This window comes from Gouania willdenowi, unplaced genomic scaffold (genome assembly GCF_900634775.1).
Source record: "Gouania willdenowi unplaced genomic scaffold, fGouWil2.1 scaffold_346_arrow_ctg1, whole genome shotgun sequence".
NCBI classification, from domain to species: Eukaryota; Metazoa; Chordata; class Actinopteri; order Blenniiformes; family Gobiesocidae; genus Gouania; species Gouania willdenowi.
In genome coordinates this window covers 217,967-290,055 of record NW_021145109.1, presented here as the reverse complement: position 1 = coordinate 290,055, position 72,089 = coordinate 217,967, and the positions used below count along the sequence as shown (strand labels likewise).

The 72,089-nt window shown below is 39.5% G+C and overlaps 2 protein-coding genes across 2 annotated transcripts in view; one reads left to right on the top strand and one right to left on the bottom strand.

Annotated features, from left to right (window-relative positions):
* The first annotated feature begins 30,052 nt into the window (after positions 1 to 30,052).
* On the top strand, positions 30,053 to 48,947 carry LOC114459797 (gastrula zinc finger protein XlCGF57.1-like). Its single transcript, XM_028441947.1, has 4 exons — positions 30,053 to 30,102; positions 34,679 to 34,744; positions 34,855 to 34,912; positions 46,810 to 48,947. Exons 2-4 carry the CDS (start codon positions 34,694 to 34,696, stop codon positions 48,336 to 48,338), a joined length of 1,638 nt encoding a protein of 545 aa, XP_028297748.1. The 5' UTR covers positions 30,053 to 30,102; positions 34,679 to 34,693; the 3' UTR covers positions 48,339 to 48,947.
* An 18,937-nt stretch (positions 48,948 to 67,884) lies between these two features.
* LOC114459799 (zinc finger protein 492-like) overlaps positions 67,885 to 72,089 on the bottom strand; it is a gene marked incomplete at its 3' end in the record, with an annotated part of 11,490 nt that continues 7,285 nt past the window's right edge. Inside the window, exon 3 of the mRNA XM_028441949.1 lies at positions 67,885 to 68,712. Coding sequence (XP_028297750.1) covers positions 67,885 to 68,712 — 828 coding nt within the window. The remainder of the gene's footprint in view (positions 68,713 to 72,089) is intronic.

Here is a 72,089-nt window from a genome sequence, read left to right as displayed (position 1 = left end):
GAAGCTCTTTTTGGCCATACTAAAAAATTTAGTTGTTCTCTTAAAGTTTCAAGTTGCAATGTTAAAAATCACTTCAGAGGGCCCAAACTGACGTTTTCTCAGCGTGTTGAAGCTGTTTTAGGCCATACAATAAAATTTAGTTGTTCTCTTAAAGTTTCAAGTTGCAATGTTAAAAATCACTTCAGAGGGCCCAAACTGACGTTTTCTCAGCGTGTTGAAGCTGTTTTTGGCCATACTATAAAATTTAGTTGTTTTCTTAAAGTTTCAAGTTGCAATGTTAAAAATCACTTCAGAGTGCCCAAACTGACGTTTTCTCAGCGTGTTGAAGCTGTTTTAGGCCATACTATAAAATTTAGTTGTTGTCTTAAAGTTTCAAGTTGCAATGTTAAAATCACTTCAGAGGGCCCAAACTGACGTTTTCTCAGCGTGTTGAAGCATTTTTTGGCCATACTATAAAATTTAGTTGTTCTCTTAAAGTTTCAAGTTGCAATGTTAAAAATCACTTCAGAGGGCCCAAACTGACCTTTTCTCAGCGTGTTGAAGCTGTTTTTGGCCATACTAAAAAATGTAGATGTTCTCTTAAAAGTTTCAAGTTGCAATGTTAAAAATCACTTCAGAGGGCCCAAACTGACGTTTTCTCAGCGTGTTGAAGCTCTTTTTGGCCATACTAAAAAATTTAGTTGTTGTCTTAAAGTTTCAAGTTGCAATGTTAAAAATCACTTCAGAGGGCCCAAACTGACGTTTTCTCAGCGAGTTGAAGCTGTTTTAGGCCATACTATAAAATTTAGTTGTTGTCTTAAAGTTTCAAGTTGCAATGTTAAAAATCACTTCAGAGGGCCCAAACTGACGTTTTCTCAGCGTGTTGAAGCTCTTTTTGGCCATACTAAAAAATTTAGTTGTTCTCTTAAAGTTTCAAGTTGCAATGTTAAAAATCACTTCAGAGGGCCCAAACTGACGTTTTCTCAGCGAGTTGAAGCTGTTTTAGGCCATACATAAAATTTAGTTGTTGTCTTAAAGTTTCAAGTAGCAAAGTTAAAAATCACTTCAGAGGGCCCAAACTGATGTTTTCTCAGCGTGTTGAAGCCTTTTTTGGCCATACTTAAAAATGTAGTTGTTGTCTTAAAGTTTCAAGTTGCAATGTAAAAATCACTTCAGAGGGCCCAAACTGACGTTTTCTCAGCGAGTTGAAGCTGTTTTAGGCCATACTATAAAATTTAGTTGTTGTCTTAAAGTTTCAAGTTGCAAAGTTAAAAATCACTTCAGAGGGCCCAAACTGACGTTTTCTCAGCGTATTGAAGCTGTTTTTGGCCATACTTAAAAATGTAGTTGTTTTCTTAAAGTTTCAAGTTGCAATGTTAAAAATAACTTCAGAGTGCCCAAACAGACGTTTTCTCAGCGTGTTGAAGCTGTTTTAGGCCATACTATAAAATTTAGTTGTTCTCTTAAAGTTTCAAGTTGCAATGTTAAAAATCACTTCAGAGGGCCCAAACTGATGTTTTCTCAGCGAGTTGAAGCTGTTTTAGGCCATACTATAAAATTTAGTTGTTGTCTTAAAGTTTCAAGTTGCAATGTTAAAAATCACTTCAGAGGGCCCAAACTGACGTTTTCTCAGCGTGTTGAAGCTGTTTTTGGCCATACTATAAAATTTATTTGTTCTCTTAAAGCTTCAAGTTGCAATGTTAAAAATCACTTCAGAGGGCCCAAACTGACGTTTTCTCAGCGTGTTGAAGCTCTTTTTGGCCATACTATAAAATTTAGTTGTTGTCTTAAAGTTTCAAGTTGCAATGTTAAAAATCACTTCAGAGGGCCCAAACTGACGTTTTCTCAGCGTGTTGAAGCTGTTTTTGGCCATACTATAAAATTTTGTTGTTCTCTTAAAGTTTCAAGTTGCAATGTTAAAAATCACATCAGAGGGCCCAAACTGACGTTTTCTCAGCGTGTTGAAGCTCTTTTTGGCCATACTATAAAATTTAGTTGTTCTCTTAAAGTTTCAAGTTACAATGTTAAAAATCACTTCAGAGGGCCCAAACTGACGTTTTCTCAGCGAGTTGAAGCTGTTTTAGGCCATACTATAAAATTTAGTTGTTGTCTTAAAGTTTCAAGTTGCAATGTTAAAAATCACTTCAGAGGGCCCAAACTGACGTTTTCTCAGCGAGTTGAAGCTGTTTTAGGCCATACTATAAAATTTAGTTGTTGTCTTAAAGTTCAAGTTGCAATGTTAAAAATCACTTCAGAGGGCCCAAACTGACGTTTTCTCAGCGAGTTGAAGCTGTTTTAGGCCATACTATAAAATTTAGTTGTTGTCTTAAAGTTTCAAGCTGCAATGTTAAAAATCACTTCAGAGGGCCCAAACTGACGTTTTCTCAGCGAGTTGAAGCTGTTTTAGGCCATACTATAAAATTTAGTTGTTGTCTTAAAGTTTCAAGTTGCAATGTTAAAAATCACTTCAGAGGGCCCAAACTGACGTTTTCTCAGCGAGTTGAAGCTGTTTTAGGCCATACTATAAAATTTAGTTGTTGTCTTAAAGTTTCAAGTTGCAATGTTAAAAATCACTTCAGGGGGCCCAAACTGACGTTTTCTCAGCGAGTTGAAGCTGTTTTAGGCCATACTATAAAATTTAGTTGTTGTCTTAAAGTTTCAAGTTGCAATGTTAAAAATCACTTCAGAGGGCCCAAACTGACGTTTTCTCAGCGAGTTGAAGCTGTTTTAGGCCATACTATAAAATTTAGTTGTTCTCTTAAAGTTTCAAGTTGCAATGTTAAAAATCACTTCAGAGGGCCCAAACTGACGTTTTCTCAGCGAGTTGAAGCTGTTTTAGGCCATACTATAAAATTTAGTTGTTGTCTTAAAGTTTCAAGTTGCAAAGTTAAAAATCACTTCAGAGGGCCCAAACTGACGTTTTCTCAGCGTGTTGAAGCTGTTTTTGGCCAAACTATAAAATTTAGTTGTTCTCTTAAAGTTTCAAGTTGCAATGTTAAAAATCACTTCAGAGGGCCCAAACTGACGTTTTCTCAGCGTGTTGAAGCTCTTTTTGGCCATACTAAAAAATTTAGTTGTTGTCTTAAAGTTTCAAGTTGCAATGTTAAAAATCACTTCAGAGGGCCCAAACTGACGTTTTCTCAGCGAGTTGAAGCTGTTTTAGGCCATACTAAAAAATGTAGTTGTTCTCTTAAAGTTTCAAGTTGCAATGTTAAAAATCACTTCAGAGGGCCCAAACTGACGTTTTCTCAGCGAGTTGAAGCTGTTTTAGGCCATACTATAAAATTTAGTTGTTGTCTTAAAGTTTCAAGTAGCAAAGTTAAAAATCACTTCAGAGGGCCCAAACTGATGTTTTCTCAGCGTGTTGAAGCCTTTTTTGGCCATACTTAAAAATGTAGTTGTTGTCTTAAAGTTTCAAGTTGCAATGTTAAAAATCACTTCAGAGGGCCCAAACTGACGTTTTCTCAGCGAGTTGAAGCTGTTTTAGGCCATACTATAAAATTTAGTTGTTGTCTTAAAGTTTCAAGTTGCAATGTTAAAAATCACTTCAGAGGGCCCAAACTGACGTTTTCTAAGCGTGTTGAAGCTGTTTTTGGCCATACTATAAAATTTAGTTGTTCTCTTAAAGTTTCAAGTTGCAAAGTTAAAAATCACTTAAGAGGGCCCAAACTGATGTTTTCTCAGCGTGTTGAAGCTGTTTTTGGCCATACTATAAAATTTAGTTGTTCTCTTAAAGTTTCAAGTTGCAATGTTAAAAATCACTTCAGAGGGCCCAAAGTGACGTTTTCTCAGCGTGTTGAAGCTGTTTTATGCCATACTATAAAATTTAGATGTTCTCTTAAAGTTTCAAGTTGCAATGTTAAAAATCACTTCAGAGGGCCCAAACTGACGTTTTTTCAGCGTGTTGAAGCTCTTTTTGGCCATACTATAAAATTTAGTTGTTGTCTTAAAGTTTCAAGTTGCAAAGTTAAAAATCACTTCAGAGGGCCCAAACTGACGTTTTCTCAGCGTGTTGAAGCTGTTTTTGGCCATACTATAAAATTTAGTTGTTCTCTTAAAGTTTCAAGTTGCAATGTTAAAAATCACTTCAGAGGGCCCAAACTGACGTTTTCTCAGCGTGTTGAAGCTCTTTTTGGCCATACTAAAAAATTTAGTTTTTCTCTTAAAGTTTCAAGTTGCAATGTTAAAAATCACTTCAGAGGGCCCAAACTGACGTTTTCTCAGCGTGTTGAAGCTGTTTTAGGCCATACAATAAATTTAGTTGTTCTCTTAAAGTTTCAAGTTGCAATGTTAAAAATCACTTCAGAGGGCCCAAACTGACGTTTTCTCAGCGTGTTGAAGCTGTTTTTGGCAATATATAAAATTTAGTTGTTTCTTAAAGTTTCAAGTTGCAATGTTAAAAATCACTTCAGAGTGCCCAAACTGACGTTTTCTCAGCGTGTTGAAGCTGTTTTAGGCCATACTATAAAATTTAGTTGTTGTCTTAAAGTTTCAAGTTGCAATGTTAAAAATCACTTCAGAGGGCCCAAACTGACGTTTTCTCAGCGTGTTGAAGCATTTTTTGGCCATACTATAAAATTTAGTTGTTCTCTTAAAGTTTCAAGTTGCAATGTTAAAAATCACTTCAGAGGGCCCAAACTGACCTTTTCTCAGCGTGTTGAAGCTGTTTTTGGCCATACAAAAAATGTAGATGTTCTCTTAAAGTTTCAAGTTGCAATGTTAAAAATCACTTCAGAGGGCCCAAACTGACGTTTTCTCAGCGAGTTGAAGCTGTTTTAGGCCATACTGTTAGAGAGGTTCGGGGCCTCTACAGGGTGCGCGGAATAGAGCCGGCGACACTATGGAAGTGTGACTCCAGTTAGAGAGTCACGGAGGCAGTTCTGGATTTATAAAGGCTTTAATTGGAAGAACGTGGTTCTGTAAACACAATGCAGCAGTATAAAGCATATCAGTAATTTAACACATGTATGAATAAAGCTGCATAAGTATTCACACACACAAAGCATCATAAAAGCACTTAACTTACAAGCAAACACTCATATAATGCAAATATAATGACCATGGGTGGCAATAATCAACATAAGCAATTAGCAAGAGAAATAATATAAATCAGAAAATAACCCTCTTCAATGCAAGCTAACAGCAATGTAAGTAAGGAAAGTATAGCTAACATAACCAGGATGCATGAGTTAGCAACTATCACAAAGCAGCAAACATGTAAACACAAATATCCTCCAAGATGCATTGTCATGAGTTATAACATGAATCAGCCACTACTTACATTTCTCATGTACACACATCTTCCATGGAACAGGAGAGAAACACACACATGCAGCTCTGCAGCTGGTCAACATGCAACACACTGTGCTCATGCATGCAGAGGGAAGAACTCTGCTAAAATAAGTTCCTCTTAAAGGGCAAGTAACAACATAACTGAAAGTGAAACTAAACACTTATATTACAGGGCTTTCCTAGACATATTAAAAAATTAAATTGTTCTCTCAAACTTTCAAATTGCAATGTTAAAAATCACTTCAGAGGGCCCAAACTGGTGTTTTCTCAGTGTATTGAAGCTGTTTCAGGCCATAATAAAAATTAAGTTGTTCTCTTAAAGTTTCAAGTTGCAATGTTAAAAACCACTTCAGAGGGCCCAAACTGATGTTTTCTCAGTGTGTTGAAGCTGTTTTAAGCCATACTAAAAATTTCTGTTGTTCTCCTAAAGTTTGAAGTTGCAATGTTAAAAATCACTTCAGAGGGCCCAAACTGATGTTTTCTCAGCCTGTTGAAGCTGTTTTAGGCCATACTGTTAGAGAGGTTCGGGGCCTCTACAGGGTGCGCGGAATAGAGCCGGCGACACTATGGAAGTGTGACTGCAGTTAGAGAGTCACGGAGGCAGTTCTGGATTTATAAAGGCTTTATAAGCAATTAGCAAGAGAAATAATATGAATCAGAAATTAACCCTCTTCAATGCAAGCTAACAGCAATGTAAGTAAGGAAAGTATAGCAAACAAAACCAGGATGCATGAGTTAGCAACTATCACAAAGCAGCAAACATGTAAACACAATTATCCTCCAAGATGCATTGTCATGAGTTTTAACATGAATCAGCCACTACTTACATTTCTCATGTACACACATCTTCCTTGGAACAGGAGAGAACCACACACATGCAGCTCTGCAGCTGGTCAATATGCAACACACTGTGCTCATGCATGCAGAGGGAAGAATTCTGCTAAAATACGTTCCTCTTAAAGGGCAAGTAACAACATAACTGAATGTAAAACTAAGACATACTAAAAAACTAAATTGTTCTCTTAAAGTTTCAAGTTGCAATATTAAAAATCACTTCAGAGGGCCCAAACTGACGTTTTCTCAGCGTGTTGAAGCTGTTTTATGGCCATATTAAAAAATTAAGTTGTTCTCATAAAGTTTCAAGTTGCAATGGTAAAAATCATTTCAGAGGGCCCAAACTGATGTTTTCTCAGCCTGTTGAAGCTGTTTTAGGCCATACTGTTAAGGAGGTTCGGGGCCTCTACAGGGTGCGCGGAATAGAGCCGGCGACACTATGGAAGTGTGACTCCAGTTAGAGAGTCACGGAGGCAGTTCTGGATTTATAAAGGCTTTAATTGGAAGAACGTGGTTCTGTAAACACAATGCAGCAGTATAAAGCATATCAGTAATTTAACACATGTATGAATAAAGCTGCATAAGTATTCACACACACAAAGCATCATAAAAGCACTTAACTCACAAGCAAACACTCATATAATGCAAATATAATGACCATGGGTGGCAATAATCAACATAAGCAATTAGCAAGAGAAATAATATAAATCAGAAATTAACCCTCTTCAATGCAAGCTAACAGCAATGTAAGTAAGGAAAGTATAGCTAACATAACCAGGATGCATGAGTTAGCAACTATCACAAAGCAGCAAACATGTAAACACAAATATCCTCCAAGATGCATTGTCATGAGTTATAACATGAATCAGCCACTACTTACATTTCTCATGTACACACATCTTCCATGGAACAGGAGAGAAACACACACATGCAGCTCTGCAGCTGGTCAACATGCAACACACTGTGCTCATACATGCAGAGGGAAGAACTCTGCTAAAATAAGTTCCTCTTAAAGGGCAAGTAACAACATAACTGAAAGTGAAACTAAACACTTATATTACAGGGCTTTCCTAGACATATTAAAAAATTAAATTGTTCTCTCAAACTTTCAAATTGCAATGTTAAAAATCACTTCAGAGGGCCCAAACTGGTGTTTTCTCAGTGTATTGAAGCTGTTTCAGGCCATAATAAAAAATTAAGTTGTTCTCTTAAAGTTTCAAGTTGCAATGTTAAAAACCACTTCAGAGGGCCCAAACTGATGTTTTCTCAGCCTGTTGAAGCTGTTTTAGGCCATACTGTTAGAGAGGTTCGGGGCCTCTACAGGGTGCGCGGAATAGAGCCGGCGACACTATGGAAGTGTGACTCCAGTTAGAGAGTCACGGAGGCAGTTCTGGATTTATAAAGGCTTTATAAGCAATTAGCAAGAGAAATAATATGAATCAGAAATTAACCCTCTTCAATGCAAGCTAACAGCAATGTAAGTAAGGAAAGTATAGCAAACAAAACCAGGATGCATGAGTTAGCAACTATCACAAAGCAGCAAACATGTAAACACAATTATCCTCCAAGATGCATTGTCATGAGTTATAACATGAATCAGCCACTACTTACATTTCTCATGTACACACATCTTCCTTGGAACAGGAGAGAAACACACACATGCAGCTCTGCAGCTGGTCAACATGCAACACACTGCGCTCATGCATGCAGAGGGAAGAATTCTGCTAAAATAAGTTCCTCTTAAAGGGCAAGTAACAACATAACTGAAAGTGAAACTAAACACTTATATTACAGGGCTTTCCTAGACATATTCATTGTGTTGAAGCTGTTTAAGGCCAACCTAAAAAGTTGTTCTCTTAAAGTTTCAAGTTGCAATGTGAAAAATCACTTCAGAGGGCACAAACTGATGCTTTCTCAGCGTGTTGAAGCTGTTTTAGCCCATACTAAAAAATGTAATTGTTCTCTTAAAGTTTCAAGTTGCAATTTTAAAAATCACTTCAGAGGGCCCAAACTGACGTTTTCTTAGCGTGTTGAAGCTGTTTTAGGCCATACTATAAAATTTAGTTGTTCTCTTAAAGTTTCAAGTTGCAATGTTAAAAATCACTTCAGAGGGCCCAAACTCACGTTTTCTCAGCGTGTTGAAGCTGTTTTAGGCCATACTATAAAATTTAGATGTTCTCCTTAAGTTTCAAGTTGCAATGTTAAAAATCACTTCAGAGGGCCCAAACTGACGTTTTCTCTGCGTGTTGAAACTGTTTTTGGCCATACTAAAAAATTTAGATGTTCTCTTAAAGTTTCAAGTTGCAATGTTAAAAATCACTTCAGAGGGCCCAAACTGACGTTTTCTCAGCGTGTTAAAGCTGTTTTAGGCCATACTATAAAATTTAGTTGTTCTCTTAAAGTTTCAAGTTGCAATGTTAAACATAACTTCAGAGGGCCCAAACTGACGTTTTCTCAACGTGTTGAAACTGTTTTTGACCATACTAAAAAATTTAGATGTTCTCTTAAAGTTTCAAGTTGCAATGTTAAAAATCACTTTAGAGGGCCCAAACTGATGTTTTCTCAGCGTATTGAAGCTGTTTTAGACCATACTATAAAATTTAGATGTTCTCTTAAAGTTTCAAGTTGCAATGTTAAAAATCACTTCAGAGGGCCCAAACTGACGTTTTCTCAGCGTGTTGAAGCTGTTTTAGACCATACTATAAAATGTAGTTGTTGTCTTAAAGTTTCAAGTTGCAAAGTTAAAAATCACTTCAGAGGGCCCAAACTGACGTTTTCTCAGTGTGTTGAAGCTGTTTTAGGCCATACAATAAAATTTAGATGTTCTCTTAAAGTTTCAAGTTGCAATGTTAAAAATCACATCAGAGGGGCCTAAACTGACGTTTTCTCAGCGTGTTGAAGATGTTTTAGCCCATACTATAAAATTTAGATGTTCTCTTAAAGTTTGAAGTTGCAATGTTAAAAATCACTTCAGAGGGCCCAAACTGACGTTTTCTTAGCGTGTTGAAGCTGTTTTAGGCCATACTATAAAATTTAGATGTTCTCTTAAAGTTTGAAGTTGCAATGTTAAAAATCACTTCAGAGGGCCCAAAGTGACGTTTTCTCAGCGTGTTGAAGCTGTTTTAGCCCATACTATAAAATTTAGATGTTCTCTTAAAGTTTCAAGTTGCAATGTTAAAAATCATTTCAGAGGGCCCAAACTGACGTTTTCTCAGCGTGTTGAAGATGTTTTAGCCCATACTATAAAATTTAGATGTTCTCTTAAAGTTTGAAGTTGCAATGTTAAAAATCACTTCAGAGGGCCCAAACTGACGTTTTCTTAGCGTGTTGAAGCTGTTTTAGGCCATACTATAAAATTTAGATGTTCTCTTAAAGTTTGAAGTTGCAATGTTAAAAATCACTTCAGAGGGCCCAAAGTGACGTTTTCTCAGCGTGTTGAAGCTGTTTTAGGCCATTCCTCTTAAATTTAGTTGTTGTCTTAAAGTTTCAAGTTGCAATGTTAAAAATCACTTCAGAGGGCCCAAACTGACGTTTTCTCAGCGTGTTGAAGCTGTTTTAGGCCATACTATAAAATTTAGTTGTTCTCTTAAAGTTTCAAGTTACAATGTTAAAAATCACTTAAAAGGGCCCAAACTGACGTTTTCTCAGGGTGTTGAAGCTGTTTTAGGCCATACTATAAAATTTAGATGTTCTCTTAAAGTTTCAAGTTGCAATGTTAAAAATCACTTCAGAGGGCCCAAACTGACGTTTTCTCAGCGTGTTGAAGCTCTTTTTGGCCATACTAAAAAATGTAGTTGTTCTTTTAAAGTTTCAAGTTGAAATGTTAAAAATCACTTCAGAGGGCCCAAACTGACGTTTTCTCAGCGTGTTGAAGCTGTTTTAGGCCATACTATAAAATTTAGTTGTTGTCTTAAAGTTTCAAGTTGCAATGTTAAAAATCACTTCAGAGGGCCCAAACTGACGTTTTCTCAGCGTGTTGAAGCTGTTTTAGACCATACTATAAAATTTAGATGTTCTCTTAAAGTTTCAAGTTGCAATGTTAAAAATCACTTCAGAGGGCCCAAACTGACGTTTTCTCAGCGTGTTGAAGCTGTTTTAGACCATACTATAAAATGTAGTTGTTGTCTTAAAGTTTCAAGTTGCAAAGTTAAAAATCACTTCAGAGGGCCCAAACTGACGTTTTCTCAGTGTGTTGAAGCTGTTTTAGGCCATACAATAAAATTTAGATGTTCTCTTAAAGTTTCAAGTTGCAATGTTAAAAATCACATCAGAGGGGCCTAAACTGACGTTTTCTCAGCGTGTTGAAGCTGTTTTTGGCCATAGTAAAAAATTTAGATGTTCTATTAAAGTTTCAAGTGGCAATGTTAAAAATCACTTCAGAGGGCCCAAACTGACGTTTTCTCAGCGTGTTGAAGCTGTTTTAGCCCATACTATAAAATTTAGATGTTCTCTTAAAGTTTCAAGTTGCAATGTTAAAAATCATTTCAGAGGGCCCAAACTGACGTTTTCTCAGCGTGTTGAAGATGTTTTAGCCCATACTATAAAATTTAGATGTTCTCTTAAAGTTTGAAGTTGCAATGTTAAAAATCACTTCAGAGGGCCCAAACTGACGTTTTCTCAGTGTGTTGAAGCTGTTTTAGGCCATACAATAAAATTTAGATGTTCTCTTAAAGTTTCAAGTTGCAATGTTAAAAATCACATCAGAGGGGCCTAAACTGACGTTTTCTCAGCGTGTTGAAGCTGTTTTTGGCCATAGTAAAAAATTTAGATGTTCTCTTAAAGTTTCAAGTTGCAATGTTAAAAATCACTTCAGAGGGCCCAAACTGACGTTTTCTCAGCGTGTTGAAGCTGTTTTTGGCCATACTATAAAATTTAGTTGTTGTCTTAAAGTTTCAAGTTGCAATGTTAAAAATCAATTCAGAGGGCCCAAACTGACGTTTTCTCAGCGAGTTGAAGCTGTTTTAGCCCATACTATAAAATTTAGATGTTCTCTTAAAGTTTCAATTTGCAATGTTAAAAATCATTTCAGAGGGCCCAAACTGACGTTTTCTCAGCGTGTTGAAGCTGTTTTAGCCCATACTATAAAATTTAGATGTTCTCTTAAAGTTTGAAGTTGCAATGTTAAAAATCACTTCAGAGGGCCCAAACTGACGTTTTCTTAGCGTGTTGAAGCTGTTTTAGGCCATACTATAAAATTTAGATGTTCTCTTAAAGTTTGAAGTTGCAATGTTAAAAATCACTTCAGAGGGCCCAAAGTGACGTTTTCTCATCGTGTTGAAGCTGTTTTAGGCCATTCCTCTTAAATTTAGTAGTTCTCTTAAAGTTTCAAGTTGCAATGTTAAAAATCACTTCAGAGGGCCCAAACTGACGTTTTCTCAGCGTGTTGAAGCTGTTTTTGGCCATACTATAAAATTTAGATGTTCTCTTAAAGTTTCAAGTTGCAATGTTAAAAATCACTTCAGAGGGCCCAAACTGACGTTTTCTCAGCGTGTTGAAGCTGTTTTAGACCATACTATAAAATGTAGTTGTTGTCTTAAAGTTTCAAGTTGCAAAGTTAAAAATCACTTCAGAGGGCCCAAACTGACGTTTTCTCAGTGTGTTGAAGCTGTTTTAGGCCATACAATAAAATTTAGATGTTCTCTTAAAGTTTCAAGTTGCAATGTTAAAAATCACATCAGAGGGGCCTAAACTGACGTTTTCTCAGCGTGTTGAAGCTGTTTTTGGCCATAGTAAAAAATTTAGATGTTCTCTTAAAGTTTCAAGTTGCAATGTTAAAAATCACTTCAGAGGGCCCAAACTGACGTTTTCTCAGCGTGTTGAAGCTGTTTTTGGCCATACTATAAAATTTAGTTGTTGTCTTAAAGTTTCAAGTTGCAATGTTAAAAATCAATTCAGAGGGCCCAAACTGACGTTTTCTCAGCGAGTTGAAGCTGTTTTAGCCCATACTATAAAATTTAGATGTTCTCTTAAAGTTTCAATTTGCAATGTTAAAAATCATTTCAGAGGGCCCAAACTGACGTTTTCTCAGCGTGTTGAAGCTGTTTTAGCCCATACTATAAAATTTAGATGTTCTCTTAAAGTTTGAAGTTGCAATGTTAAAAATCACTTCAGAGGGCCCAAACTGACGTTTTCTTAGCGTGTTGAAGCTGTTTTAGGCCATACTATAAAATTTAGATGTTCTCTTAAAGTTTGAAGTTGCAATGTTAAAATCACTTCAGAGGGCCCAAAGTGACGTTTTCTCATCGTGTTGAAGCTGTTTTAGGCCATTCCTCTTAAATTTAGTTGTTCTCTTAAAGTTTCAAGTTGCAATGTTAAAAATCACTTCAGAGGGCCCAAACTGACGTTTCCTCAGCGTGTTGAAGCTGTTTTAGGCCATACTAAAAAATTTAGATGTTCTCTTAAAGTTTCAAGTTGCAATGTTAAAAATCACATCAGAGGGGCCTAAACTGACGTTTTCTCAGCGTGTTGAAGCTGTTTTAGACCATACTATAAAATGTAGTTGTTGTCTTAAAGTTTCAAGTTGCAAAGTTAAAAATAACTTCAGAGGGCCCAAACTGACGCTTTCTCAGCGTGTTGAAGCTGTTTTAGGCCATACAATAAAATTTAGATGTTCTCTTAAAGTTTCAAGTTGCAATGTTAAAAATCACATCAGAGGGGCCTAAACTGACGTTTTCTCAGCGTGTTGAAGCTGTTTTTGGCCATAGTAAAAAATTTAGATGTTCTCTTAAAGTTTCAAGTTGCAATGTTAAAAATCACTTCAGAGGGCCCAAACTGACGTTTTCTCAGCATGTTGAAGCTGTTTTAGCCCATACTATAAAATTTAGATGTTCTCTTAAAGTTTCAAGTTGCAATGTTAAAAATCATTTCAGAGGGCCCAAACTGACGTTTTCTCAGCGTGTTGAAGCTGTTTTAGCCCATACTATAAAATTTAGATGTTCTCTTAAAGTTTGAAGTTGCAATGTTAAAAATCACTTCAGAGGGCCCAAACTGACGTTTTCTTAGCGTGTTGAAGCTGTTTTAGGCCATACTATAAAATTTAGATGTTCTCTTAAAGTTTGAAGTTGCAATGTTAAAAATCACTTCAGAGGGCCCAAACTGACGTTTTCTCAGTGTGTTGAAGCTGTTTTAGGCCATACAATAAAATTTAGATGTTCTCTTAAAGTTTCAAGTTGCAATGTTAAAAATCACATCAGAGGGGCCTAAACTGACGTTTTCTCAGTGTGTTGAAGCTGTTTTAGGCCATACAATAAAATTTAGATGTTCTCTTAAAGTTTCAAGTTGCAATGTTAAAAATCACATCAGAGGGGCCTAAACTGACGTTTTCTCAGCGTGTTGAAGCTGTTTTTGGCCATAGTAAAAAATTTAGATGTTCTCTTAAAGTTTCAAGTTGCAATGTTAAAAATCACTTCAGAGGGCCCAAACTGACGTTTTCTCAGCGTGTTGAAGCTGTTTTTGGCCATACTATAAAATTTAGTTGTTGTCTTAAAGTTTCAAGTTGCAATGTTAAAAATCAATTCAGAGGGCCCAAACTGACGTTTTCTCAGCATGTTGAAGCTGTTTTAGCCCATACTATAACATTTAGATGTTCTCTTAAAGTTTCAAGTTGCAATGTTAAAAATCATTTCAGAGGGCCCAAACTGACGTTTTCTCAGCGTGTTGAAGCTGTTTTAGCCCATACTATAAAATTTAGATGTTCTCTTAAAGTTTGAAGTTGCAATGTTAAAAATCACTTCAGAGGGCCCAAACTGACGTTTTCTTAGCGTGTTGAAGCTGTTTTAGGCCATACTATAAAATTTAGATGTTCTCTTAAAGTTTGAAGTTGCAATGTTAAAAATCACTTCAGAGGGCCCAAAGTGACGTTTTCTCAGCGTGTTGAAGCTGTTTTAGGCCATTCCTCTTAAATTTAGTTGTTCTCTTAAAGTTTCAAGTTGCAATGTTAAAAATCACTTCAGAGGGCCCAAACTGACGTTTCCTCAGCGTGTTGAAGCTGTTTTAGGCCATACTAAAAAATTTAGATGTTCTCTTAAAGTTTCAAGTTGCAATGTTAAAAATCACTTCAGAGGGCCCAAACTGACGTTTTCTCAGCGTGTTGAAGCTGTTTTAGCCCATACTATAAAATTTAGATGTTCTCTTAAAGTTTCAAGTTGCAATGTTAAAAATCATTTCAGAGGGCCCAAACTGACGTTTTCTCAGCGTGTTGAAGCTGTTTTAGCCCATACTATAAAATTTAGATGTTCTCTTAAAGTTTGAAGTTGCAATGTTAAAAATCACTTCAGAGGGCCCAAACTGACGTTTTCTCAGCGTGTTGAAGCTGTTTTAGACCATACTATAAAATGTAGTTGTTGTCTTAAAGTTTCAAGTTGCAAAGTTAAAAATCACTTCAGAGGGCCCAAACTGACGCTTTCTCAGCGTGTTGAAGCTGTTTTAGGCCATACAATAAAATTTAGATGTTCTCTTATAGTTTCAAGTTGCAATGTTAAAAATCACATCAGAGGGGCCTAAACTGACGTTTTCTCAGCGTGTTGAAGCTGTTTTTGGCCATAGTAAAAAATTTAGATGTTCTCTTAAAGTTTCAAGTTGCAATGTTAAAAATCACTTCAGAGGGCCCAAACTGACGTTTTCTCAGCATGTTGAAGCTGTTTTAGCCCATACTATAAAATTTAGATGTTCTCTTAAAGTTTCAAGTTGCAATGTTAAAAATCATTTCAGAGGGCCCAAACTGACGTTCTCTCAGCGTGTTGAAGCTGTTTTAGCCCATACTATAAAATTTAGATGTTCTCTTAAAGTTTGAAGTTGCAATGTTAAAAATCACTTCAGAGGGCCCAAACTGACGTTTTCTTAGCGTGTTGAAGCTGTTTTAGGCCATACTATAAAATTTAGATGTTCTCTTAAAGTTTGAAGTTGCAATGTTAAAAATCACTTCAGAGGGCCCAAAGTGACGTTTTCTCAGCGTGTTGAAGCTGTTTTAGGCCATTCCTCTTAAATTTAGTTGTTCTCTTAAAGTTTCAAGTTGCAATGTTAAAAATCACTTCAGAGGGCCCAAACTGACGTTTCCTCAGCGTGTTGAAGCTGTTTTAGGCCATACTAAAAAATTTAGATGTTCTCTTAAAGTTTCAAGTTGCAATGTTAAAAATCACATCAGAGGGGCCTAAACTGACGTTTTCTCAGCGTGTTGAAGCTGTTTTTGGCCATAGTAAAAAATTTAGATGTTCTCTTAAAGTTTCAAGTTGCAATGTTAAAAATCACTTCAGAGGGCCCAAACTGACGTTTTCTCAGCGTGTTGAAGCTGTTTTAGCCCATACTATAAAATTTAGATGTTCTCTTAAAGTTTCAAGTTGCAATGTTAAAAATCATTTCAGAGGGCCCAAACTGACGTTTTCTCAGCGTGTTGAAGCTGTTTTAGGCCATACTATAAAATTTAGATGTTCTCTTAAAGTTTGAAGTTGCAATGTTAAAAATCACTTCAGAGGGCCCAAACTGACGTTTTCTCAGCGTGTTGAAGCTGTTTTAGACCATACTATAAAATGTAGTTGTTGTCTTAAAGTTTCAAGTTGCAAAGTTAAAAATCACTTCAGAGGGCCCAAACTGACGCTTTCTCAGCGTGTTGAAGCTGTTTTAGGCCATACAATAAAATTTAGATGTTCTCTTAAAGTTTCAAGTTGCAATGTTAAAAATCACATCAGAGGGCCCAAAGTGATGTTTTCTCAGCGTGTTGAAGCTGTTTTTGGCCATATTAAAAAATTTAGATGTTCTCTTAAAGTTTCAAGTTGCAATGTTAAAAATCACTTCAGAGGGCCCAAACTGACGTTTTCTCAGCATGTTGAAGCTGTTTTAGGCCATACTATAAAATTTAGATGTTCTCTTAAAGTTTCAAGTTGCAATGTTAAAAATCATTTCAGAGGGCCCAAACTGACGTTTTCTCAGCGTGTTGAAGCTGTTTTAGCCCATACTATAAAATTTAGATGTTCTCTTAAAGTTTGAAGTTGCAATGTTAAAAATCACTTCAGAGGGCCCAAACTGACGTTTTCTTAGCGTGTTGAAGCTGTTTTAGGCCATACTATAAAATTTAGATGTTCTCTTAAAGTTTGAAGTTGCAATGTTAAAAATCACTTCAGAGGGCCCAAAGTGACGTTTTCTCAGCGTGTTGAAGCTGTTTTAGGCCATTCCTCTTAAATTTAGTTGTTCTCTTAAAGTTTCAAGTTGCAATGTTAAAAATCACTTCAGAGGGCCCAAAGTGACGTTTTCTCAGCGTGTTGAAGCTGTTTTAGGCCATTCCTCTTAAATTTAGTTGTTCTCTTAAAGTTTCAAGTTGCAATGTTAAAAATCACTTCAGAGGGCCCAAACTGACGTTTCCTCAGCGTGTTGAAGCTGTTTTAGGCCATACTAAAAAATTTAGATGTTCTCTTAAAGTTTCAAGTTGCAATGTTAAAAATCACATCAGAGGGGCCTAAACTGACGTTTTCTCAGCGTGTTGAAGCTTTTTTAGGCCATACTATAAAATTTAGATGTTCTCTTAAAGTTTCAAGTTGCAATGTTAAAAATCACTTCAGAGGGCCCAAACTGACGTTTTCTCAGCGAGTTGAAGCTGTTTTAGGCCATACAATAAAATTTAGTTGTTGTCTTAAAGTTTCAAGTTGCAATGTTAAAAATCACTTCAGAGGGCCCAAACTGACGTTTTCTCAGCGTGTTGAAGCTGTTTTAGGCCATACTATAAAATTTAGTTGTTCTCTTAAAGTTTCAAGTTACAATGTTAAAAATCACTTAAAAGGGCCCAAACTGACGTTTTCTCAGCGTGTTGAAGCTGTTTTAGGCCATACTATAAAATTTAGATGTTCTCTTAAAGTTTCAAGTTGCAATGTTAAAAATCACTTCAGAGGGCCCAAACTGACGTTTTCTCAGCGTATTGAAGCTGTTTCAGGCCATACTTAAAAAATAATTTGTTCTTTTGAAGTTTCCAGCTGCAATGTTCAAAATCACTTCAGAGGGCCCAAACTGATGTTTTCGTCTAAAAGACATCTTCTCCATAGATCCAGAAGACGTCCTTAGAGCAGCCAGAACTAATGTCTTTTCTAGACGTTGTATGGATGTTCTATTTTGGATGTTATATAGACGTCATTGAAACACGTCAAAAAGACATAGTTAAGATGTCAATGAAGAAGAATTAACATTATTTTTGTTTGTATGTTCTTGAGTCATTAAAATACATTTGAGACAATTACTGGAAATCCAGAAGATGTCCTGGATAAGCTCAACATAGCATATCTTTTTTGGATCTTAAATTTTAAAAATCTAAACTGGGTTTACTAGTGAGAACAGCTTATACAAGCAAAAACATATTGGATTTCCTGACAGATGTGATTTTTAGACACAAGCAGCGCAATTTTTATTTTTAATGAAAAATGAAAAAGACAACAGAACTGTACTGGTGCACTATAAAATGCTATAAAACTCAAAAAATAAGTGCAAATTTTAACCACATACACCACTATACAAGTCTAAAATTTGAACTTTTAACATACCACACACAAAACTATAAAAAAGCTCACATTTTATACATCACACACAAATTAATAAACTATAAAATTAAAAAAACACCCTCAAATTTTAAATACCACAAGCAACATTATAAAACTCAAAAAAGGTTCAAATTTTACAAACACCACACACTAAAACACTATAAAACTCTAAAATTTGAACTTTAAAAAAAAAAAAAACACCGCGCACACACACACACACACACACACACACATACTAATACACTATAAAACTCTACCATTTTAACTTTTTTTCAACACACCATACACAATAAAACTTGAAAAATTTGAACTTCTTAACACACACACTACTTATACCCGCCCCCTCCCACTCTTCCTGGTGCGTGTTTTAAGTGATCAGCAGCAGGCACTCTGACAACCACTTCAGTTCCTGTGGGGTCCCACTGCATTACAGCAGCTAAAAAAAAAAATCCAAATGAGTATTTACATTCAAATTTACACAGATTCAAGCAATATTTTCCCAGTGGCATTTCTCTCTCCTTTGCTACAGCAACCAGTGATACCTGCAGACCTCAGCGCTCTCTGTCCTGACACATCACTGTGGTGCTTAAATTACTTTGATAGCACACCCACTTGTCTAATATTGGTTAAATAACAGACTGCAGAATGCAGTGAATGACTAATCAGAATGAATTAATCTAAAAAAAAAAATCAAATTATTTAATGCTAGCTATTTAAATCATAATATTATTTGGTTTCTCCAGTCTATGACAGTAAAATAAATATCTAATTGGGTTGTGGACTGTTGGTTTGTACAAAACAAGACATTTGAGGATGTCTTCTTATAGGCTTTGGGGAACAGTGATCAACAATTTTTACCATGTCGCGGTTTTGTTTTTGTTTTATTATTTTATTTTGTATGTGTTGGTGCATCAGTTAACTTAATATAGTGCATTAAAAATGTGATTTTTAAAAAGGAGTTCAAAAGTTTTAGGGTTTTATTTTGATGGTCTAAAATCAAAGGCGCAATTTGTCATTACACCGGCGCAGTTCGCCATCAAACTAAAAAATTAACTTGTTCCTCTGAGTGCAGCGGGGCGTGTTGGTCTAAGAGTGAGGAGTGGTCAGGCACATTTTTGGCGCATTGCTAGTTTGAGGGCACAGAAAGCAACCACGCCACTGACAAAAAAAAAACCTGGTCTCCAATCATCAACAATCACTACTGATTGTTATTTACACTGCACATTATTTCACTGTTATTTTAAGGCGTATTACCAAAATAGTAATATATTTAGAGAGGTGATCATTCACTGACAAAACACAGCAAAGTATTTTCCCAGCTCTGATTATTTTTTACGTTGGAAACCAGCCATTTTCAGTTATTTTTTTCAAAAAACCAGCACATGAAAGTGTATGCCTTTTTTGCTCACAGTGTATTATAGATCTTAGAAAAATATCAAAACCACATTTTGAAATGTTAACTAAAATTAAAAACTGTGTCATTTGAGGTCACACAATGAACATTATGGCCAAAAATGCCCCTAAACTGAGAAGTGTTTTAAAAATGTCTATAGGCTTATCCTTAATGACAGAAAACACCCTCATGTATCCTGTTCCATTTTTGTCTTTTTTCCCCTTCCCTTTCAAGCTTAATTTTGTCATTGTCATCAGTTGGTTGCTGAAAAGCCTAATCCAAGAGAAACACAAGTTAGTCAACATGCTTATGTTGCTGATGATCGAAGCAAGGACCATCTAACAAGCAAATGCATCAAGAAATACCTGTCCATCACTTTGTGGGTGCAGTCCTTCCACCAACTCTTGCCAGTTGCTGAACCTAAATATATATATATATATATATATATATATATATATAAATTACTGACTGCAACCATGGCTTCAATTTTGTTATTATTTTCTGATTAAGCTATGCCCTGTTTGCTTTGAACAATTACATGCAATTGCACCTGTTTAAAGGGTTACCATTCTTAAGTTGTCGTTGACAGGGTTTTGAAACCTGAAATTATAAATAGATTTTTAACCTTAATCTGATTAAAGAGATAATCAATATATATGATATAATGAATATGTGTATTGATTCATTATAATAAATCAGTCCTGCCTGTGTATTTGTGTTGACAGTTGACTTGTATGACTGAGCATCTTACCAAATTACGGAAGAAATCTGGTTCAGACATGGAGGCTTCATTGTCTTGAAACTCCTCCAGCCTCTTCATTTTCTTCAGACCTGCTCCTGGCTCAGCTGTTTGTCTTTGCAGCTTCCGTACTTCCTGTTGCAGTGTTACCAGTTTGGTAATGACAATTTTCTGGAACTCTTACAATGCAGAAAAAAGAAGAGTGGATAACTTAGTGTAATGTACTCAAAACTCTGTAGCTCCTAAATTCCAAGAGGAATTTTATATTTGAGTAACAGCTATTACTGTCTGTGCTAATATCCATGTTATTACTATTCATGCTATGCTGATGTTATTACATCCAAATATTAAAGCTATGGTCTTCAATTGAGAGATTTGAAAAAAAGTATGACCCCGCAGATGCTAACTTGCTTCCGAGACAAGGAATCTGCATTTGGTAAATAGCAAATGGACTTGATTTATATAGTGCTTTATCCCCACACTGAAGCAGTCCCAAAGCGCTTTACATATCAGCTCATTCACCCAATCACTCTCACATTCACACACCAATGGGACAGGACTGCCATGCAAGATGCTAGTCGACCACTGGGTTCAGTGTCTTGCCCAAGGAAACTTTGACAAATAGTCAGGTACTGGGATCGAACCCCCAACCACTCGATCAGAAAACGACCCTCTACCACCTGAGCCATGGTCGCCTGTGGTCTTCGCAGGGGACATAGAAGGGGACCTTGCATCGAAAAAGGAAAAAAAAAGAATAGCAATCAGAAGATTATGTCTGTGCATTGTGCTCTGCTAAAGAGACAAACAAATGGTATTCCTCAACAATTGGACTTACTTAAACAGGCTTCTGTGAACTAGGGGGACCTGTGCAACCCAACAGAAAAAAAAAAAACACTACTGTTGCTTTCCACTATACCTACTCGGCTCGACTCTACTCAGTTTAAGGTTTTCAAGGAGGTAGTCCCTGGTATCACGTACTATTCCGGAACCTAATTAAATTGTATCCACTAAGTGAATGAATAAAAATGGCCGGTATAAAGGCTTTTTCAAATGAAAAAAATTATCCTGTGAAATCGGTGACATGTACAACTCGAATCGGAAATCATTTAGAACATGAATCAAAATTGAGTATCGAAATCATTAAAATCCAGACAATACCCAACCATAATGATGAATAACTATTAGGCATGTAACGATTCACTCAACTCCCAATACGATTCGATTCACGATACTGGGTTCACGATACAATTCTCTCACGATTTATTTTACAAAATGGGACCGTAGACAAATGATGACTGAAAAATATTCCTTTATTTTTTTTGGAAAAAACTAGAAAATACTGTATTATTTTCCTTTTATTTTACATTGTCAAAAGAATCTCTTGATAAACTATTCAAAACAATGCAATTTAACTAAAAATAAATCTTGAATGAAATGAATAAAGGAATAATACAAAGAAGCCTATTAATTTAAATTCTGGTCAAAACTGCATAGTAGTTCTTTTTCTTTTTAAAATTGCAACTGAAATTGTATTTAGTGCCTTTACAATTGGACTTTAAAAATAAAACCAATCATTGCATTGTAATTACGTCAGATATTCGTTTGGACCAGCAGAGGGCGCTGGTAAACCAGTGGTCGGTTAGCGTGCAGAAATTCTAGCAGTGAAGAAGAGATAATACGCGCTAGCAGACAGAGCTAATAGAAAAACGTGACTTTTACAGATATTCACGTAATATTACAGATATTCTTTCGGTGCTAAAGGGGTAAGGAATAATTTATGAACATGTTTAAGAGTAGAAGGTGGCCAGAAAAAAAGCAGATTCCGCCCGCTGCCTACAAGCCGGGGAATTTGGACAAGGGAAGTACATATATATATATATATATATATATATATATATATATATATATATATATATATATATATATATATAGCGCCCTCTGCTGTTTAAAAAAGTACTGCGATTCAATTTTCACAGTATCGATGTGAACCGTGATACCTATGAATCAATTATTAACATATATACATGTACAGCTCCCTGGAGAACTTACTGCCGTTATTCTTTTTAGAGTTTTGTGTCATGTACAAAGATTAACCCTCCCCAGCTACAAAGGATGACCTTTGACAAAGAGAGGAGAAGGTAAAAGAGACAACAAATAACTTGCCATTCTTTGCTCTTTTTATCTTCTTCGGTGGGACAGGAAATGGAGGTGAATCAGGAATTTCTAAAAACTCTGAAAACAGGGAGACAAAAAGGACTTAATTGGACCAGGCTTAAGCAGTGAAAAGATATATATCACCCAATTTAAAAATTCACTATGTTGATAGACTTTCCATCATATCAGTTGTTTAAACAAAACACTTAAAACCTTTCTGTACCTGCAGGTGTCTCTGTGGTCTCCTCCTCAAACAAATGTATTTATGTCAGTATTGTTCAACAAACTGTAAGTGTAGAAGCACAATGGTCTTTCTGCTTAATAATTATAACTGTTCACACCTGGGCTCATAGTGCCCCTCACAAGAACCTGAGTAGAGGAATGCTGGTTCAAAAAAGAAATGAGAGAAATGAGAGAAGAGACAATGCATATATTCTGCTTTAAGATAACTAACCTCATTTTTTTTTTTTAATAACAAAACAGCAATGCATGTTTTGTTATTGCAATAAAATAAATTGATTTATTTTATTGCTTAATTGTGACCATCACCAGCCCCCCCTAAGGAAGGGTAAGAAATATTTTATTATAGGGAGGATATAAAAAGGGAGAGCGGTGTTTCACCTAAGTGGAGAGGGAGGGGGAGGGTGAGGGGAAAGGGAGCAGGGAGGAGAGACTCAAGGTAGGAAATAGAAAGGGTGGGGAAGAATAGATTGTTTTACATCACTGTAAAACAATGATGTGAAGTTGTAGAATATATTGTGCTTATTATGTTGTGTAATCGAACCAGTATAGTGACAAGTGTGAAGCTTAGTTATAATGGTGGTGGCTGTGGACAGGGGGAATGAGTGAGTGGTAGTACTTAAAGCAGGTATTTGGGATTAACATGTCTAAAGTTTAGCCCAGTATGAGTTTTATCCCACATCCCAAGGCGTGCCAGTGCATCGTATACCAGTATATGTGCAAAAAAACGCTACCGCAAACCCAGGAGCTGCCCCGGGCCCGCAGATGCAGCCAGGCCAGCAGAAAGAGTGGGGGCCAGGGAGCCCCAGGCCACCCCCCACGGCCGAGCAACCCCCCAGATGCCCCCAAGATCCCAGGCTGAGAGGCAGCCACCGCCCCCCACACACACCTCTGAGGAAGGCCCAAGCAGCCGAGCACCCAGCGCATCCCGCCACCGACCCCAACCGCAGGACAGGGAACCCCCAAGGGTGAGCCCCCGGGCCAAACCCCCGTGGGGGCCACCCCAACGGCACACAACTGATGCGGAGCAGCAGCCCTCCCGCCAAAGGTGCAGAACCCACCCACCTGCCAGCCCGCAGATAGCAGGACAGACCGATACTGACCTCAACCACCGGAACAGCTAGAGCCGCCCCCCAGCAAAGAGCACCATCCCGTAGTGCCAAGCAACCCCGCGCCAACCCCAGCGCAGAGGCCAGCATGCCCCAGCACGTCCACCCCCCACACCAGACCCGCACGCTGCGAGGCGTGCCCCCAAGGCAACCAGGAAACGAGACAAGCACCGAGCCCCACCCGTAGGGAAGGGGCACCCCCACGCCCCACCAGGCCGGCACCTCCCGGAGAGACCCCGCAAAGAGAGCCCCCAGCAACACCCCCCATGCCCCCCAGAGACCCACCACCCCGCCCGACCGCACCCTCCCGATCCCCACACGGCGGCCCAGCCATCAACAGAGGGGCCCGGCCCCCACCCGAAGGCCCAAATGTGTGAAGTTACCCACCACCCTGTTATGGTGCCACTCCATTCCCCAATGGAGAGGAACTTCCCTATCCCCTGAGTGAAGTGCTATTAAAAAAGGTGGATGGAGGGGAGCGGGCACGCGGCCCCCAAAAAAAAAAAAAAAAAAAGAAAAAAGATAATTAACCTCATTTGGACGGAGGAGAAGCAGTATATTCTCTCTTCTACATTCAACACCTTCCCTCCTCCTCCTCATGCAGGGGTAGTTTGTTCTTATGTACTCCTTAATACATATATACTGTATCTAAGAATAAACTGATGATACATGTAACCTTCTTATGGAGACTAAAGAGTATATTTTTCAGCTTTCTTGTGCGGAATGCATCTACTTTGAAACTCATTAGATGTTTCCTGCCACATCTGAGCTGACACTGCTGTGGAAAAGGCCCCTACCTTAAGTGTGCAGACTTATAAGAATGCTTAATTAACAGCAACATGAATGAGATTATGAAATTATTCCACCGATGAAAAGAATTTACCTGTAATAAAATTGAAAACATTTTTTTTTTTGGCCTCTTATTTAGAAGGACCTCCTCCTCACCTTCATATTCCTCGGCCTGGCTCATTTGGTCATACTTGTCACGAGCACTCTCTGCAAAGAAATTTACATTTAATGGACTTCAAGAGAGATTGCATTAAAAATAAGCATAATTCACATATGAGAAAATTGAACACATCTCCATGAACAGTTTCGTTTTATCAAAGTATAAGAGGTTACCTGAAACAAATTTTCCTTTCACTAATGTGAATGTTTCCCAGTCATCTTCTGGGACCACATGATTTTGAAAGCAGTATTTTACTTTCTTTTTTGGCCACCTCACAATTTTTTGTGTCATGCTTATCCATACGTCTGGTATGGTTCCCTCCATTTCATCAACATTCTCCAACCAAACTGCCCTAGTGTACGGCATCCGCTGCAATTAAAAAGGATAAAAAGAGAAATTATAGTTTATGTCTGGAGCAATTAAGTTTATGTGGTATCATATTCATTTTCAAGCTCTTTTGGAACAATTAACAATTGATTGACATGAAACTTAAGAGATTAGAGCAAAGACAGATTGAATGCCAACCTTTAGGGTAACTGTTCAATGCCATGCCGGAGAGGAATCAGGACAGATCCTTTGGAGAAACGTAGGCAGACCACCTTGCGAATGAGGTCTTTTTCATTGACTGCTATTCTTTTCAATGTTTAATAGCTTTGACTCACATGGCATGTCAAAAAAAAGTTAGCAGTTTGCCTCTGTTTTAACACACTGTAAACAGTAGTGCCATCTACTCTCCTCTCTTGAACAAAAGCAAACCTATCATCTTCCATCAGGAAGCAGCTGTCCCTCATTTTTGTGGAAATGTACATTTTGGGCTTCTCCTTAGGTTGTGCACGGGCAGTCCTCTGGCAATGTTCAATTTCAATTATGCGTTTGGACACCGGTGCTAATGGGTTTTGGCCTGATTTCACAAGTTTTTTAATCTGTTGCAAGTGGTTCTCAAATAGAAAGTAACAAATGTCATTCAGAGATCACCTGAAATGAGCAACATCTTCATGGATGTGTAACAGAGCGTGCACATTGTACACATTCAATGTTTTGCCATAAAGTAACTGGCCTCAAAATGCCTAACCAGTTCAGCAGAATAATCCAGATAGATAGCTCTTTGTTCGTCATCAGAGTCCAACATGACTGATATTGCAACACTCAATGTTGTGAGGACACAGTATTTTTCAGTACAATAGGTCCTGTATAGAGCAGAAACTGACTAAACTCTGTGGTCTTCCCCTGTCTAACTCATCAAGTCCACGGGGTTGCCACACAAACTCTCTGGGCATCTGGTGTTTCAACATTTTAAGTTTGTCTGAGATGTCAGATTTCTGTCTCACAGACAATCGACAAATTTTGGGGCCTCTGGTTAGATATACCAACATGCGCCTCACAGCTCCCAAGCAAACTGCATGCATGTAATCTAAAACAAAGACACTTACGCAGGGAACGCCAGCAGCAATTAAAGGGCTAGCCCTTGTTTGATGGGAGGAGTGTTCTTTACTACTAAATGCTACATCTCTGCGCAAAGTAGAACTAAGTTGAATGACCACATCTCTTCTTTCAACATGGCACATCTCACAACTGTCATAAGCTGTATGACCTTTAATGCATTTTAGATATGCTCTGGCAGGAGCATCACAAACAAAGGTATGGAGATTTACCCCAAACTTTTTGCCGTTACACATCAAGCCCTTAAGGTCTTTTAACTCCTCTAAAAAGTCTCTGAGGTAATCTTTGAGGGGCTCTGGTTTACTGTTCCCACAATACAGTGCCACAATGAAGGGAATGCAATTGCTGTATTTAACCATTATTGGACAGAACTGGTGCTTACTACTTTTAAAAATAGGTCCTGAGTGTCAACAGTTTGTGGAGTGCCTTGTAATGTCCGTTTATCCTTGGGGAGCACATGTCCATGTTGTCTAAGAATATGCAGAAACTCATTTAGGGACCTATGTGTGATGTGGTGTCTGCTACTCCACTCTCTCAAGTCATCTGTTGTGTTTGTGTCTTCAAGATGTGGTTCAGGATTTAAAATTTCAACTTCTAAATCTGAGTTGGACATTTCAATGTCCGTGTTTCAATGATCTCAGCTTTCCTCTTTCTCCACATTCGTAGGCATGCCATCTGTAACCCACAACAAAGTTTAGTTGGAAAAATACACAATATCAGGGGCGGATCTAGAAAAAAATCAGTGGGGTGGCAAGAGGGGGGCAGAAATTTTTTAGAGGTGGCATCATATAGCAGACGTACTGTAAATAAAGTATACTGAATTATAGGGCCGAGTATCGTCAGGTACCTCGCGATGCGATATATAACAATATTTTTTGCCCGCGATAACGATATAATCGCGATAATCAATATATTGCAGGAAAATATATCCACGATAACTGTCACTGAAGAAATCAGAATTTATCTACTGCACTGAATCCATTTCACAGGAATTACAAAACATTGTCAATCAATTTCACTTGAATGACAGCCAAGTGAATACAGCACAGTATAAGAAGTCTGAATGCAGTTTTATGGCATGGTTAAAATGAGCCTGTGCAATATTTGCAGTTAAGAGCCAGTGCAACAGTTTTTAACCTTATGCTCCATGAAGGTGTCTCTTCTGCTCTGACTGCAGTGTGACCAAAACAGTGTCTGTAACTGCGCCCCTCCTCCCTTTGCTCAGCGCAGAGAGAGAAAACACACACACATATTGAGGAGCCGGCTCTCAGAGTAGTATCTCTGCGTGAGCTATACATGGTGCACAACATAAAATAAAATGCAAAAATGAAAAAAATCTGCAACAGTTTTCTCTTTCAGTGAAGATTTTTCTATTGAGAAAAACCAAGTGTCTCAGCTTTTGGTTGATCCTGGGGGATAAACAAATTTCGCTCCGCACGAGAGCCACTGAATTCACGTTTGAGCAAGCAGGAAGGAATGACTGATGACGCACGCATACACACCTCTACAACCCGCATTGCTCTGCGGGTTGTAGTAGCTCCAACTCTGCTCCATATACAAGCTCTGTCCAGCTGCGCTCAGGCAGCGTCCTCACCAATGGAACAACTTTGGTGACGGTTATCTGGATTGGCTGCCAGCAGGAGGAGTGGTGGGCAGCCCGGATTGGCTGAGGAGGACGTCGCTACATTCAAAAAGCCAGCGCTGCTGTCAGCCCAGTGTTCACCAACCTTGGCAGCAGCAGCATTGACTTTGTCCAAATATGAAGTAGTGATAATTATTTTGGTCAAGCTTGTCACCTGTATATATAGTGCACTTTATTATTATACATAGTCTGATTTCCTGCATTTTGAGCAGTTTTCTGTTTCTTAGTATATCTTTGTTTATTGTGATTTTGTACCTTCTGGGCAGGCCTTTTTTTAAAAAAAATACATTTGTGTTATGTATTGCAACTTGATGTCGGTGGTTTTTGGAGACCGAGTTTTATTTATATTAGTTTTTATGTTGCGTCTTGGAGCTCCTAGACTGGGGCGTAACACCCCCGGGACCCCATTTTTCAAATGACTTCTCCTCCTTTAGTCCTTTTTAGATCGGAATGCAGTTTGGTATGAATACTCTATGAATAAACATGATGAGAACCTTGTAGCCCTTTTTTTTTGAAGAGGGGCCGACTACTTATTTCCTGTATTTTCCAAATTTTTGGGAACATAGTCGTGTGATATATCATTTCAAAGGTAAAAATATATGGGCCAGTGATGGAGATACATGAGAATATATTAAAACCAACTGTCCACAAGTCTCATCCTTTGAGGCTGCTGACATTAAAGAAATAAGTGATATAAATGTTTAATTAACTGATTTTCCTAATAATAACTCATCTATAACGTCAGCAAAAAAAATATGTAAAACAAAGATAATGGTCAAATCTTGATATCAGTAACATTGTGCAAGTTCATAATGTTATTTATCTGATTGTCATTTTTTTTAAACTTTTTTATTATTATTAGGTGGAGGCTTTAAAATAATTCACTGTGGAATTTCTGCCTCTTCCTGCAAATAATAAATGTATTCTATTTTTGTTGTTGTTGTTCTTCCTTGGTTTTTTTTAAAAAAATTTTTTTTATTGTTATTGTTTGTGTTCTTTGAACGATTTGATAAATAAATAAATAAAAAGTGCAATAAACAGGATGACATGTTGGGGGACAGACTGGCTATGGTGGGACTGGGAATGATAAGCTTACTGATCCAGAGAATAAAGGACCTGCATAATGTAGGAGGTAAACAGATCCAGAAGAGGGCGGTAGAGCAACAATAAGCATGTAAGCAGCAGATAAACACCAAAAAAGAAGAAAAAGGAAGTAGGGGGGAATCCGTAGAAGAAGAAGGAGAATGAGAAGGAGGAGGAGAACGAGGAGAAGGTGAGAAGCTGCTCTCTGTCTTTAAAGCTGATTATTGTCGGTCAAACCTCCTTTAGGAGAACATCTGCACCGTTTTTATCTTCCTAGCACTGACCGTTCCACTCAGCCCAGCCTCAGGGTAACACTGTCACCAGTTGAACCGTAACATCAGCTCAGTACTGCAGATGCCTCGTTAATGTGTAGCAGCTATAGATCTATACTAGATGTGTGCTACTGTTCATATATACTGTATCTATACTAGATATATGCTACTGTTCATATAGATTTATACTAGATACTGTATGTGCTTAACAGTTCATATAGATCTATACTAGATATATGCTACTGTTCATACAGATCTATATTAGGTATTAAGGCTGGGCGATATATCGAGTTTTTAATCAATATCGATATATTTATAAAACAGGACTCAAAACAACTCGTTACCGTCACACCGCACGTTTATTGTATGCAGGGTAAGCTCAAACACTGCTTATATGTCGTTTCAGACAGAAAAGTAACATAAAGCTCCGTCCATGCTCAGTACAACCCAGGAAGAAGGCAGGTCTGACTGAACTCTGACCTCATGTTACCATGGCTCCCTAAAGGGACAGTCCTCAGAAGGCCATCATTAAAGCGCGCGTGCTAGTTGTGGCAACGGTTTATTTATTATGTATATGATAAATTCACAATTGTCAGTACTAATAAATACATAATTGATAGTTAATTGTAATAATAATTAAAGCCGCGAGCGGCGTCATAGGTTCCGATGAAGCGGCCGGGGGCGGTAACCCACGGTCACGTATACCACTGTTTTGGGAATTGGCCTGAGCAAATTTGGTGTAAATTGGTGTAAAAACAACTGAGATATTGCATTTACCAAGAAATGGCGAAAGATTTTCCTTTCATGATAGGCCCCTCCCACTTTTCACAGCCTGCTCTATTTGCCATAGCAATGTGCTTCCATCTAATAAGATTCATCCTACAGTGTTTTGAAGTCAACACGACATATCGTCTGTCCGCTACAGCTGCTCGTGTAGGACGACCACAGAAGCGGCGCCCTCTGAGAACGCAAGGCATTATGGGTAAATTGGTTATGGAGTTTTGTTTATGGCTGGACAGTCTTCGTGTGTATCAAATATGAAGCAGTTTGAATTTAGCATTCTAGAGTTATAAACGTTTTTGTATAACGGCGTAGTTATGGCGAGGGATTTTTGTGTCATTATAGGCCCCTCCCACTGGCCATGATGGGTAATTTGGTCATCGAGCGTTGTTTATGGATGGACAATCATCGTGTGTATCAAATATGAAGCAGTTTGAACTTTGCATTGAAGTGTTATAAGCATTTTCCTATTATAGCGTGCTGATGGCGAAGGATTCTCCTGTGTCATGATAGGCCCCTCCCACTTTTCACAGCCTGGTATATTTTCCATCGCAATGTGCTTCCATCTAATAAGATTCATCCTACAGTGTTTTCAAGTCAACACGACATATCGTCTGTCCGCTACAGCTGCTCGTGTAGGACGACCACAGAAGCGGCGCCCTCTGAGAACGCAAGGCATTGTGGGTAAATTGGTCATCGTGTGTTGTTTAGCTCTGGACAGTGATCGTGTGTATCAAATATGAAGCAGTTTGAACTTTGCACTCTAGAGTTATAAACGTTTTCGTATAACGGCGTAGTTATGGCGAGGGATTTTTGTGTCATTATAGGCCCCTCCCACTGGCCATGATGGGTAATTTGGTCATCGAGCGTTGTTTATGGATGGACAATCATCATGTGTATCAAATATGAAGCAGTTTGAACTTTGCATTGAAGCGTTATAAGCATTTTCCTATTATAACGTGCTGATGGCGAAGGATTCTCCCGTGTCATTATAGGCCCCTCCCACTTATCACAGCCTGTTTTTTCTTCCATAGCAATTTGCTACCCTCTGTGTAGTTTCATCCTACAGTGTTTTGAAGTCAACACGACATATCGTCTGTCCGCTACAGCTGCTCGTGTTGGACGACCACAGAAGCGGCGCCCTCTGAGAGCGCAAGGCATTATGGGTAAATTGGTTCTCGAGTTTTGTTTATGGCTGTACGGTCATCATGTGTATCAAATATAAAGCAGTTTGAACTTTGCATTCTAGAGTTATAAGCTTTTTCCTAGAACGGCGTCCTGTAAATGCTAACCGTGTACATGACCTTAAATGACACCGGTCGAAAACACAAGGCATGATGGGAAATGTTTCAAAGCAGTCATGACCAAGCTTGGGCACATGTCCTTTGTGTGAAATTTGAAGCTGATCGAAGTTTGTGTGTCAGAGTTATGGAGATTTGGAATTTTTTGCGTGCTAACGAAAATTAGCATTGCATTTTTGTGGCGGCGCCACGACCAAACCGTGACAGATACGAAAATTCTTTCGATAACTTTTCATCTTCAATGGGTCCTATGTGGTGTTGCCAAGTTTTAGGCGAATCGGATGAATCCCCTCAGACTAGATAGCGCAGATGCGTTTCGAGGGCGAAACGCCATTTTTGACCTTTGACCCAAGATGGCTGACTTCCTGTTTGGTTTTGGGCGGGGTCACAATGTAACTTTTTGCTCATTCTGGGGCGAAGACTACATGTGGTGATTTTCGTGCAAATCGGTCAGACCTGGCGGTCGTGTGGTTCCATCGTTTGTTTTGGCGGCGAAAACGCACGCTATGCGTGCGTTTCCTGTCCGTTTTTTTTCACGCCACCAAATTATCAAATTTTTCGCCAGGCCTGAGGTGCGTGCAAATTTCGGTGAGTTTTCGGGCATTTTTAGGGGGTCGAATTAGCGATCAAAGGCGGGCGGGGTATAATAATAATAGGAAATAAAAGCGAAAACAATAGGTTCCTCTGTCCCATTCTGGGACATCGGAACCTAATAATAATAAAAAAAACTGTACAGCACTTTGGTCAGTTGAGGTTGTTTTTAAAATGTGCAAAAACACTCATTTGTCCTCTGAATGATCAATATCTTCTGATGAACATATACAGCAACTTGATTTTTCATCTCTACGTTTAATTCGATGTTAACTGGGTAGAATATCGCAATATACCGTGATATTGTAACATCCTTGCCAAAACTCAGACCTAATGTTCCTATAGATCTATACTAGATATGTGCTGCTGTTCATATATATCTATACGAGATATGTGCGCTACTGTTCATATAGATCTATACTAGATATTTGCTGCTGTTCATATAATTCTATACTAGATGTGGACCACTGTTCATATAGATCTATACAAGATATGTGCGCTACTGTTCATATAGATCTATATGTGCTACCGTTTATATAGATCTGTACTAGATATGTGCTACCGTTCATATAGATCTATACTAGATATGTGCTACCATTCATATAGATCTGTACTAGATATGTCTCACCATTCACATAGATCTATACTAGATATGTGCTACCATTCACATAGATCTATACTAGATATGTGCTACTGTTCATATACAGTAGATCTATATGTTACTGTTCACATAGATCTATACTAGATGTGTACTACTGTTCATATAGATATATACTAGATATATGTGCTACTGTTCATATAGATCCATACTAGATATGTGCATTACTGTTCATATCCATCTATGCTAGATATGTGCTACTGTTCATATAGATCTATACTAGATATGTGAACAACTGTTCATATAGATCAATACTAGATATGTGTTACTTTTCACGTAGATTTATACTATATATGTGCTTAACTGTTCATTTAGATCTATACTAGATATGTGCTACTCTTCACATAGATTTATACTATATGTACTACTGTTTACATAGATCTACACTAGATATGTACTACTGTTCATATTCATCTTTGCTACATACGTTCCTGGTGCTACAATTTCCATGAAATTAGCTTTTTATTTGCACCACGATTGTGTGTTTCGCCTCTCGCGGCCGCAGTTCCGACTTTACCCGGGAGAGATGCACATGTTCGGACTCGGGCGGAGCAGATCTTTCTTCAAAGCCATAACACACATTTATTTCTGCATTTATTTGCACAGATTTTAAACATCCATGATCAACTTTTCTGTTTGTTAGATATATTAATATGAATGTTAATGTGCTTGTGTTAGATATATTAATATGAATGTTAATTTGCTTGTGTTAGATATATTATGAATATTAATATGCATTGATACAGCTAAAAAAATGATGTTAATCATGCAGATATGTTACAGTGCCAGACAGCATTCTATAGAGGACTATTAAGCACTTGTACTATAAGTTGGTACATTTTCAAAAAGAAAGAGGTAAACTGATAATGATGCTCAATTCTTTGTCATCATTATCATTTATATCAGATTTCAACTTATAAATCATCATCATGCAAACAAAAACTAGGTGAGAAAATACATCATTCTAAGAAAAGTGCAACAAAATAGACAGAAGAAAAGCCACAATTACACTAATATAATGCACCAAAAGCCACCATATAGCATCATTTTAGTTTTAGCCTTTTACTTTTTTTTGGGTGTTACTCTGTTTTTTTTTTTTTTTTTTTTAGCCAACTACTTTTTTTTCGGGACATCACTGGGTTCATATCGATCTGTGTTACATTGGTTCCTGTTAGGGATGTAACGATTAATCGTAAGGCAGTTAAAAATCGATTCATAGGTATAACGATTCACATCGATGCTGTGAAAATTGAATCGCAGTACTTTTTTTAACCAGCAGAGGGCGCTACCCAGAAGTGTTGGCGGCGAGCGAAATCTGCTAATACTTTCTTTCTGGCCGCCTTCTACTCTTAAACATATTCATAAATGATTCATTACCCCTTTAGCACCGAAAGAATATCTGTAATATTACGTGAATATCTGTAAAAGTCATGTTGTTCTATTAGCTCTGTCTGCTAACATAGCATCTCTTCTTCACTGCAAAATATCTGCATGCCAACCGACCACTGGGTTACCAGCGCCCTCTGCTGGTTCAAACAAATATCTGACCTAAATACAGTAAAATGACTGTTTTTTTTTTTTTTTGTTTTGTTTTTTTAGTCCAATTGTTAAGGCACAAAATACATTTTTATTTATTTCATTCAAGATTTATTTTTAGTTAAATTGCATTGTTTTGAATAGTTTATCAAGGGATTCTTTTGACAATGAAAAATAGTGTAGTATTTTCCCAAAAAAAATAAAGGAATATTTTTCAGTCATTTATATACAGTCCCATTTTGTAAAATAAATCGTGAGAGAATCGTATCGTGAACCCAGTATCGTGAATCGAATCGTATCGGGAGTTGAGTGAATCGTTACATCCCTAGTTCCTGTTCTTACAAAGTATTAAAAGTTGATAAATCAATTGGGAAAATTAAGGCCTTAAAAGTATTTGAAAAGTCTTAATCGCGATTTTATGAGGTATTACATTTTATTGGTATTCAAGCTTTGACTCGGTTGCGTATGCGTACGTGTGTGACTTCACGTGACAGCAAAAGTTCTGGCGCAAAAACAGAAAAATGGGAAAGTGTAAGTTCTCTGACTCCTGCCTCATGTCTGAATTCAAAGATTGGATAAAGCCAGTCAAGAATAAGGATTAGCGTAGCATCGATGGGATGCATAAATGCAGTTAAAGTCAGAGAGCTGAAGAAAAGGATCAAAATCCTGCATAATGTGTGCAACACACTGTCCAAGTCCAACTCATTGTGCCAAAGGCTCAATCCCAGGCACATGTCCTAAATTTTTATCATGTCGTAGTAAGTTATTGTTTTCTGCCAGTTGGCCTTGTTGTGACCTGAGCGGAATGTCAATAAACTTGCCTTTAGTTTAATTTCTTCTTTCGAGTTTTATTCCTTCTCTGCTTACATCATTTCTTTAAATTGTAAACTACAACTGTTAAAGATGTGTTGCTAACAACAGCTTAAAGTGGTGATGAGGTCTTAACATTTTGAAAGGTTTTTTAAAAAAGCCTTAAAAAGGTATTGAAATTAACCTGAGGATTCCTGCATATACCCTGTCTATGCTGCGTACGTTTCTGTTCATGTAGATCAATACACATACGTTCCTGTTCATATAGATCTATACTGATCTATCCTGACATGTGTACAGTGAGCTTTTGATTTCATGTTGACCTTTAGTTTAAATTTTCTTCTCTGTGAATAATTGCAGTTGATAAAGGAGATCATGACTCAGCAAAGCCAGGAGGCAAAGCAGACTGACAGGGAACCTGAGGAGGTAACATCACAGATCTATGACCATTTTTACTGCAAACTTCTCTCACCTACATATTTCTACAGCTGCTCACGCTCATCATGAACTGATGAAATATTTTTACTGTTTCCCAGAAACTGGAAATCAAAGCTTTGTTCCAGACTAAGAGGATTCCAGCCAACGTCCTGTGTGGTAATCAAGTTGACTTTTATTTTGAAATGAATCTGAAATGACTTCTAACACAACGTTGTTTAAATCTTTGCTCTTCACCTTTTCATGTTGGGCACTATTCTCCCCCTGTACTTAAGTCAGTCGTTGCACACCTCCATCCCAGTTACGCACTCTGGGTGGAGATCCCTGAAATGTGGGCGTTCCCCTTCAAATCATGCCTTACGCATATTCTCCCATCTACTTAAGTTATTTTCCTCTTCGCGCTTCTAACCCTGGACTAAGTGCAGTGCCCTGCTAAGGTGAAACATTATATTGCACTAGAAATATGGACTTAGTTACAATTTAAGCCACAAGGACTCATAATATTTCAGAAGAGACTCCCGGAAATCCAATCCAAAGCGATCCAAAGCATCACGCTGTCACCGGGGTGGGGGGAGTTACATAAGCACGCTAAAGGATTGACCATCATCATTTTTAATATGTTCACATTTAACAGTTCTCGATGGGACTTATTTAACTCATGCGTTGCATAACTTATCAGGTGTGTGCTTGTGTTTGTGTTTGTGTTTGTGTTTGTGTGTGTGTGTGTTCGCGCTGTAGAGATCCAGAGGTCTCCGCGGGTTGATAACATTATAAACAGGACTCAAAACAACTCGTTACTGTCACACCGCACGTTTATTGTATGCAGGGTATGCAAACACTGCTTATGTTGTTTCAGACGGGACGGTAACAGAAAAGTAACATAAAGCTCCGTCCATGCTCAGTACATCCCAGGAAGAAGGCAGGTCTGACTGAACTCTGACCTCACGTTACCATGGCTCCCTTAAAGGAACAGTCCTCAGAAGGCCATCATTAAAAGCGCATTCATGCGTGTGTGCACATGCTAGTTGTGGCAGCTGCTTATATATTATGTATATGATAAATTGTGTGTGTGTTTGTGTTTGCGTGTCTGCTTGCTTGCTTGACAGATGTCAGACTGATTAAACTATTTTACAGCTACAGACCGCCACCAGAGTTCATTAGTCTCTGACAGCTTCAGGAAAAAAAGCTGTTTCTGACACTGGTTGTCCTGCTTTTTATGCACTGTAGCCACTTCTAGAGGGGAGGGGCTTAAAGGGTATGTGTGGGGGTGAGTGGGAGGAGACCCTCTTCCTGCATCTGGTGGAGTAGATGTCCATGGTAGTGGGTAGGCTGCTCCCCTTCCTTCACTTGTTGTGTAGGATTAGATGTTAGTATCCCTCGTTGCAGACCTCTCCAAGTGCTGATGAGACTTGTTTTTCACTGCTGTGAGTAACAAAATAAACACAGAGCTCTATAACAAGAGCCTACCTGAAACTACAGGCCGAGCTGAATCCACTGATATACAGGTCGGGTATGCTACGTACCAAAACAATGCTACAAAATCAGAAAATACACAGCAGAAAAAGTCAGCAATGATGACAAATGTTGTCTTACCTTTGTTGTTTCTCATCAAAATGTGCTCCAATGTGCATAAAACTCCGTATTTGAAAAATCCAAATCATGTAGTCAGATAAACATCACCATTTACAGACACTTCTGAAATCTGTCCAATGAGACGCATAGAGCTTGTGTGTTAAATGATTGGCCAGGGATAAAGCATTCCCCCATAGTGTTTGATATCACCAATTTCTACAGGCTCTGAGCTTTTCAATGCTGTGTCAAGCATTGCTTAATAAGAGCCCTGTGCAGGGTTCTCACCAGGGGTTTTTCACAACAGAGCTACATGCAAGGCGCTAGAGTTTTACCCTACTGATGATGTGTTGTTGCAGTAGTAATCCTGGTGTCATTTCACGGGGAGCAGCTTGGGGTTCAGTGTCTTGCCCAAGGACACTTCGACATATAGACCGGGATCAAACCCCCAAACTCTCGATCAGAGGACGACACACCGGCGCGGAAAATTATATTGAATAATATAACTCTTGGAGGGCCAAAATTAGTGAAGTAAAGCTAAGTTTTTTTTTTTTTTTTTTTTAATCTTTGTTACTGCCTTACTTTTAGGGGTGCCATCACGATTCGATTTTGATTCAGGGTGCTATGATTTGATTAATCAACGATTGTTATGATATTAACGATTATCATGATTTTTAATGCATCTTTTTTTTTGTTCTGTTATTACGGTTATGTAAGCAGAGGATGCATAGCACATAGGACAGCTAAAGGGTTGCAGGGGTCCTCAGGTAAAGACGGAAGTGTCTGAGCCAGTCGCCTGTATTAAATAGATGGTGCGGCTGATGTATGAGTTTCTGGATTTTTCAGTATAAAAAGAGAGTTAAACAACCCGGGCACACCTGGGAGTCCCCTTTGTGTCCAAGTGTGCAACAATTATTACGACGTTACCAATTTACAAAAAAAAAAAAAAGGGGCGCCATTGGTCTGTAGTGGAGCAAATTTACAATGTCGGGGGCCACTACGCTCAACAGCGCTGGCGTGAAACCTGCTGTGTAATGCCATCAAAGAGTGGAACCAAAACCAACCTTGCGCATGGCACAGCAGAGACCTGAATAAACTGGATATGTGTTTATTATCAGGTCAAATTGCAACATCTAGTGGTCAAACATAAGACTAATAATGATTGGAATTAATTTGACTGACATATTACATGAACAAACTTGTTCCCAAACTCGTGGAAAACCTTGGCTCAGTTGTGACAAAGTGGGTTTCCACCTGAAGTTTTTTGTACAAAAACATGTGTATCTTTGGCCTAATGTTTATTATTATTATCTCCAAACTTGCTGCAGTTGATGTCCATACATTAGTTCAATTATTTCTGCTTTTACAGCCTTCAATAATGATAATGTACTTAATATTTGATGTAAATCTACAGATTTCATATATCAGATATCATATATTTCCAAAATGTCTCATCATCTGTAACCACTAAGTGTCCTACTTTAATCTAAACAAAAATGAGCCATGTGAGGAGATGGTGCGCGCTCACGCAACTTGGCTGCGGGTAATGCAACAGTGAATGCTAGTGTATGAACACCAATGTGCTCCTTTGGAGTGAACGTTCACATTCAGGGCAGCAGTAAAAAGGAAGAACGTGCCGAGCGCAGCGATAGAGCGTACACGCTAATCATAATCAGTATGGAGGGATCAGAACTGATGGACTATGATGCCAGGCCAGATGTCATGACAAATAAAATCAAGATATAACAATTTAACTTAAAATAAATCACATTGTGCAATCCACCTTCTTACTTCACCTCCTGCAACATCTACTTTCCTTGCACCTGTGGATAACCTTAAGTTTTAAATGCCTGGTAAGAAACTAAACCAACAAAAACACTATTCTGGAAGAAAATGGGGATTTCAATTGTGTGGGAACAGATTGATTTAACCACCAATGTGCAGGTTGAATATGCATGCTTTATGTGTGGCAAGAAATGAGCAATTAGCATGTGTTGATCATGTTATCAAATTCAAGTTACTTTTTGTAGCCTTTCAAATACATTAACTAAAAAACATCTTCTTTATATAACATTGTGTTCATGTAAACTGAGATGCATAAGAATTTGAAGAGCCAAGATACTGTTTTATTTCTTGATGTCAATTTATTTTATTTTATTTTAAACAGTTTTTAAGTTTCCATTTACATGATCAATATAAATCAAATCAAATTAAATCAAACATTATTCTATATAATTTTAACTGTATAGAATTGAATAAACTGTATTGTCTTCAATGAGAAGGTATTTTCTTCGGCTCCGGGAGGACTTTAATCCAGGTGAGATTAGGCAAAATGGCTCCTTGTAGAGTAAAGGTTGCAGAAAATGACCTGTTATTTCAGCCACTATTTGTTGCACAATATATTGACATTAAAACATTTAGCAAATATATCTCGAGTCATTGTCAATCTTAACTTCATACAAAACTATGATACGCCAGTTAAGTCTAACTATTCATCAGCATGTATGGCTATGCTGTACACTCTCCCCACCCCTGCTCAAAAAAAAGGAAAAAAGGGTTGGATGGTCGCACCAGTGCCACCACTGGAAAAGTTAGTGTAGAGCTCTCCATCATTTTCGCTCTATGGCTGGTTTGTGCCTGGGTCTGGTCTTGAGCATTATTTTATTTATTGTTACTAGGCTGTTTCTATACCTGTGCCTGTGTGATTTATTGCTCTGGTTGAATGATAGAGTCCAGGCGAGGCATTGATGATTTTATAAAAAAGATTTATTATAAAATTAAATAAAAAAGGAGTAAAAAAGAAGCTTCCATCCTGAAAGAATGAAAGGCAAAAGGCTTGTGGCAGAGCAAAAAGGCAAGACCCACTCTAACTAACAGTTTCACAGCTTAAGCTTTTATACAGATAACAGAAAAAGTTCCACCCTGAGGTGAGGAGAAGGAGGGAGTCAGATGCCCAACAGTGGAAACATTTGAGGATGATGAAGACGTGTATATTGAGGAGGGTTGGGCGCCACTCTTATCTATCCTTGATAGTGTGTGTGCTCGTGTGTATGGCATTCAGCAGAGACTCTGTGTTGCACTGAGTACAATACGATCTGTACTGTTCAATCTAACATGATTCAGCTGTTCAAAAGTGCGAAGAGTAATGGAGTCATCATGTATTAAAACATGACAAATTGTACACATGAACATACATTTGACGATATGATGATGAATATAAAAATTGCCATAACAACTCGATTTGAAGTTTTGCACTTTATCTACAGAATCTGTTTCTGTTAGGCAGTATTCAGTTTCTAATGTCATTAATGTAAAAGTATGACAATACATACGGTCAAAATGATGAACAATTTCTTCAGGGTCATCTTTCTTGTTATTGTTAGCATTGCTGCTAACTGTGTGCCTTCCTGTAAAACTGTTTTCCTACAATAACGCAAAAATTAATGTACCATGAGGTTACTACCATGATTATAATTTGTAGTTTTATCAAACCGTGGGATTTAGATATCGTTACATCCCTAGTGCTGATTCATCCTCTTCATACCCCCCTGGTGGTGAAGAGGTGTACAGATCTTCTGTACTTTATTTTCATTGCCCTTGTGGACCCAAAGCCAGAGCACATGGCTGCCCCACTATGCTCATCAACTCCATCTAATGGTGAAGAGGAGTACTGATTCTCCACTTCCATTGACTTCTCGTCCTTATCACACGATCATTATGTTTGAAGTTACATGCTGCCTCTGGGCTGCGCATGTCGCATGCCGGTATGGCGGTCTCGCTGGATGTTGGTGGGGGGCCTTGGGGTCGGTGGTGGGGTGCGCTGGGTCCTCTCCCTTTCTCGGGTGTGTATGTGGGAGGCGGTGGCTGCCTCTCGGCTTGGGATCTTGGGGGCTGCTCGGCTGTGGGGGGTAGCCTGGGGCTCGCTGGCCCCCGCACTTTCTGCTGGCCTGGCTGCATCTTTGGTCCGGGGCAGCACTCGGGTTTGCAGTCGCGATTCTTGCACATACGTTGATCTATGATGCACTGGCACGCCTTGGGCTGTGGGATAAAACTCGCACTGGGTTTAACCATAGACATGTTGATCCCACATACCTGTTTTAGGTATTACCACTCACTCCTTCCCTCTGTTCACAGCCACCACTATTATACTTTAGCTTCACACTTGTCACCAGACTGGATTGATTACACAAACACAATATGCACAACTAAAAATAATCAAATCTTCACCACCCTTTCCATTTTCTAACTTGAGTCTCTCCTCCCTGTTCCCTCCTTCCCCTCCTCCCCACCCCCTCACCCAGGTGTAACACTGCCCTCTCTTTTATATCTTCCCTTTAATAAAGTATTTCTTACCCTTCCTTAGGGAGGGCTGGGGATGGTCACAATTATGCAATAAAATAAATTCATTTATTTAATTGCAATAACAAAACATGCATTGCTGTCTTAAAAAGATTGCACGTCTTGTAGTATTGACCTTTGACAGCGTGTGCAGGCAAAGAGAGAGAGAAAAAAAAGAAGTTACATCAATCAAATCAGTATGATTTCTCGTTGCATAATTCCTTTATAGGTTACTGAAAAATCAATTGAACAATTATCTTTGCCATCTAAAGAGTGATGGACATCTCAGCTCATCATGTCCATCTCGTGGACAAGAGGAGCACTGATCTTTTCATGTTGTATTTCATTCTATCCTGTGTTTCCGAGGCACATTGAATGCATCATCACCGCTTCACATTTTGTTTTGAACACAGACTGAAGCCAGGAAGCACATTTCATTTCTACCACAACAAAGTTACAACAGAGGTCAACGAGAGCAGCAGATGAGATGAGATTTGTAATGCACATAAAAATTTTAAATCAAGCGTAGAAGGATGGTAAAGTTGATGTAAAGAATGCCCTGTTGCTAAACCTCACACAAACTGAGAGGCTCACTAGTATCGACACTGCTCCGCTAATATGTATAAACTGTAATAGGGGTGTAAATCACCAGCTTCATCACAATACGATACGATGTCGATCTGTTTGGATGACGATACTATTTTTTCCGATATCACAAAGTCTGTCACTATACGATTTCGATTCGATTCACAAGCCTGCGATTGATGTGATGTGATATTGTATGCCCATTTCACACAATCATTTACATGTATATCAACTTCAAAAAAACAACGGAAATATGATTTGACCATTTTATGTAGAAGGTATTTCAGGTTTCAATCTATTCCACATTTATTGAACTTAATAAATGAGTTCAGTACATTCTCAGGTTATACCATGAACTGTCACTTACAGCAGATTTAAACCCTGAATTTGTTACCTCAACCCCATTTAACATATATCTAGGGATTAAACTTACTAAAAAACCTGAGTTGCTTTTCAAATATAACTCCAGTGATACAAACATCTTAAAAAATAATACAGAAAAGTGGAGAACGCTGCCCATGTTATTAATAGGTTGAATAAATGCAATTAAAATGGTTTGCTTACCGTGATTTCTTTATTTGTTTAAAAATATCCCAATACATATTCCAATGTCCTATTTTAAAATGATTGATTCTATTATTCTCCCATTTATTTTTCAAAACATCTCCAAAATCAAAACAACATGGAGGCTTGGGCCTACCATGATTTTTACATTATTATTGGGCAGCTAATACAAGAGTACTGACAAACTGGCAACTTGTTAATGACCATAACCCCCTGTCTCTAAAACCATTTTGGTTAGCAATTGAAAAAAGCTTAATAAAAAAACCCTCCCTTACGGCAATACTTTTCTCATCACCGAAGCCCAAGGTCTCGGGTAAGAAAGAACATTTCACTATATTTACCATTAAAAAAATCTGGCTTCAGATTAGAAAATACTGTGAAAACTCAGATACTTCAGCGCTTTCCCCAATATGGCTTAATAATGCCTTTACACCTTCAATCACAGATTCAGTTTTTAAAGAGAGGAGTGGGAGAGGCATCATTTATTTAAAAGATCTCTATATTAATAAACGTCTTTGTTCTTTTGAACAACTACAAGTAAAATATTACTTGCTAAAATCATTTTTTTTTTTCAGATATCTTCAAATTTGAAATTATATAAGTCAAAACATTCCGTTACATAATTCACTTCCAGAAGACAACTCTTTGTTTCAGCTCTTACTCAGCCCCCCAGAAGCTAAAGGATTAATTTAAAAATTAATTCAATTTTGTTCTTATAAACTGGCCCAAACAAATGATAAAATTAAGTATAAATGGGAGGCTGACCTTAATATTACAATTCAGGATAACATTTGGAAACAATCATTATTGTTCTATTAATTCTAGATTACAATTAATTATATTCAAAGTTTTGCATAGGTTACATTATTCAAGGACTAAGTTACATAAAATGTTCCCTCAACTTCACCACTGTGTGAAAGATGCAAGATCTTCAATGGTACATTGGCATATCACTTCTGGGAATACCCAAAGATTAGGAGCCGGACCCTGAATCTAGATATTTTAATGATGTAAATATCCTCATTGTTAGTATTGTGTATTTTCTTGTTTTGTGTAGTAGTTTTGTGTTTATTAAACCCCTTTGTGTTTAATAAAGTATTTTCTGATTTTGATTAAGTGAAACAGCACTGATCAGCCGATTCATGTTTACAAAATGTGACTATAACCTGGGTCACTGTTGAAACGTCAGGCAAAACCGGAACTTTCAGCTTGTGTGCAGCATTAGCTTTAGTAGCTTACTTGGTCTTACTGCCTTGGAGACTGATGCCACGTTTGTACAAAAAATCTCTAAAATACCCACTTATCAACCACTTACTAAATACAGTTATGTGATTAGAGTCTGGTAGGTCGACCTTTATTAACATTGAAATGCTGTGAACATTCCTACTAGGGCTGGTGATATGGACCAAAACTTAAATCTCAATATATTTTCTCAAAATGGTGGTATACGATAGAAATCTTGATAATTTTATTAAATAAAGTCTGACCAGAAAGACAATTCTGGGTTAAATTTGCTGATGCAAAATGCCACACAGGGACATTTATTAACAAATAGCTGATCAATATGTGACACTCATTAACCATCTAACTGAGCTTTATATGCTGTTCTGAGAAGTAAAAGCAGCGACTCCTAAAACTAGTATTTTATATACATAATAAGCTATAATATATATATATATAGATATATAAAATAATATAGTTTTATATATCGTCAAAATAGAAAACTCGATACATCTTGAATCTCAATATATCGCCCAGCCTAATTCCTAAATTATAAAACAGCCTAAATAAAAACAGAAATGGTTATATGAAGCACGTGTTTATTTAATATACTTACAGTTCATATAAAAGTCAACACATTGCATATTTACTGTTAATTACACATTGCTTGTCTTTAAGTTAGACATTAACTTTTTTATTTTCATTATATATTTTCTTTTAATTTCTCATGATCACTCATGTGGTTCTCTGGTATTCACTAATGACTTATTAGACACATTTGTTGCAGACTTACATTCTTTAACACTTTTTGAAAGGGGTGTATATTTGTGGCACTTGTGATTGGCTGATTTTTTATGGTGACTAACGTTGTTCCTTCCGCTGTGGTAGATGTTAAAATCTCAGTTATGAATCTAACAGAACGTGTAACTGTGTCCTATCCTGCTGCTTTTTAGGAAGGTAAACTCTATGTCACATTTCACAATGTATTTACACCAGTTCTTTGTTTTTTTTTTTTGCCGGAACGTCTTCATCATCTCTATTCTGAGCTGTTTTCCGGGTTTGTTGCCGCTGTCGGCACTAATCTTGCGAGAACTGCCACTCAGGCCATTTCAGGTGGCAGTTCTCGCGAGGTTAGTGATGGCGCTCAGTTTAGTAAGGCATCTTTTAATTATTACATTAAAATACAGGATATTTACGGGAAGATGGCGGGAAAGAGGGGTAAAGTACGGGAGTTTCCCGGCCAAAACTGGATAGGTGACAGGTATGTGTACATGTGTGATTTAACCATGGATAAATGCAATTTATATGTGAAATATGATTTTAAAAGTGCTCAGATCGGTTCAATCACGGTATTAACGGAAATGTCTGCTTACCCCCCCCCCACTTGGTATTTGGATAGAGTCCGAGATCAGCCTGTTGGAGGTCCTGGAAGGTCATTGTTTTCCCCCTTGAACACGTAGTATTTTATTTTGAAAATAATCTGGATATTTTATTCTGTGTACTACTTCCTGTCCCGCACAGGCTTATTTTTGTTAACTTGCTGTGGCACAGTTCCAGCATCCAGCAAAAATAGAAGTGCTGGGTTAGGGTTAGGGTTAGGGCAGGACTGTGCTGTGCTGTGCTGTGCTGCATGTGGTGGAAATTGACACATTGAAAACCCATCAGCTGCTTTGCTGTTTCGCAGCAGTTACGGTGCAGTTACGCATCCAGTGGAAATCCAGGGTTATACCCATTTGCAACAATGACTAGCCCAAAAAACAGAAAAGTTGACACTGAGTGCTGAGTGTTTAAGAATGGACAAGTAAATACTTTTTCACTGAAGTCCGGTCAAAGGCTGTATGCCTTATTTGTAGGGATGTAACGATTAATCGTAAGGCAGTTAAAAATCGATTCATAGTTATCACGGTTGATATCAATTTTCTGAAAATTGAATCGCAGTGCTTTTTTTAACCAGCAGAGGGCGCTATCCACAAATGTAGGCGGCAGGCGGAGTCTGATAATACTTTCTTTCTGGCCGCCTTCTACTCTTAAATATGTTAATAAACGATTAATTACCCCTTTAGCACCAAAAGAATATCTGTAATATTACTTGAATATTTGTAAAAGTCACGCTTTTCTATTAGCTCTGTCTGCTAGCATAGCTTCTCTTCTTCACTGTTAGATATCTGCATGCCAACCGACCACTGTGTTTCAAGCGCCCTCTGCTGGTCCAAACAAATATGACGTAAATCAGTGCAATTGTTTTTTGTTTTTTTTAAAGTCCAATTGTTAAGGCACAAAATACATTTTCAGTTGCACTTTTAAAAGAAAAAGAACTATTATGCAGTTTTGCATTGTTTATTATAGAACCAGAATTTAAATTAATAGGCTTAATTTTCATTTGTATTATTCCTTTATTTATTTCATTCAAGATTTATTTTTAGTTAAATTGCATTGTTTTGAATAGTTTATCAAGGAATTATTTTGACAATGAAAAATAAAAGGAAAATAGTACAGCATTTTCTAGTTTTTTTTTCCCAAAAAAAAAAATTGTCTACAGTCCCATTTTGTAAAATAAATCGTGAGAGAATCGTATTGTGAACCCAGTATCGTGAATCAAATCGTATCGGGAGTTGAGTGAATCGTTACATCCCTACTTATTTGCAAAGAACCCATTGCGGTTTTAAATGAATACAAGTATGAATTAAACTAACAGGGAACAAGTATCATGTTTTATAATGCTAGTATATTTCATAAATAAATAAAAACTCAAAAACTAAATGAAACTATTTACCTGCATAAAAAAAACAAATGTAAAAGTCCAGCAGTCAAAAAATACATAAAACAACAAAACTTTGTTTGCAACATGTGCCAAAAAGCTTAAGAAAACAAAAAAAAGAAATTAATGTTTTAAATCAGCTATTAAGTTTGTGTATGGTTAGGCTTCACTTCACATGCCCACGTAAATCATTATGTTTGCACTTTAGTTCCACGTTACATTTTGTTCTCGGTCGCATATCTAATGCAGTCTTGAATTGAATGCTCTTTTAATTTCTGATACATTTTAGGATATTAAAATTTGCCTTGCCTGATGACCTTCATTGTCGATGAAGAAAGGGTTTTTAAGAAGATTGGCATGAAATTGAAAATTTCCACCTGTCATGTCTCCATTCTCCACCACACACTTTGAGAAGCACTGCTCAACTAACAGGCCTGTCTCTCCTTAAATGTACAAATGTTTCTTTAGAATTGGGGCTAAATTTGGGTGAAAGTTGCACATCTGTAGCATATGGTTAATTTGTTGAAGTTTTATAAATTTGAACTTTAGACAAGAAGAAGAAGAATTTATGTATGCATCGGGTGCTGGCCCGGCACATCTGTCAATTTTTAAAAGTCCATGGGGCCCCTGAGCCAAAAAGTTTGCCCACCCCTGCTCTAGTACCACTGAATTACAGCTACTTATTTACTATTTACATTTTTGGCATAACTTCTTTGCCTCATGTTGAATCAAATCAATATCAAATTGTATCATATTGTATTGTAACGACAGGGGATTCAATGTATTGCTATTGTATCTTATTGAGATGTGTATCGAATTGTTGTCAGTGATAGAGATTCACATGTTTATTCCCAAGACAACTACAAAATAATGCAAAAATAATACATAACTATAAACAAATAATGACCAAAACAAACAAAATGACTCCAAAAACATAGAAGCAACAAAAATAAACAAAACGGATGGAAAATATACACAATGACAACAAAATCAAACAAACTGTTTTTTGTTTCCTTTAAAGGAGAATCCACTGATGTACTGAAGCTCCAGGATTATCTCCATTTAAAGAAAGAAGAGGAAGAACTGTGGGAAAGTCTGGAGGAAAAGCAGGAGACAGATATCACGGCTGTTACTGTGAAGAGTGAAGATGAAGAGGAGGAAGCTCAGTGTTCTCTGCTACACTGGAAACAAAGTGAGGAGAATGTCAAAGGAGAACCTGCAACCTGCAGCTCAGCTGAAGTCGTGAAAGTAGAACCAAATAGAGACATCAGTGAAGGCACAGAAGCAGCAAACGCTTGTACACAACAAGACACTGATGGAGAGGAAACAGATTGCTCTGACACTGAAGACAGTGAGGATTGGAGGGAACCTTTGTCCCAGTCTGAAACTCAGAGTAGACACATGGAGATGAGCTGTGAGAGCTTTCAAACATCTGAGAACAACACCAAAGGAACATCACACAACACACACAAACCCTTTGGTTGTGACATATGTGAGAAATGTTTTGGTTGTGACGTGTGTGGGAAAAACTTTAGCAGACAATCAAATCTAAACAGACACACGAGAATTCACACAGGAGAGAAACCCTATGGTTGTGACGTGTGTGGGAAATCATTTAGCAGCAGATCGCATCTGAAGATCCACTCAATAATTCACACAGGAGAGAAACCCTTTGTCTGTGATGTTTGCGGTAGAGGATTTTGTCGCAAGTCTGCGCTCAAGCGACACACGAGAATCCACGTGGGAGATAAATCCTTTGGTTGTGGTGTTTGTAGAAAGAAATTTAGCCACCATGAGCATTTGAAAAGGCACATGACCATCCACTCAGGAAAGAAAGCCTTTGGTTGTGATGTTTGCGGTAAACGATTTTGGTTGAAGACTCATTTGAAGCCTCACATGTTAATCCACTCAGGAGAGAAACCCTATGGCTGTGATGTTTGTCAGAAAAGATTTCTTACCAAGCGTGAAATGATAAATCACATGAGAATTCACACGGGAGGGAAACCTTATGGTTGTGACCTATGTGGAAAACTATTTAGCAACAGGTATGATCTGAAGATCCACATGAGAATTCACACGGGGGAGAAACCTTTTAGTTGTGACATTTGTGGTCAAAGTTTTACTTATAAGAGAAGTCTTACAGTGCACTTGAGAATCCACACAGGAGAGAAACCCTATAGCTGTGACATTTGTGGTCAAAGATTTACTTATAAGGAAAGTTTTATTAGTCACATGAATGGCCACACAGGACAGAAAGCCCATGAATGTGATGTCTGTAAAAAGAGATTTAATCGCCAATCTGATCTGAAGCAACACATGAGAATCCACACTGGAGAGAAACCTTTTGGTTGTGATGTTTGTCAGAGACGGTTTCCTCAGAGGTCGCTTCTAAAGAACCACATGTTAATCCACACAGGAGAGAAACCTTTTGGCTGTGATATTTGTCAGAAAAGATTTATTCAAAGGAGGGACCTGAATCGACACATGAAAATTCACACTAGAGCAAGAGGCACCAAACAGCGAACTCCCGATCCGGGTACGGACCCATAGGGGGTGCTGAAGGAAGGGAGAAACTCAGTCGATGGCGTCCTGAATACCCCTGCAATTGAGAGAAACCCTCTGGATGGGATGTTTGTAGTAAAACTTGTAGTTCCAATAAACTTCTTGGGATTTCCTCCTATCGCTGCAACTTTTTGGATTTAATCAATGTCACCATGGTAACAGGTTAAATCACCATCGTAACTTAGGCTGAACACCTAACCTGGTGTGGTCATGCATCAGATCTGAGCAAGTACTACAGTACCACCTCCTGACCTGGATAGTAATAGCAGGATTACTATTGCAACAACACAAACTAACCTGTCTCACGACGGTCTAAAACCAGATGGTGTACATCTGACAGCTGAGTTTAGGAAAGAAAGTTTATGAATGAATAAATTAATCCTTTCATTTAGTGATGACATCCTTTAGATAAATATAGATCTGATGGACTGATCTACAGTCAGCTGTAGATGAATGAATGATACACGACTTCCAGGCCTACCCAGGAATGAGGCACTGATCATTCATTCATTCATACACTATAGCAGGGGTCTGCAACCTGCGGCTCTAGAGCCTCATGTGGCTCTTTGACTCTTTTGCAATGGCTCCCTGTAGGGTTAAAAAAAAAAAATTAAATAATGAATTGTTATTTCTTACAGAGGATATTGAGGATTAATGACATTAACTTCAAATAAAATTCTGATAAAACAATTGGTTAATCTAAAAATAAATCACATTGTGCAATGACTCAGCACCTTTCTACTTCACCTCCTACAACCTATACAGACCATAAACTTTCCTGCACCTGTGGCTCACCTTAAGTTTTAAATCCCTGGTAAGATAATTAAACCAACAAAAAGACTATTCTGGAAGAAAATAGAGACTTTATTTGTGTGGGGAAAAATGTATTTAATTGCCAACATGCCGGTTTATGGTTTAATATGCATGCTTGATATGTTGCAAGAAATTAGCAATTAGCATGTGACACATGATCGTGTGTTGTCAAATTCAAGATTTTTTTTTTTTTTTTTTTGTAGCCCTTCAAATATTAATCCATATTAACTCGTGAAATTATTTGTTACTATTTTAATTGTATAGAATTCATTACACTGTATTGTCTTCATTGGGAAGGTATTTTTTGGCTCCGGGGGGACTTTAATCCAGGCAAGATTAGGCAAAATGGCTCCTTTGAGATAAAGGTTGCAGACCCCTGCACTATAGTGAGGCTGACAGCATCAGCAGGAACATACTACAGTGAAACAATGTGCTCTCATCCCAGTGTGTGTGTGATAAATTGAGGACTGTTTGAAATCACTTGGGTTAATGAACATATTTATAGTACAATTTATCTCTGACAGAGAATGGTTGTTTAAGTGAAGCCAACATGTAAATCTAGGATATAATTATCAGTCTTTGTAGTACAGGCCCATAATGTCTTTGTCTGTTTTGATTTATTTTGATTTTGCTCCTTTTCCTGTTTCCCCTTTGTCTTAATTTTGATTATTTTTTTTTTTTACTTAGTCTTCATCGTTACTCAATAATTAGTATTAGATTAGAAGTGTTCTAGTAATCCAATAGTCAATTTTCATTACCTTGAATTGAGCTTAAAGTTAATCATGTATTTTTTTTTTCACCTCACGTGTGTTTTTATTACTTGTGCAGTGCCCTTAGGAAATCAATGCATTTCTGAATATATACAAATGTAGGTGTTTGTGTACATGTACTGTATGTATACTGTATATATATATATATATATATATATATATATATATATATATACAGTATACATACAGTACATGTATGTATACTGTACCTTTTTTCCCCTTTTATAACACTCATAACTTAACTGTAAATTGTGTTCCACTAATAGTGAAAGCCTATTTTTATTATTTTTTTATTATTATTATTATTTTATCCTATTATTTTTCACATCACAAATGTAGCTAGTTTTCATTATTCATTCTTTTTGTGTGTACATTGCTCTATGTCACACTTGCTTTGGCAATGTAAAACTGTTTCTCATGGCAATAAAGCAGTTTTTATTTGAGAGAGAGAGAGAGAGCAAAGGGAAGTGCTCCATCGCACGCTGCTAGAAGTGGGGGTGGCACTGGTGTGTTTTTTCCGCTGCTGCAGGTGTATATCCGGAGCGGAGCTGTGCAGTGATTGGCTCTGGCGTGCACGTGACTCTGGTCACACCGCTCGGGTCAGATTTACAAGTTAGGGTAAAACTTACCTGTCTCTCCATGGTCAAAACCCAGCTCCCGTTCCCTATTAGTGGGTGAACGATCCAACGCTGTCTTGCTGACATCATCACTATAGAGCTTCTAAAATGTTTTAACTGATGACATCATCACTGTAGAGCAAGGACTGAGTTTGTCTACTCAGGAAGTGGGGGTGGGGCATCCAAACAAATCCAACATTGCACACCAATCAATCAATCAATCAATCAATCTTTATTTGTATAGCGCCAAATCATAACCAATGGTATCTCAAGGCACTTTACAGTAGAGCAGTCTTAAGGACGGACTCTTCATTTTATGGATACACACATATGCATATATACGTATATACACATACATATGTATCCCACACCCAACATGAATTCATCATGGCGGCAAGGAAAACCTTCTGTTAAGCAGCAGGAACCTTGTGTGGATCCCATTCCTATGATGAACAGCCATCCACGTTATGCTGTGTTGGGTGTGTGCAGAGGAGAGGGTGGAGACAGAGCCGCTGAGACTCTGTAACTCCACACTAAGGATCCCACGGACCTGCAAGACAAAAGCCAGAAGGAGTACAGGAGCAAACACACAAGGGAAGAAGCAGACATAGAGGGAGTGTTTGAGAGAGGAATGGGACCCTCTCCGGTCCCTCTCTAGCCTAAATGACCTCTCTCCAACCGAGCATGCCAGACGCCCCCCCCCCGGCAGTCTATGCCTATTGCATCTTAATTATGAGCTATGAGCTGGTTCCTAACTAAAAGCTTTACCAAAGAGGAATGTTTTGAGCCTAACCTTAAAGGTAGAGAGGGTGTCTGCCCCCCGAACCGTGGTTGGTAGATGGTTCCAGAGAAGTGGGGCCTGATAACTGAAAGCTCTTCCTCCTATACTACTTTTAGAGACAAATGGAACAACGAGTAGTCCAGCATTTTGAGAGCGTAGTGTTCTGGGGGGATTGTATGGCACTACAAGCTCCTTGAGATAGGCTGGTGCCTGTCCATTTAGGGCTTTATAAGTGAGAAGAAGAATCTTGAATTCTATTCTATATTTTATGGGAAGCCAATGCAGAGAGGCTAATACAGGAGTAATGTGATCTCTTCTCCTAGTTTTAGTCAGTACACGTGCTGCAGCATTTTGAACCAGCTGAAGTGTCTTAAGCGACTTGCTCGGGCAGCCTGCTAAAAGAGAATTACAATAATCCAGTCTAGAGGTAACAAAAGTATGGACTAGTTTTTCGGCGTCGCCCTGAGACAGGATAGATCTGATTTTAGCAATGTTACGGAGATGAAAGAAGGCAGTTCTTGAAGTTTGTTTTATGTGAGAGTTGAAGGATAAATCCTGATCAAATAGAACCCCAAGGTTTCTAACAGTTGTGCTTCGTGCCAGAGTAATGCCATCTAGGGCAGTTAGGCTAGCATAGGTTTCTCTAAGGTGTCGTGGGCCCAGTACAATGACCTCAGTCTTGTCTGAGTTGAGAAGAAGAAAATTTTGGTCCATCCAGGCCCTAATGTCCTTTAGACAGGCCTCAAGTTTAGATAGCTGATTTGTCTCACCTGGCTTCATTGATACATACAGTTGGGTATCATCAGCATAGCAGTGAAAGTTAACAGAGTATTTTCTCATAACATTACCAAGGGGGAGCATATAGATACAGAAGAGGATTGGACCTAGCACAGAGCCCTGAGGAACCCCGTAGCTTACTTTAGTGTACACAGAAGACCTATTATTCACGTGTACAAACTGGTACCTATCAGATAGGTAGGACTTAAACCAGTTTAGGGCAGTCCCTGTGATTCCAAGTAATTTCTCTAATCTCTCTAGTAGAATATAGTGATCTATAGTGTCAAAAGCTGCACTAAGACCTAATAAAACCAGCACTGAGAGTCGTCCTTCATCTGAAGCCCAGAGTAGATCATTATTTACTTTAACTAAAGCAGTCTCTGTGCTGTGTTGAGCTCTAAAACCTGACTGGAAGTCCTCGAACAGGCTGTTGTTTTGAAGAAATTCACAGAGCTGAGCCGCCACAACTTTCTCAAGAATCTTTTAAATAAAAGGAAGATTAGATATAGGCCTGTAGTTTGCTAAAGTGCTGGAATCAAGAGTAGGTTTTTTGAGAAGGGGTTTGATTACAGCTACTTTAAAGGACTGTGGCACGTAGCCTATTGATATGGATATATTTATTGTCTCCAACAAAGATGGGCAGACCAGGGGAACAACTTCTCTAAACAGCTTAGTTGGGATCGGATCTGAAAGGCAGGTCGATGGTTTGGAGGATGAAATAATAGCCATTGAACCAAGCAGTAGCCATGTTGAAAGTCTCAGCTCTGTCTGTCCCTGAACTGCAGAGATATTTGAGGAACACACAGATTCTTTGCTTTACAAATGAAATATGATACCGGCCACTGATTTTTTTTTTTTTTTTATGACTTCACTGTACAGTGTCCTTGGATGTTTTGAAAGGTGCTTTTAAATGAAATTAGTACAGTGCCCGTCGGAAGTATGCATTTATGTGGGAGCATAAGTAGAGTGTACATACTCTGTACACTGTCGTGTTATAAAGGGGTATATTTCCGGGGCAAAATGTGGGTACAATTTTCCTGGTTTAATTCTATGGGACACGTGCATGATAAATGTGTTCGTTGATTGTTTTTTTTACTCACTTTTATATTTATATAGTTTGGTGCATTTTTCTGTAATGTATGTTTTTTGGAGTCATGTGTATCTTTCTGTTGTGTTTTGTGCATTTTTTTTTGTATAATTGTTGTTTTTGTTGCCATTGTAGTGTGATTCTGGAGTCATTTTGTGTATTTTTTAGTTTTGTGTATTTTGAGCCATTTTCATATTTTTGTTGTATTTTTCTGTAATGTATTTTTTTGGAGTCATCATTGTGTATTTTTTTTTCTTTGAGTTGTCTTTTTGTGCGTTTTTTGTATAATTGTTTTTGGTTGCCATTGTAGTGCGATTCTGGAGTCATTTGCTGTACTTTTTGTATAAATGTTTAGTTTTTTGTTTTATTTGACTCATTTAGTATATTTTTATTATAAATAAATACCATGTGTGTGTTCCCGTGAAATGTTTGAGACTCTGATAACAAAACTCCATAGGCATTGTAGCGCCAATCAAAAAAGCAACAAAACAGAAAGCTCCAAACAACATGAGTGAGTAAGTATGATCTACTGAAAGAGAGGAAATCGTGATCGTCTAGTTCTTTTAGGTTTAAGACAGCAAACTGAATGGGGTGCTGATCAGGGCACAGGAATGAAGAGATGAGACGTCCTTTCTCTTTAACTGGGATGTGTTCCAGCTGTATTTTATTCCAATTAACAGCAGATTAAATACTAGTTGTTGGAGTTGTTCTAATATTGTATAGTCTGTAACAAACATGAGAAAAATAAACAATTATATGTAAAGCAAATACAAAGCTGTGAACAGCTGATATAAGTAACATTCTGTTACATCAACATCAAAAAAAGACTCAATTACTAATAAAATAATTGAAATAATTCAAAAGATAAATAAAATAAAATAATGGATATGTGTATATATACTAAATGTGTGTGTATGTATGTATGTGTATGTTTGCTCAGATGTTGGTAAACACGTATAGGCTCGTACAGTTTCACATGACACTCTCTACCCCCATGTCACCTCTTTCTTCTCCAACCCCTAACCTTTTTTTTTCTTTCACATCCACTCAATACCCCTCCCTTCCTACACTTTATATAATTACCCGTTGCGTGTTTTATTCTTTTGGTACTGGTTGTTGTATGTTTGTGCTTCTCACTAACCTTCTCAACCCAGCCCCTTACCTTGTGGTGGTATCGCATGATAAGCATTTCTTCTCCTTCTTTCTTGCATTGAAGTCTATCACGACACAGCTGTGCACAAATGCTCTCAGACTCTTGGTTATGCTCACATTCGTAAGGACTAAACCGCACTCCTTTCCATGTCTCAGTTTACAGTAACATCTTGGAATGTGCGTGGCATTCGCTCGCAGGCTAAAAAGATCAAGATATTTGATTATGTATCAAGATTAAATGCAGACATTGTTTTCTTTCAAGAAACTCACTTACTTCAATCAGAAGAAAAATCTCTGACAGACTTAAATTTTAACAAAATATATAACTCGTGTTTCAATTCCAGGCAAAGAGGAGTCTCGGTTCTTTTCAACAAAAGGTTGCTCTTTAACATAATCAACTCCACCATAGACCCAGAGGGTAGATATATTATTATCAAAGTGGTAATCTATAATAAATGTTTCACAATTCTAAACCTCTACGCCCCCAATAACGACGACCCTGAATTCTTCCATAGAGTTTTTTCGGAGCTATCGGACCTTTCTGCAGATTCATCTGTAATCATCGGAGGTGACTTCAATCTGACACTCAACACATCATTAGACAGATCCAGCAAGTGCCCAAATACAAAACCGTCTCGATCTGCTAAAGTGTCAATGAATTACATGGATGATCTTGGAATAGGTGACGTATGGAGACTGAACAATCCAACTAAAAAAGAATACACCTTCTTCTCCCCTGTGCATAAATCCTTCTCCCGAATCGACTTTTTTCTCTCAAATAAATCCATTGCACATAAGATTTCCTCTAAAATACATCCTATAATCATTAGCGATCATGCCCCGATATCCCTCACCCTGAAGTGTGACCCTAATCAGAAATTATCCTCTCTGTGGCGCTTTAATACTTCCTTACTTAATGACAGTGAATTTGGTAAAATGATAAGAAAAGAATGGGAGGACTTTCTATTAACAAACGATTCTCTGGAAGTGTCACCGTCCTTACTCTGGGAAACCGGCAAGGCTGTCATCAGAGGGAAGATTATATCATACTCTTCTTATAAGAAAAAACAGGAACAGATAGCAGAAAAAACGATCGAAGAAAAAATTAAGAAACTTACGGAAGAATACGCAGCTAACCCGTCTGAACTTTTATGGAAAAAACTCCAAAATACAAAACTTAATCTGGACATAATTTTATCTAAGAAAACGGATTTTATTTTACAGCAACTACGGTACAAAAACTTTGACTACAATAATAAATCAGGCAAATATTTAGCAAATCAGCTTAAACACAACAAAGAAAACTATTTCATAGCGGCAATTTCTGATAATTCAGGTCAAACTTTAAACTTACCTCAGGACATTAATAAGGTTTTTCATGATTACTATCAAAACCTATACTCATCAAACTTAAACCCTGACCCTGAAGATATGAAAACCTTCCTCAATAACTTAAACCTACCACAGCTCACCATAGAGCAGAAAACCACCTTAGACTCACCATTAACCTTACAAGAACTACAAAATGCTTTGGATAGCATGTCAACAGGCAAAGCACCAGGTCCAGATGGGTTCCCTGCTGAATTCCTAAAACACTTCTGGTCAATGCTGGCTCCGCTCTTTTTCAGAGTAGTAACAGAGATTAAAAATAAAGGTTATGTAGGAGGTCACATGAATACAGCAAACATTAAATTACTACTTAAACCAGACAAAAACCCCATGTTACCCTCAAGTTACCGTCCCATCTCACTTATTAACACAGACATAAAAATTATTTCCAAAGCACTCACTTCCAGGTTAGAGAAAGTCGTACAGTCAATTATATACCAAGACCAGACAGGATTTATTAAAAATAGACACTCCACAGACAATGTTAGAAGACTGTTTAATTTGATCAACATGGCACAGAACTCTAAAAAGAAAACAATAATCTTGTCACTAGACGCAGAAAAAGCATTCGATAGAGTCAACTGGTCGTTCCTCCTTGCTGTCCTTGACAGATTTGGCTTTGGAGATTCATTCATACAATGGATCTCCACCCTATACTCTAAACCTAAGGCCTCAGTAACCACAAACAAAATAACATCCCAAAGCTTCACACTGCAGAGGGGAACGAGACAAGGTTGCCCACTCTCACCTTTGCTTTTTGCAATATTTGTTGAACCTCTCGCATCAGCTGTTCGTCAGAACTCTGTTATTAGAGGGATCCACTCATCCATCTCAGAACACAAAATTAATCTTTATGCGGATGACATTTTACTCTATTTAGAAGAACCCCAATCTTCATTAGAAGAATTATTTAAACTAATAAACAGCTTCTCTAAACTATCAGACTATTCCATTAACTGGTCAAAATCATCAATCCTTCCTTTAACGAAAAATTCATGGAACCCAGCAATCCAAAACCCACAATACCCCTCCCCCACAAATATAATTAAATATCTAGGCTTAAATATATCACCAAACCTAAATGAATTAATTAAACTGAATCTAGACCCTCTGTTGGATAAAGTCACAGAAGACCTGCGGAGATGGAACAATCTCCCCATCTCACTCCTTGGCAGAATAGCCTCAGTTAAAATGAAAATCTTACCTAAAATAAACTATCTGTTCTCTATGATCCCACTGAAACCACCAACGCAATGGTTCAAAAGATTAGATTCTGCAATTACAAAATTCTATGCTAAGAATAAAAAACCCAAAATAAGCCTTTCAACTCTTCAAAAAAATAAAAGCGAGGGAGGGTTGGAAGCCCCTAATTTCACGCATTATTACCTAGCAAACCAAATTCTATATTTAACAGAATGGTTAAAACCAAAAGAATACCACAACACCTGGCTAGAAATAGAACAGCTAGACTGCAAACATATTAAACTCTCTGATCTCCCTTTTATCACTATGACCCTGAAACATCATAACTGCTTTAAAAACCCACTGATTGCCTCCACCCTGACTGCGTGGTGGAAAGCCCTGGACATAACAAATGTTCAATTAAAAACTAACATGCTGTCTCCAATCTGGCACAACCCTGACTTTAGAAACAAAAAAACACCACTCTATCTAAAAACATGGGAAGATAGCGGAATTATTCATCTCCAAGACCTCTTCGAAAATGATAAGCTCAGGACATATAACAATTTAACCCAAGCATTCGATATAAATAAAAGTAACTTTCTACAGTACTTACAAGTAACAGAGACAATAAAGAAAACTACTCCACTAGACTTAACTACTTTACAACCTCCAGAACTGGCTATATATATGAAAAAAATTTCAACAAAATCAAAAAAACTCTCAAAAATATACAGAGCGCTCTCGAACACTAACTGTAATTACTTACCAATCGCGAAGTGGGAGGCTGAACTCTCAATCACCCCGAGCACTGATTTCTGGACAGAAATTTGTTGTAATACTTTTAAGATGACAAAAAACACAAACCTTCAGCTAATTCAATACAAGGTCCTCCACAGATCCCACATTACCCAACAGAAAATGCATAAAATGGGCGTCTCAGCAACAGACATCTGCTCTCAGTGCACCCAGAATACAGCGGATTCCTATCTACATGCCTTATGGCTTTGCCCCCCAGTTCAACACTTTTGGATTCTAATCACTGAAAAACTGTCCTCCATTTTGGACTGCAGGATTCCTTTATCTCCAAATCTTTGTTTGATTGGAGACCTGACAATGCTTCAACTTCCAGCAAACCAATCACAATCAATCCTTGCGGCACTAGCCATAGCAAAAAAACAATATTACTAAATTGGAAAGACAAAAAATCCTTAAACATAAACCAATGGCAAAATCTCCTCACAGAATTTATTTCCATGGAAAAGATGTCTGCTCTCAGAAAACAAAAAAAAACAATGTGCTTTGAGGAGCGTTGGACTCCTTTTTTAATTGCATTAAATCTAAATTTTTAAAAGCCTGATGATCTAGCCTGCAAGCGACTGCCAGCACCACTCTTTACTAACGCACTAGCCCAACTGTAGGCCTGGGCCGCCTTGGGCCTCTGGGGTGGTCTTGGCCGGGATGGCTGGGGTGGGTTGCCGGGGTGTCTTGTTGCCTCGGCACGGGTGTGCATTCCTTCTGGGTGTTCACGAGGTCCCGGGGCTGTTTGATTTGGCGCTGTTGCCCCTTGCATACGCATCTGGTTGGTCTCTGGGGTTGGGGCCCTGCGTGCTCCCCTGCCGCTCCTTCCTCCTGCTCCCTGTCCCCCTGTCTCGTCCTCCCCCCCTCCTCCTCCTTTGCTCTTGCGCCCACCATCCTGTTGGGTTGGGTGTGGGGGGCTCCTGTTGGTCTGGGGCACTGGTGGGGGGGCTGTGGCTCCCGCCTGGGGGGCGGGCGGTGCCGTGCCGGGTGGGTTGGCTGGGGGGTGGTCTCGTTGGGGGGCCTGGGGTGGTGGGGTCCTTGGCTCCGGTCCGGGGGGATCCGGGGTGGGGGTAGCTTTGGGGGTGGCTGCTGCCCGGGGTCGGCGATTGCCTCCTGGGTTGCTGGGTGGCGGGGTGTGGCTGTGGGTTGCTCCGTCGGCCCTTGCGGGTCCTCGGCTTGGCTCCCTAGGGCGCGCCCTTGCCAGGGATGTCGCTTGCGCGACGAGCCAGGCGGGGCCCCCTCCGGGGCTTTTGTTTGGCCGCAATGGTTGGGGTGTGGCCGTTACGGCTAGGGGTGTGGGGTGGGGGGTGCTATGGGGCCTCCCCGGGGGTCGTGTTGGGTGGGTGTGCGGGGGCGCGGCGCGTGGCTCTTGGCCTGGTGGATCCGCGTCGGGATTGGCTGGTCTGCTGGCTGGGTGCACCGGGCGCCGTGGGCGCCATTCCGGGGCGGGGGCGTCCCGGGGGTGGATCCGTGGTTTGGGTGTCCGGGGGCGTGCTCTCCTGTCATCTGCCCGGGGACCGGCCGCGGCGCGTGGCGGCGCTGCGCAGCCTTGGGCGGGGCGGGGCTGGTGGCCTGGGGCCCGCTGTCGTCCGGGGTGTGCTGGCGTCGGGGGGGTGTCTCGTGCCAGTGCGTGGGTCGTCGGGGATCGCCTCCGTGGGGGGGGGGGGGCTCTACTGGCGCCGTTGGTGTGGGATGGCGGTACCGGGCTGGGGGTGCTTCGGTACTCGGGCTTGCTGGTCCGTGGCTGGCGGGGTGGCCCTGCTTGGCGGTAGATGGTGTCCTCTTTCGTCGGGGGGGCCGGGGCCGCCTCCCGGTGGAGAGTGTTATATCGTGGCGCCGGGTGGGCCTGTGCTGGCCCTGGTGCGGGCACGGGCCTCCCCCCTGCTCGACCGCCCTCCTTGGCGGCGGGGGGGCGTCGCTCTGGGCCGGCGTGCGGCGGGGGTCGCCCCCTGGAGCACCGGGGGATGGGGTTGGTGCCTGGCTGCGCCCGGGGGTGGGGGGTGCCGCCGTGCTCCGCGGGGCCGTCGCGGTCTGGGGGGGTGCCGTGGGGGGGGTCTCCGGCTTTGCTGCTCCGGGGCCCGCAGTGCCGCTTGCCCGTCTGCACCATCTACCCTCTCGCGTGGCCCGCCATGCGGACGGGCCCGGCTCGCACCAGACAGGCCTCCTACATGTACACTTCACCTCACTCCCAGCTGGTCTGGCTCACTCACATAATGCACCACACACCCATACCCAACCCTTGGGGGGCTGGATGGTGGGACTGGGGGTGGAGGGGGCCGCCACCTGTGTCACTATGTAGTGGCGTGGGGGCGGCACTCCCACCTCTAGTTACCATACTAATCCCTCCAATTTTAATCGCACTTCAACATGCCACCCCCCGGAGGGTGTACTCACCTACACCCTCCGGCCTATTACACCACATACACATATATCCACAGAGGCAGGATGGGGAGCACCGCTCCCCTCCTTCCCCCTTCTTTTAATTACACCCCATACATTCACTAAACACACATTCACACAGGGGATAGGGAAGTGCCTCTCCATTGGGGAATGGAGAGGCACCATAACAGGGTGGTGGGTTGGTTCACATATTTGGGCCTCTCCGGTGGGGGCCTGGCTCCTCTGTTGGTGGCTGGGCCACTGCTTAGAGTAAAAATACATCAGGATGGTGCGGTCGGGCGTGGCGGTGGGTCTCGGGGGGGCTTTGCTGGGGTCTCTCCTTGCGGGGTCTTTCCGGGCGGTGTCGGCCTGGTGGGGCGCGGGGGTGCTTCCTCCCCTTGGGTGTGGCTGGGTGCTTGTTTCGTCTCCTGGTGGCCTTGGGGGCGGGCCCCGCGGTGTGCGGGCCCGGGGCGGCCTGCCTCGCCGGTTTGGAGGGTGGGTGTGCTGGGGGTGTGCTGGTGTCCTCGCCGGGGTTGGGGCGGGGTTGCTTGGCGCCTCGGGGTGATGCTGTTTACTGGGGGGCGGCGCTAGCTGTTCCGGTGGTGGAGGTTGCTGTCGGCCGCCTGGTGGGTCTATCCTGCCGTTTGCGGACTGGTGGGTGGGTCCGGGGCATCTTTGGCTGGGGGCTGCTGTCCCGCACTTGATGTGTGCCATTGGGGTGCCTCCGTCCCCGCGGTGGGGATCGCCGGTTGCTCGCGGGCCGGCGGGGGGCGCTGCTCCGTGGCTGGCGCTGTCCGGGGGGCGGCGGGCCCTGGGCTGCTGGCCGTGGGCTGTCCGGGGCTGTGCGGTCCTGCTGGGCCGTGGCCGGGTCCCGGGCGGGGGTGGGGGATGCGTCCCGGGGGGGCTTGGCCCGGGGGCTTGCCCTTGGGGGGTCCTGGTCCCGGGGGGGGCTCCTGGGGCCCGGGGTGCTTGGCCTGCTGGCCGGGCCGGTCCTGGCGGGGGTCTTTCGGGGCGGGTGGCGCGTGCCGCGCCCTTGCGTACCTACTGGTACGGCCCCTGCTTGGGCAGTGCCCCGTGAGGTAGGGTGTCGGGGGCCGGAATAGGGGGCCACATCCCGGCGGGGCGGTCTGGCTTGGCCCTTGGAGGGGGCCCTGGCTTTAAAAAAAAAAAAAAACTGAAGCTCGTGGCGCGGGCGGCATCAGTGAAGGGTGATCTGGGGCGCCGTGGGGGGCTAGGTTGGGGTGCCTGGGGGCCGGCGGGGAGACTCCCAGCGGCCCCCTGGTGCCTTATGCGGCTTGGGGTGTGGTCGTCCTCCCTGGGCGGGCTGCTCCTGGTGCTGCATCCGTTCCGGGTCCTTCTGGCCTGGGGTCGGGCCCCTGCTGGCTCTGGGCTCGCCGGCGGGTGCCCACTGGCTGCCTGTTCGGCGCGGTTCTGGTCGTTTGCTGGGCGTGGGCTTCGGCTCCTCCGCTGGGGCCTCGGGCAGGGAGTTCTCTGGGCCCTCCCCTCGGGGGGTTGGGCGCGGGGGTGGGGGGGGGGGGTGGGGGGGTCGATGGGGTGGGGGGGTCTGGGGGTTGGGGGTGGGATCGGTGGCGTGGTGCCCTGGGTCCTTGGCTCCTTGGGGCTTTCTCGGGTGTGTATGGGGGGGCGATGGCTGCCTCTCGGCTTGGGATCTTGGGGGCGTTCGGGGGACTGCTTGGCCGTGGGGTGGTCGCCAGGGGCTCTTAGGCTGCCTGCTCTTGCTGCTGGCCTGACTGCTTCTTCGGGCCCGGGGGCGGCTCTTGGGTTTTGCAGTGGCGGTACTTGGAAATACATTTGTCATGGATGCACTGGCCTTGGGCTGTGGGATAACACTCATACTGGGCTCAACCTTAGACACGTTGTTCCCAAATACCTGTTTTATGGAATTTCCACTCACCTCTTCCTCTGTTCACAGCCACCACCATTATTCCTAAACCACACACTGGTCACCAAACTGGCTTGACAACACAACAATAAACACAATATACACAACCACAATTTCACATCGCATCACTTAAAACTATTCCCCACCCATTCCATATCCTATCTTGTATCCCTCTTCCCTGTTAACTTCCCCACCCCCCTCCAACCCCTCACCTTGGTGTAACACTGCCCTCTCTTTTTTACATCCTCCCTTTAATAAAGTATTTCTTACCCTTCCCTAGGGAGGGCTGGTGACGGTCACAATTATGCAATGAAATAAATAAATTTATTTAATTGCAATAATAAAATATGCATTGCTGTCAAAAGATTGCACTTCTTGTAGTGTTAACCTTCGACAGCATGTGCAGACAAGGTAAAAAAAAAAAAAAAAAATGAATATAATTCCCCAGCGCTTTCTCTGGCGTCTGCCCACTTTCACCATCATAGGCCAGAAGCAATCCACACCAGTGGAGTAGAAGGCTGGTTTGTGTAATTGGAGACAAGCAGTGGGTAAGTCAGCCATTCTGGGAATTGAGGGCCTAGCTCTCCAGCGCTGACACTCAGGACATGTCCGTCCGCTAGGGGGAAACTCACCTCCTATAAAAGGAGGATGCAGACATTCTCTCAGCATTCTCACGTTTTTTTAATCAATGATTTGATCAACATTCCCATCATCAGTCATCAAAGTCTAGACAGCTGCAGCTCAGCCTTCACTCTCCTCTTTACTTTCACTTATTCTGTTTTCAGAGGATGCTCCGTTTCAGCCTCTTTCACACATCAGCACATCTAGAGAAGCAGCAAATGAGTGAAACGTGTTTGTACATGAGTTATTGTAATCAGAGTACTTCCATTACTCATCTAATGTGTTTGATGTGAGATCACCACTTCCTCTTTTACAATACTAGTACAGTGCCTGTCGGAAGTATGCATTCATGTAGGAGCACAAGGGGTATATTTGCGGGTGCAAAATATGGGTGCAATTTTCCTAGTTTAATTCTATGGGACATGTGCACGATAAATGTGTTTATTGTTTTTTTTTTTTACTCACTTTTATATTTTTTTGTTTGGTGTATTTTTCTGTAATGTATGTTTTTTGGAGTCTTTCTGTTGCGTTTTTGTGCATTTTTTGTATAATTATTGTTTTTGTTGCCATTGTAGTGTGATTCTGGAGTCATTTTTTTGTATAAATATTGTATAGTTTTTTGTTTTATTTTACTCATTTAGTATATTTTTATTTTTATTACCCACACAAGCAGAAGGAGAACATGCAAACCATTCCACCCCATAGTCTTTTATTTCTAGATCCGCCCCTGGCTGATATAAGCATGACATTCCCTGTAATGATCACTGTTGAGCCTTCAATAATGAGCTGTTATGCGTTATACATGCTGTAGAAAGTCCTGCAAACACAAATACTTTTTAGTTTTAAGGAAAACTCTTTGAGACGTGCCCTCTCATTTTAGAGGGTGTCCATACTTAACCTAACATACAAGTTTTTGGAACTTCAGAAGCAAAGCATGGGGAGAACATGTAAATTCCTAAGTGTCCATGGCTTGAACCCATTACCTTGCTGTGAGGCAGACGTGCTAAATCACTACATTAACTCTAATTAAGTTCAGTACATCCAGACTAGAGGTTAGATTTTAGGCCCGAGCCCAACCGGCTCAACAATCTCCTTAGTGAGGTCATATCCAACATTCACCAAATATCTGTTAAATTTAGGATTAATATCCGTTATCCTTTCACTACATCATTACTCTATTAAATCATTTGGAAAAAGCTCTTTTTTGAAAATTTAATTTACAACAGTCCATGTTTCTTTTATTGTTACTCTTATACTGCTACAATTTCTCATTTTAATATAAAACGTATTATTTTAAAGTTCTCATATATAAAAAACTCAGTTTTTTTTAAATATAATTTACACTTAGCTTCTGCTTCTTTAGGTTTTAAAGCTTTTATTCAGGACATTTATTTTAGTGCATACAGTCTCTAAGGCCTCAGTAATCCAAGGCTTGTTCTAAAGCTTCTGCTTCCTGCACTTTGTTTAAAGGACAGTTTTTCTCATGTAGCATCACTAATGTGGACATAAAGACATCATAGACATTGTTTGGATGATCACATTGATAGATCTAAGCCCAGCTCTGGTTTGTACGTTCTTCTGAGCGCTGCAGTGCTTTCAGTCTTCTGTTACCAATTAATTTCATTGAACATGATTTGGGTTTATATGTTGATGTGATATCACTTCTAAATAATCCTACATCTACTTTCCAATCAGCTGAATGTGTCCAAATGTTAATGATGGATGTGTCAGTGTCTAATGTGACTCTGCTTGGCTTTAGAATGACTAAGAACAGGCCACAGCTGTACATTGGATGTATATACAACTTTATATTATATTCATTTACACACTTAGACATGTGATTAACCTGGACACACCTCCACTCTGAGTCCACATACAGGGAGACTCCGCCCCCTTTTAATCAGTGCTGTTCATTGGGAATAATTCATATCCTTCTAGAATCAAAACAGGAACTCTTTCACTGTCTCAGATGTTGATACAACACTAAATTTTAAAAAAAAAGCCTTATTAATGTAGGAACAATCTCAAACTAAAAAATTCTGCACTTGTTTGACTCATTTTATCAGAATTTGTCAGAAAGACATCATGACTGGATGTGAAAGCAGTGGTTACTCTAAAAGTCTATTTTTAAACTCCTTCAGCTTCACTAAACACTCAGTTTCCAGAGGAACCTTCACTTCCTGTTCTTAGATCCATCCAGTGGATGTTCTTCTCATGGGAACCATGTGTGTTTGATGGAGGATTATGTGCTATCCAATGAAAAGCTCTCCCTCTCTCTGACATGTTTCTCTGTTCAAAGAAATCCAGCACAGACAAAAACACGTCTTTATTTAAAGGAACAAAGCTTCACTGGACATTTGATATCATTACATTTACATTGATTCAAACTTTATGTCAGAAGGAAGATTTAAGAAGAACTTTAGGATTTATCATGGTTACATAGAACATTGTAAGTTCTAAAGAAAGGCTGGACAGGCTAAAGAACAGATTAAAGAACATTTCAGAGTTAGAATAAATCTATGAGCTGTAATCACAGAGTTGATAGAAATGTAAATATGGTGATAAAATGGGAGTGTTTGGACACTTTGGGCTCCCCTTCCCCTGATATTCATTCAGCACACTGCATGATCCATTCACAGGCTTTAGGCAGGGTTTCCCTGTCAGGAACCATTTCATCACATTCACTTCAACTGTAGAAAAACATACTTTATATAAAACACATCACATCTAAAATCAAGAAAATACTATTATGTGATGCATTAGATACTCATTTAAAACTCATTTCAAATATGAATCCTTCATAAACACAGAGAAAAGAAACAGATTCAAAGGTACATGATGAAGATGGTCTGTATTAACAGCATGTATATTCATCTAGAAGTTAGGATCTGATTATTATATCTATTGGAATGTCACCAGTTTTATAGACTGTAGAGAAGGTGACTAATGATTATGTACAGTATACAAACACATGATGGACATCATAGACTGCATTTCATATAGAATGTGTATCCAGGGACCAAATCCAGCCCTTTAGAGCATCTAATTCAGCCTGCAGGAGAAAGTAAAAATGACAGAAAACATGAATTATAGTGTAAATTATAAATTAATTCAGTTGTAGATATCACAACTCCTCTAAAAAAACTAATCATTTTAGGTTAAATCCACAATATTACCAGGGTTTACAGTTTTTCTATGCTGATATCACATGACGGGAGTCATTTTTAAACTCAAATTGTTGCAGGAACTCTCAATTTTTGACAGTTATGCAATTTTTACAAAATTATTCCACATTTCGAAAAATTAAAGCAAAGTTGCTCATAAACAAGGGCAGGTTTTTCTATAATCTGCAGGTCTTTGGACCCCAAACTGGTCCGTATTTGAATCTTTAACTAAAATGAGTTTGACAGCCCTGATACAGAATCTCTCATTAGTGTATATTAATAATGTGAATCATTCTTCATTTACAGTGGGAACTCTGTTTCATTGCACTTGTTTGCTAAAATCAAAAAAGTTCATTTTAATTCTCATTAATGTACACTCAGCACCCCATCTTGACAGAAAAAACATAAATGTAGAATTTTTTGCAAATTTATAAAAATAAAAAAAAACCTGAAATATCACATGGTCACACCCTTCGCTCAGTATTGAGTAGAAGCACCCATTTGAGCGAGTACAGCTGAGAGTTTTCTTAGGAATGATGCAACAAGTTTTTCACACCTGGATTTGGGGATCCTCTCCAGTTCTGTCAGGTTGGATGGTGAACGTTGGTGGACAGCCATTTTCAGGTCTCTCCAGAGATGCTCAATTGGGTTTAGGTGGGCCAGTCAAGAATGGTCACAGAGTTGTTCCGAAGCCATTCTTTTGTTATTTTAGCTGTGTGCTTAGGGTCATTGTCTTGTTGGAAGGTGAACCTTCAGCCCAGTCTCAGGTCCTGAGCACTTTGGAACTTTGGAAGAGGTTTTCTTCCAGGATGTCTCTGTACTTGGTCGCATTCATCTTTCCTTCAATTGCAACCAGTCACCCTGTCCCCACAGCTGAAAAACATCCCCATAGCATGATGCTGCCACCACCATGTTTCACTGTTGGGATTGTTGGGTGAGCAGTGCCTGGTTTTTGCCACACATACCGCTTAGTATTAATGCCACAAAATTTAATCTTGGTCTCATCAGACCAGATAATCTTATTTCTCATAATCTGGGAGTCCTTCATTTGTTTTTTTTGACAAACTATGCAAGCTTTCATGTGTCTTGCACTGAGGAGAGGCTTCCGTCGGGCCACTCTGCCATAAAGCCCCAACTGGTGGAGGGCTGCAGTGATAGTTGACTTTGTGGAACTCTCTCCCATCTCCCTACTGCATCTCTGGAGCTCAGCCACAGTGATCTTTGGGTTCTACTTTACCTCTCTTACCAAGGCTCTTCCCCCATGATTGCTCAGTTTGGCTGGATGTGCAGGTCTTAGAATTTGTCATCCCAAACTTCTTCAATTTAGGGATTATGGAGGCCACTGTGCTCTTCTGAACCTTGAGTGCTGCAAAAATTCTTTTGTAACCATGGCCAGATCTGTGCCTTGCCACAATTCTGTCTCTGAGCTCCTTGGGCAGTTCCTTTGACCTCATGATTCTCATTTGCTATGACAGGCACTGTGAGCTGTAAGGTCTTATATAGACAGGTGTGTTCCTTTCCTAATCAAGTCCAATCAGTTTATTTAAACACAGCTGGACACCAATGAAAGAGCAAAACAATCTTAAGGAGGATCAGAAGATATGAACAGCATGTGAGTTAAATATGAGTATCACAGCAAAGGACCATGTGAAATTTCAGTTTTTTTTTTAAAATAAATTTGCAAAAATTTCTACATTTCTGGTTATTTCTGTCAAGATGGGGTGCTGAGTGTACAATAATGAAAAATAAAATGAACTTTTTTGATTTTAGCAAATGGCTGCAATGAAACAAAGAATGAAAAATTTAAAGGGGTCTGAATACTTTCTGTTCCCACTGTACATCATGTATGAATACAGAAGCTATAGAATGTATATCCTGTATAGAAAGTGAACAAAGGGAAACTTCTTCCTGCTTCCTTTCCAACTGATCATTGTATTGATCTTTTCTTTCAGACCACACCTTCAAAGATCAACAACTTCCTGAACTGTTGGTGTCCATTTTCCAGCTGACAGCAGGTTTATGTTGGAATCCTGTGCAGCCTGATCTCTGGGTTCTTCAGTCCAACACTGGAACCAGAAGGTGTCGTCACCATCCGTGTGTCGCTGGGATCTGAAGATGATTCCTGCTCCATGTCTCCATCCACACAGAGATGTGAGTGGAGAACAGATGAAGTGCTGAAGGTCTTCCCACACTCGTCACATCTGAAAACATTCTTCTCATGAACACGTTGGTGGTGATTAAGGTTAGATTTGCTCTTGTAAGATTTTCCACATGTGTCACATTTATGAGGTCTTTCTGATGAGTGGCTGATTTGGTGAGATTTCAAATGTTGATATATTGTAAAAACTTTGTCACACTGGTCACAGGGACACACATTATGTCCAGTGTGAGATCTCAGGTGATCAGTGAGGGTTTGTTTCTGTTTATATATTTTCCCACAGTGGTCACAGTGATACAACTCTGTTCTGGAGTGAGTCTGTATGTGCAGCGTTAAATTTGATCTTCGTGTAAAAGTCTTTCCACACTGTTCACATCTATGAACTTTGATTCCACGATGAATGAGGACATGTTGACTGAGGTTTCCAGATTGACTAAAATTCTTTCCACACTCCTCACATTCAAACTTTTTAACTCCAGTATGAACGACTTTGTGATTTATTAAGGTAGAATTCTGGGTAAAAGCCTTTCCACACTGGTCACAGCTGAATGGCTTTGATCCAGAATGGATTCTTTGATGTTCAGTGAGGTGTGATTTCACGGTAAAGGCCTTTCGACACTGGTCACATGTATGTGCTTTAACTCCACCTTGTCTCTGCTGTTGAACTCTTTGCTCTGAAGTTTTTCTCTTAGATTTGTTTCTTTGTTGTGGCTGAGCTTTCTTGTCCTGAGAACGTTGAGGTGTCACTTTGTTCTGGCTTCCAGAGTCCTGTAGAACAGTTAGAGATTAAACACAGAAGGAACCAAACAAACATGTGTTTCTAAATGTGTTCCTAGAAAGAACAGTGGCTGTTAAAGATGGATCAGACATAGCATTAGGCTTCAGTAGGAGCTCAACTTCAATAGAACATCCACATGGATGTCAAGAACCAAAGTGTACCAGCAGAACATTGACCAAAGCATCACTGCCTCCACAGCTCAGTAGCAGGGATGGACATTAGCACTTGTCTCTGATCAAATGAAGGGATTTGAAGCTTATTTACATCTTATTAAATAACGTGGAGAAAATATGAGGAGAAGCTCAGATTGGTTTGTTGAAAAGGAGCAAACAGACAAGTTGTACTTTGAATGGTGACCTATCAAACTGATGACCTCCTTCTGATTGTGTTGCTAGTTGCTGCTTGTAACTGTAGCTTAGGCTTGGGCGGTAATACCGTATACCCGCAGTGTCATAAAAATGCAACGGTATCAGTTTCAATGCAGTCATTAAAAAATAATAATAATAAAAAAAATGCAATGCACTTATATAGGAGATACGGATTAAATATTAAATATGATTAATTTATGCCTAAACATGATTCTATGTCCAGGAGCACACGTGTTCAGTCAGTATTGAATGGGTTGTCGTCAGGTGACAACGCAGAGGCGAGAGAGACAGAAGCTGCGTTCACACTGCAAGTGTTAAGTGTTAATGCTCAATTCCAATTTTTTATTTGTCCGTTCACATTACCATTTAACATGTGACCTGTATCAGACTCCAGTGTTAATGGTATGTGGCTCCAATCTGACCCACTTTTTGTGCAGTGGAGCCGGAGAATGAATGAGCAGGTGGAGGAAGACGAGGAGAAAGAAAGAGAGACACATATATATATATATATATTTTTTTTTGGCTTTTTGTGGTGCTGATTTGCATTTAAACACAAACTATTTAAGATATGAACCTTCAAACTTTGACCAGAACCAGACAGAGCAAAACTGAAACCTACAGGTGTCCGACAGACATCAGGTATTTATATCAGAGCCTGACACAAAATCGACAGTTAAAACCTATTTTTTTTCCTCATACAAATTACACACTTGTTTTAGTGGTAAGCTGCTGTTATTAACAAACAACTGTTAATGTCAACATCAGATCAGCGCACGAGGAAACAATCACACGTCTAACACAGGCGCGCAGTGTGCACATGAGACATTGGATGTATTAACATAATCCACGCATCAAATATAAGGATAATCCATGTTCTTGTACAGAAAAAGAATTGAGTAGATGAACAGTAGATGAATAAAGCCTGTCTCAGTTCAGATCAAGGACAGCTGTGCACACCACTCTTTTCTTTTTGTGTGTGTGTGCTGCTGCGCTGGGGGGAAGCGGAGCGCACTTTCTGCGGGGATTGAGCTCTGATTACCATAATTGTTCGGTTTGTCTGTAGTACTGACATGAGCCTGACTGGTAAATGGTGTGATTTGCAAAAGAAAAAAACCCTTTGGTTGTGCTGTGTATGAGATGGAATGGGATGAGAAGAGTTCACTCTGTGCTCACGAGACATTATTTAAATACTTTTTAAGTCCTTTTATTTCAAATATATTTTTAAGACTTTTTAAGGCTCTTGAAGGACCCGCGGTCACCCTGAAATCAACATTTTGGTTGATTTCAGGGTTGACTTACACACCAGGTAGAGTTTCCTTCTCGTCTCTGCACATCGGCCTACGGCATCCTATATGTAGTCTCTCGTGTCTGTGATCGTGCTCTACTAAGAGTACTCCGTTGGACTCGGCCTGAACCTGGAGCCCCCAGGACTGGGGAGCGCTACCCCTTCGCCTCCTGCAGACCCACAGTGGCTCCTAGTGGAGGAATCTGGACCTCTCCTTGGCCTTCCCAATTTTAATTAGTTTTGTCACTTTTTTAATCTTAACACATTCGAATATTTGTAATAAAATTTAATATTTTTCCATCAGTGGTTCTCATTATTGGTTACACCATTCTGCTCTCATTTTAGTCTGTACAAATTACTTCAATCGGCACAACTCCATTTCCTCAGTTTTTAGTCTGTTTTCATCAAAACCCCCTCACAGTTTCTTCTAAATTCTCCCGTTAAATTATGACAGAAATTGAATTATTGAACAATGAAAAATAAAAGATAACTTTACTTAAGTAAGGAAAAGAATGGCAATTTACTGGTTTTGTGGACTCAATATCCATGCAAGAATTGGGAATAAGGACCCATTTTTCCTACATTCTGTAAGTCAATGTAGGACTTACAGAATGTAAGTCCTACCTTTATAATTCATGATAAAGGTTGGTCACTTTATCATGAATTATGCCTATAGTTGAATTTGAAATTATATTTGGAAAGGTGAAATTTGGAATAAAAGAGATGAGAATGAATTGAATATGCAATGAATTCATAAAAGTAAAGGTAATCCTTTGTTGAGAAAAGATTTAGGAATTAAGTCAACATAGTAAGAAATGAATCAGCCAATATTGAATTGAAGCGCTGTATTTTGTTGTTTTTGTGTGCCAGTGAGAATGAATAGATACAACTAGCTATTCAATTGTATTTGTTTTTTTCTCTGTTTTTTGTGAAGCTTCTTGTGTGTAATCAATATGTTGATTTGTTTGTCATGATTTGTGTTATGTCATATTTGTAGACACAAGTTAAGTGTTTTAAATTATATATAATTTAATGCAAGAAGTGGGTGATTGGATATAAACCTGAATAATGCATAAGATAGATTTTGGTTAAGGATTAAGAAATATGAGCCCTATAATTATAGGGACCTATAGAATTTGGTGCTTTTTAAAACAAACTATTATCTAGAATACATTTTCAATATAATGTTATCTTAATTATAATATAATCTTTTAGTCCTGTTTGAGGTTGTTTTTGATGTCGACCTCGTTGGAGTCGCTAGCCCTATGTTGGTCTGCGGTCCGCTGTGGTTGCTTTTGTGTTTCTCCTGCGCTGATGCAGGGGGAAGATTTGTGTGTCTGTGTGTCTTTTCTCCCTGTTAGGCTTTGAATGGACGGGAGTGAAATGGCTGATATAACTGACTTCAATGTAATCCGTGACTTGTTAGCTTAGTTGCTATTCAGTGTTTAAAGGTGCTGTGTGTTTGTTTCTGGATTCTGTGTTGCTGCTGCTTCGTTGAACCTCTGTTTCTAAAGTTCTTAATAAATAAATAGTGTTGTGTTACATGCCGATGCCTTGGTTGCACTTCTCGCAGTGTTTTGGGCTTTGTATTTTTTTCACTTAAAACTGTTTAACCATCGGGTTTGCTTTTATACAGTGGCCTTTGTCTTGTTATTCTTGCATTTCTGTGTTGCTTTTGCACATTTTTGTTGTTTGCCGTCCCTTCAGGGATTAA

Excerpts from the sequence above, each read along its gene's own strand:
- LOC114459797 (XM_028441947.1), top strand. The coding sequence starts at position 34,694 with ATGACTCAGCAAAGCCAGGAGGCAAAGCAGACTGACAGGGAACCTGAG. Across the intron at positions 34,745-34,854 it reads CTGACAGGGAACCTGAGGAG|AAACTGGAAATCAAAGCTTT; the intron begins GTAACATCACAG and ends ACTGTTTCCCAG. Across the intron at positions 34,913-46,809 it reads TCCAGCCAACGTCCTGTGTG|GAGAATCCACTGATGTACTG; the intron begins GTAATCAAGTTG and ends TTTCCTTTAAAG.